The sequence below is a fragment of the Lolium perenne genome, chromosome 1 (assembly GCF_019359855.2).
Source record: "Lolium perenne isolate Kyuss_39 chromosome 1, Kyuss_2.0, whole genome shotgun sequence".
Classification (NCBI taxonomy): Eukaryota; Viridiplantae; Streptophyta; class Magnoliopsida; order Poales; family Poaceae; genus Lolium; species Lolium perenne.
In genome coordinates, this window is record NC_067244.2 from 43217571 (window position 1) to 43289659 (window position 72089).

The 72089-nt window shown below is 46.1% G+C and overlaps 4 protein-coding genes across 4 annotated transcripts; 2 read left to right on the top strand and 2 right to left on the bottom strand.

Moving 5' to 3' along the window:
• The first annotated feature begins 4159 nt into the window (after window positions 1-4159).
• Window positions 4160-6122, top strand: LOC127348074 (putative UDP-rhamnose:rhamnosyltransferase 1). The gene has a single exon (XM_051374179.1). The coding sequence runs from the start codon at window positions 4160-4162 to the stop codon at window positions 5558-5560; it is 1401 nt and encodes a 466-aa protein (XP_051230139.1). The 3' UTR covers window positions 5561-6122.
• Window positions 6123-7856: 1734 nt separating this feature from the next.
• On the bottom strand, window positions 7857-9231 carry LOC127330586 (BTB/POZ and MATH domain-containing protein 5-like). The gene is made up of 2 exons (XM_051356748.1): window positions 9220-9231; window positions 7857-8348 (listed from the first exon to the last, which is right to left on the bottom strand). Exons 1-2 carry the CDS (start codon window positions 9229-9231, stop codon window positions 7857-7859), a joined length of 504 nt encoding a protein of 167 aa, XP_051212708.1.
• Window positions 9232-11645: 2414 nt separating this feature from the next.
• LOC127330592 (protein ALP1-like) lies at window positions 11646-12983 on the top strand. The gene has a single exon (XM_051356752.1). The coding sequence runs from the start codon at window positions 11646-11648 to the stop codon at window positions 12981-12983; it is 1338 nt and encodes a 445-aa protein (XP_051212712.1).
• Window positions 12984-28234: 15251 nt separating this feature from the next.
• On the bottom strand, window positions 28235-29416 carry LOC127335680 (protein SRC2-like). Its single transcript, XM_051362419.2, has one exon. The coding sequence runs from the start codon at window positions 29170-29172 to the stop codon at window positions 28378-28380; it is 795 nt and encodes a 264-aa protein (XP_051218379.1). The 5' UTR covers window positions 29173-29416; the 3' UTR covers window positions 28235-28377.
• Between the last annotated feature and the right edge of the window lie 42673 nt (window positions 29417-72089).

The window sequence follows — 72089 nt, forward strand, 5'->3', positions numbered from 1 at the left end:
ATCGGACTCACTCGTGCATTTCAGTCAAATTCGGATCCGTTTTTTGAGTCCATGTTAATTTGAGTACATAAGTCTGACAAAGATAAGCGGAACAAGCCTCCGCACACATAACCCTTTCCAACAAATTGTCCACACTTGGAAATTACAACTTTATTGGACTCAAAAACCAACTTAAAACCATCTCGACATAAAAGCGATCCGCTAATGAGATTCTTATTAATGGAGGGAACGTGCTGCATATTCTTCAGCTGGATGGTCTTTCCCGAAGTAAACTTCAGATCCATCGTACCAGCACCACGAACAGAAGCACGTGAGCCATTTCCTATCAGCACGGAGGAAGTCCTTGCGACCTGATAAGAAGAAAACATAGAGACATCAGAACATACATGTGTATTGGCTCCGGTGTCTATCCACCAATGAGGAGAATTACATACTGAAAGGACAGTAGGAGAAATACCGTACCCAACGTCCTTCATCTCAGTATCAACACCAATAACAACATTTGCGGACTTGCTGTTGTTCCCACGCCGATCATGGCGTTCTGGGCAATCAGGAGCCCAATGTCCAGGAGCGCCACAAACATGGCAGTTCCCTTTCTTCTTATAAGGAGTCTTCCTCTTGAAGTTGGTTGAGTTGGAGGCTTTGTTCTTCTCGTCAAACTTGCCTTTTCCATTGTTCTTATTCTTAGACTTGTGAGATTGGAAGTTCTTCTTCTGTACCACATTGGCACTAGAACCTCCCTCAAAACTACGAGCGCGTGTGTCCTTTGCTCTCGCCTTCTCTTCCACATGAAGCGGGCCAATGAGATCTGAAACGGAAAACTCTTGTCTCTTATGTTTCAGAGAAGTAGCAAAGTTCCTCCACGTGGGAGGAAGCTTGGCAATAATGCCACCGGCACAAATTTGTCCAGTAAGGTACACTTAAACTGCTCGAGTTCTTTGGCAAGGGACTGAATCTCATGAGCCTGCTCAACCACGGAGCGCTCATCAGTCATCCTGTAGTCATAGTATTGCTCCATGACATACAATTCAGTGCCAGCGGCCGAAACCCCAAATTTGGCCTCGAGCGTATCCCACGCATCTTTACCATGGTCGAAAGCCATGTACGGGTCAACAATGTTGTCCCCAAGAATGCTGAATAAGGTCGCCTTAAACATGGCATCGACATTCTCAAACTTTTCCTGCTCCTCTGCAGAAAGAGGCCCCTCAGGTCTAGCATGTGTGGCGCTAAAACAGCCTAGGTTTGTAAACCATAGAACTGCTTTTGTGCGCCACCTCTTGTAATGCATACCATCAAAGAGGGGAGGTCGAGTAGCAGCAGCAACGCTGCTTGAATTGATTTTCCTATAATCAGGTTTTTGGATTGTTGAATATATAAGCAAATATCCATATGGAATAATCAGTACAAGTAAATGATAAATCATGACTATGAAAGCAACAAATAAACTAATCGTGTAGACTAGTAAGATAGATGAGCAGATCACATCTAAACAAGACAAACCGATCGCATCTACCACAGAAATTAGAAGAAGAAACTCTAACAGAAGCTGAACGAGAAACGACAAGATCACATACTTTGCAGCAGCATCGTTGTTGCCCATGTTGAGGCTCTCGAAGAAGTCGCTGAGGTCCGGGAAGAAGTTTTCGGTGTGGAGGAACTCGTCGTCCGATGACGACGTCGTGATGCCAGTAGTCGCGCCGGAGCGCTCCCCAAAAACCTGATTGCCCCTCACCCGTACAGGTTCACGAGAGGCAGGGTTCCAGAGGCATACTGTACCGGCAGTCGGTGCACGCCGACTGACGGGATGAGGAAGACGAAGGCGGCGACGCAATGAACTGGAAACAGGTAGTCGCGTATGCGTCTAATTGTGGCAGCTAGGGTTGCGCAGGGTCTTATGTAGTGCGGTTTGGGAAGGTCGTGGGGCGCAGCCCACGTCTGAGTCGGCACAGCCACGATCCAGAAAAACCGGAAGGCAAAACGGCTGAGTAACGCGTCCGTTAATGACTGAAAATTGATTACACAATTAATTTCCCAAATAGCAAAAATATAAGCTCGGCTCGGCGAGATTACCGCAACCCGCGGCGCGTCGTGGCGAGGCGAGGCGAGACGGGCGGCGGAGGAGGAGGAGCGCGCGAGGGCTCTCTCTCTTCTCACTCACTTACTAGGACTAGAACAACCAACCTTATATACCACTCCAACTCTCTTCCAACTAGCAATGTGGGACTAAACTTCAGCCCCCACTAGTGCTGCCACTGATTTTTGGAATGGGCCATGTGAGTTTCAGAATTTGATAATGGGCCATGGGCCAAAGGCCAAATGCCCAAAATTCCAGCACGCCGTGCATGTGCCGCGGTTGGGGTGGCATGGGCGGACCAGTTCGAGATCTAGTGGCTACGGCTTTCTGGATGTGCTTGACTGGTGTTGACGATGAGCTTGACACAGATGACCGGGGTCTTGGTCACCTAGTCCCCTTGGGCTGGCAATAATCGTGGTTGTGTTGACGGTGTTGTCGGCTCTGCTCTCCCTCCACGATCTCATGGCGGTGGCTGGCTTTGGGTTTTGGATGGGGCATCGGCGAAAGCCGTGCAAGGCCTTGGCCAATGCGGGTGACGACGATGTCCTCGACGCCGTGGTTCTTCTTGGAGGCGCCACCAAATGCTACTCCTTTCTGGTAGCTGGATCACGTCTCCATGTTCAACTTGTGCGCTTCTCCGGTGGGGCAACGTTCTCTTCATCGTCTTTAGGCACATCCTCCTCACCTTGTTTGAGCTTGTCGTCGTCATTGCATCCATGTCTACTTTTACACGGTGAACTTTCCGGTTTGGGCGGCCTCCTAGATACCCAGGGGTGATTTCTTAGGCAGCCGTCATGCCACAGGCGATGCCGATGATTTCTTCCTTAGGCCGTGGGTTCAATGTGCCGTTGGATAAGTGTCAAGGTTGTGTCTTTAGGCTGGTGATTGGGCTAGGGAGAAAGCTATGCAAGGCCTCCGCCGGTGCGGGTGATGACGACGCCCTTGGGCGCTACTCTCCTTCTTGGAGGCATCTCCATCTAGCCCTCCTCCTTCAGTATCTCGAGGCATGCTCCTTCAGTATCTCGAGGCATGAAGACAACTACGCTTTGCCAATCATGAGTGCGCTCTGATTTGATATGAGAGGTATGTTGGTTCGGGTCAGCTTCGGCGCCATGCCCTTGCAACAGGGGATTGCGCTTCCATCGACAAGCTCAAGCTCTCTGCCTAGTGTAGCTAGTGTAGTGTAGTGTAGTGTAGCTTTGTTTTTCTTCTTCTTTGTTGCTTCCTATGCTGCCTTGTAAGCTGGTATCCCAACAGCTCGTTGTGTTGTTTTAAAAAAAAATTATGTTGGTGCTATCGTCATACCGGTTGATGGCTTTGTTAATTTAAAGTTGCGCTTTCAAGCCTTATGTTTAGAAAACTTTGATCTAGTATTGACAACCTCGAGGAATCTCGTGCAATATCTGAATGTTCTGATGATACAAATCCGATGCTTGAATGAGTGCAACCTGAATATTCATGCCACAGGCGATGCCGAGGAGCAGGTCCCCGCTCACAGTGTCCTGTCCGGGACGAGGACGATGGAGCAAAGCTATAACGAATCAACGATGATCGATCAGTCGGATGCGGATTGCTGAATCACGAATTGACAACCTTTTCCAAACATCGCTCAGGTTAGTTTAAGGCTACACTGCAAGGCGTGGGTAGCCCGTGGGGAAAATAAATTCGCCGCCAATCTTTTTCATACTAATTGTCAGCAGTACAGCCTTTGATTTCAAAATACAAACATATATAGCCAGGCCGGCCAGGACAAATTTTGTATGCCCAGGAACCAATCTATGACTACCGTGTGTATTCAGTCCATTCAGATGTTTGAGTCACAAAGTTAGTTGCCATTTCTATATATTTTCGAGCATGATTGATAGTGTTAAGTGTTACTTAATCTAAGGTTTTTCAACTGAGGGTTAGTATCATGTTACCATCACAAGTAGTACGTATATAATTTTCTACGAAATGGTACCATCATACTGCATATGGCGTGGTGATAAATTAAACTCGTTGCCATCGGCAGCGTGAGCAGAGCACTGAGCACCACCAAGCTGCCACACCAAGCTTCGTCGAGCTCCTCATCAGCCTAGCTTGGCAATGGACGCCGGGTCCTCAAGTACGACTGAGCCTCTGAACATCGTGATCTGCCCGTGGCTAGCCTTCGGCCACCTGCTCCCGTACCTGGAGCTGGCCGAGCGCCTGGCGTCGCGCGGTCACCGCGTGTCCTTCGTCTCCACGCCGCGCAACCTCGCCCGCCTCCCGCCGCCGCGCAAGGATGTCGACCTGGTGGCGATCCCGCTGCCCCGCGTCGAGGGCCTTCCCGAGGGAGCCGAGTCCACCAATGACGTCCCCGACGAGAAGCGGGAGCTCCACTGGGAGGCCTTCGACGGCCTCGCCGCGCCCTTCGCGGACTTCCTCGCCTCGGCGTGCGCCGACGCCAGCAAGAGGCCGCACTGGATCATCGCTGACTGCTTCCACCACTGGGCCTCCGCGGCCGCTGTCGCCCACGACGTGCCGTGCGCGATACTCCTCCCCACCGCCACCATGCTCGCCGCTGCTCCCCATCAGCCACCATCAGCCTCGGCCGCTGCCTCCGTACTCGAAGAGCATGCCGCGGCTGAGGCTGCGCGCCTCGCCGTACCGTGCTACGAGCGGGAGGCTGTGTCAACGGCTTACGCCGACCAGTGCGCGTCGGGCATGTCCGTCGCCGACCGCTGGTTCCTGGCTCTAGACAAGTGCATGGTCCTGGCCATCCGGAGCTGCGTCGAGTGGGAGCCCGAGACGTTCAAGCTGGTGGCGCCGCTCCTCGGAAAACCTGTGCTGCCACTCGGGCTCCTGCCGCCGTCGCCCGACGGAGGCCGGCGCCGCGCCCCCGGATCATCAGAGGACGACACCACCCTGCGATGGCTGGATGCGCAGCCGCCGGGCTCCGTGGTGTACGTGGCTCTGGGTAGCGAGGTGCCGCTGAGCGTGGAGCAGGTGCACGAGCTGGCACTCGGGCTGGAGCTCGCCGGGGTACGCTTCCTCTGGGCACTTCGAAAACCCACTAGCGCCACCGTCGTCCACGACGCCGACCCCCTCCCTTCAGGTTTCCAGGACCGCAGCACCGGGCTGGTGACCATGGGGTGGGTTCCCCAGCTGAGCATCCTGGCGCACGCCGCCGTGGGCGGGTTCCTGACGCACTGCGGCCGGAACTCGCTGATCGAGGGGCTGCTATTCGGGCACCCGCTCGTGATGCTGCCCATCTTCGGCGACCAAGGTCCGAACGCGCGCCAGATGGAGGCGAAGAAGGCGGGGCTGCAGGTGGCGAGGGACGAGGACGACGGGTCGTTCGACCGCCACAGCGTCGCCGCCGCGGTCCGGGCCGTCATGCTGGACGGAGAGGCCAGGGAGGGGTTCGTGGCGGGTGCACGGAGGATGCAGGGGGTCGTGGCCGATAAGGAACGCCAGGAGAGATACGTCGAGGAATTTGTAGAGCAACTCAGAGCTTACCTATGATCGATGATGGTGATCTCATCTCAATTACATGTGTGAAACTTCCTTCATCGACTGAAATCATGTGTGTATTTTCCTTCTACATGGTGAACAACATCCATTCTCTTCCAAAGCACTTTGTTACGCTCTCTAGCCCCAGCAGTGTGGTTTAATTAACTCTTTTCCCAACAGACCAGCTCAAGCAGCAGGGTCAAATGGAAGATTCACAAGCTAGAAAAGTATTCACAACCACAAAATTTCAGAAAGAGCCTTCCTCATCAAACTAAGAGAGAGAAGGCAGTGAGAGCATCATCAGCCACAAGAGCGCAAAATAAAGGAGCAGCAAGTATCAGGTTAACAAACAACTCTGAGCTGCCTGTGATGAGGAGGATTTAGCTATTTCCTAGAAGGGGTAAAGCTATTTTTCTCTTAAGGTAAAAGGGCAAAGATTAACAAGAGGAGATTGGTAACTAATACTCTGCTACTCAAATCTCAAATTCAGGGTATTCAACTCTTAAATCAAGGGCACTGAAATTTATCACAATTAACATGCTTGAAATGTGGAGGCGAATTCCAGCAACTTAAGAGCCGTGGTTTAGGTTGGGCAGTAGGATCAGTTGTAATAAGATATCTCCATTAGTTCTATTCCATTCTGACAACGTGTGTAATTTTATTTCTGGCACAGGGGAAAAGCCAACAAGAAGAAAACTTTAGGGCATACTGGACATGCAAGGAACTAGTAATATTTCATCCAACTACCTGGCAACCAAAGTATTTCTTTCTCCACAGTTAGATATGCAATGAAGTAGCATGAAAACGTGAAAATGGACTAGAGAACATTTTGACACCTCCTAGTAAGGAGATAAGTTAAGAAAAACTACCCTGCACTATTCGTTTCGTCCAAAACTGTTTATTCACGGGAAAAAAGACAATTGGAAGCCACAGAATTTAAAGGACCAATGGAGATTCACTCAGCATTGTTACTTGAAAACTGAGAGTGCCATTAGCTCTGGACTACCATGAAATGTTGCGAATATTCAGTGTAATGTTGCAAACGTTCAGTGCATTGTTGCACACATTCAGTGAATATCCAGTTAAATTATTATAGATGTAGCATATACCAACAAAACTAGTTTCTGCTAGTGGTAGAAACTAAAACTGTGGAACATAGTAACATTTATGAAACAAAAGGGCATGCATAATACTAATGGCACTAAATTGAATAAATAATGGTAGATATCACCATGTGGAAGTTATATATACCAATAGAACTAATGTATGCCATATGTATAAACTAAAACCATGGAATAGTGCCATTTCTGAAACAACAGAGCATGCATACTACTGATTTTGAAGAATTGCATACTATTAATAACAACGACTAGTGATAGTCTGCTACTAAATTAGAATCAGGGTACCAAAATTTCTAAGTGCTGATTTTCCCCCATGAAGCATGCTTGGGATGGAGCAACTGATTCTGGCAATTTGCCATTCAGACTGGGAGTGGCAGTAGCATAGCTTGGATTCTTTCCACTGAACCCGGGCTGAAAACAACGTACTAATTAACAAACTGACCCTCAATCTGCCCACATCATTTTTTTCCGAAAAGGAGCCCACGAACTCTACATTCATTGATGCACGCAGCCAGAAACTGCCCATATCATGCTATCCATACTGTTCATATATAGCACTACATAGCTTAGTTGCCTCTAAATTACGTAACCTTTGCCAAATTTATAGGCAAACAGCATAGTCAACATAGAAAAAGTTATGATTACACCAATTGACACCATCAACATGTTTGAGCAAATATAATTTTGCTTTCTAAAAAGGCTTAAATTTTTGAATGGAGGTAATAAGCTACAGGAGCTTTCACTGGGCACAAGGGGAGAGAGAAAGAAAATCCAAACAGATAAACAAAGAAACTTGACTGGTGAAAACAATCATATGGGGAGACTTTAGCTTTCGTTTTAAGGTAAAAGCGCAAGGATTAAGACATATAAGGTTGCTAACTGATACTCTGCTACTATTTGGATTCAGGGTACTCGAATTTTAAGCCGTTGATGTTGCCTCAGATCCATCGTTGAGTTTAGGCGCTGCGGTGAATTCCGCAAGTTAGGATTCAGACAGGGAGGGGACTGTGGTTTATGTTGGGCAGTAGGATAATAAGATCTCTTCAATAATTTTCTCCACTACAACTTGTGAAGCGGAGCAGAAGGCAACAAAAAACAGAACTTGCAGGCCTAGTGGAGATGGAAGAAACGACTGCATCAAACTAACTGTCAGTAAAAATATTTGTTCGATTAACAGTTACTAACTGTCAGTAAGAATCGTCCCTCAGATTCTTCGATTTCTCCAGGGCACTCCTCTCAATGAACTTGTCGCATCCCTTGGCGCCATGGCTGAAGAAATCCAGCTCGCCTGACTTGAACAGCGGCGCTGGCGTCTTGCTCTTCTTGGGGAAGAACGGCACGAGGTGGCGACGCTCCTCCGCCGCAAACCCGAACTGGACCAGCGCCTTCACCGGCCTGGTCACGTCCTCCTCCAGGACGAGGTAGAGAGAGATGCAAGCCTTGTAGACCCGATCTTTACCGCTCGGGTAGTATTCGATGCTCCAGCGGTGGCCAGCAGCGGTGAAAGGGGGAGACTTGATGGAGCACCCATTGGAGAGGAACTTGGTGCCGGAGTAGCCCTCGATCTTGAGGATGTGCTGCCCGCTCGCCGTGTCCGCGGCAATCTTGGAGGTGGTGGGATGACATGGCCAACCTGGTCTCTCCGGCGAAGGTTGATCACTACCGCTTGCCGTGTGGTGCTAAGTGGGAGCAGGGCGAATGGATATGGAGTTGGGGTTTGTTTAGGAGGAAGAAATCGAGAAGGCAAGGACGGGAAAAGGGGGTAAGAGAAATGTTTCCAATATGGGAAAGGTTCGGATCTGTTCTTAGAGCAACTCCACCGGCAACTCTCCAAATACTACCAACACCACACATGCTAGCTACGTATTGTAGTAATCACAATAGCATATGCCGGGAGCAAATAACAAAGGAGATAGGAGATAGAGTGTTTAGATGTTAGATGGTGAATTAAAAAGAAGAGATAGTGGTAGGTGGGTAGATGTGCTCATGAGTGGCCTGCCTCCCGCCGCACGCGCGCAACAGCACACATGCTAGCTACCAACAGCATGTGCGGAGAGAAAATGACTAACGTCCATCAAACTACTTGGCAGTAAAAGTGTTTGCTGGATTAACAGTTACAGTTATAGATAGTGTTTGCTGGATTAACAGTTACAGTTATAGATATGCAAGATGTATGATACTGATATAAGTGAAAAGGACACAATTTAGTTTTGACATGCCCTGGAGAGAGATAAATTTAGAAAACTGACATGTGTTTCAGAGAGCCAGAGAACTTGCAGGATAAATGGAAATTCAATCAGCAAAGGTACCTGATAAGGTTGAGTTGGAAGGTTGCACACTTTTGACGAAATGAATAAGGCTTATTTTACAATGCCACTGAATCCAGGTTGAATTGCAAGGTTGCACACATTCAACGAAATGAGTGCATACCAAGAGAACTAGACAAGAGTCTAAATTAAAACCATGGATCAGAGTAACATTGCTGAAACAAGAGGGCATGCACACTACTAATGAGTCAATGACAACAACGTGAAAACCTCAAATGCAGACCGAGCTACACATGGCTCGTTATCCGGATCACCCATGTGCCATGAGATTGATGAAAAGGAGATACCTACTGAGTGTATTTACAATGTATAGTACTTCCTATATATCTTGCTATTTACGAGCTTGTTTATTTTGAAAGGTCCCTGTGCCACTTAAAGCCGGTGACACGGCCATGTGATTCTTCAATGCACCTGCCACTTCGCTATCTCTCTTCCGATTCTCATTTAATTACTGGTTTGCCATTAGCAGTCCAAACATAAAATATCTCAGCCACATTTTGAACGAGTATAATTTGACTACTACATGATGTTGACAGAAATTTGCAAACTCATCAACACAAGCACACACAAAATCAGCAGAAAAAATGATTTGCAGAATGAAATCTTCAGCATAACAAAACGCAAACAAATACAACAATCGCCAGATTCGTTTTTAGCACTCCAGATTCATGCAATATCTTTTACAGGACAAAAATCCATGCTCGTCAAAACAAAATCAGTTTAAACTCTCGTGCATAGATTTTATGTTTTGGAAAGAATCAGCGGAGTCCTAAAAATTAGAAGCAACGATCGATAATTCAAATATATATGTATTTAACATATGCGATGCAATGTCCAATACACATTGTAAAATTACAACGGTGCGATTATCATTAGGTTAGCGGAAAATCCTTCACTGCGGGAAATCACTAGTGCTGAGATCAGCAATGAAGTGGTTTTCTGTATAAGACCAATAGTAAATAAAACTGAAGTTTTGATGACTGAAAGTTAATCCTACCAATTACTATTTACATGAAGAAGAAATTTCAGATCTGAGATGAAAGTGTTGAAGAAGAATGCAGATGGCAAAATTGGAGAACACGAGTATCGGACAAAAAGAATTAGGGGCAAAAATCATGTACCCAGACAACATAAACACAAGGAACAAATTGCGAGCTACCAGATCTGGACGTGAGGAATTGACTAGCTGGACAGTCAGCATCGGCCGTGCAGAGTAGAGGGAGACCCGGATCCAGGTGCTCCAGCCGCTGGAGTGGAGGAAAACACCGGATTCTGGTGCTCCGGCTGCTGGAGTGGCGGAAAACGCCTCCACGCCCACTCCTCCGACTCTAGCCACGCCGGAGCTAAAAAAATTCAGACTCGTGTTCTGAATATGTGCTTGGTACTAGGCTACTGTCATCCTTTTGTATGTTCCTATCGATGCTTAGTACTAGTCTACTACAGTATCATCCTTTTGTATGTTCCTCTCCATCCAGTGGGAAATTAATCGAGAAAGAATTCCATCGAATTGGTATCTAAACTAATTTGGGGTCTTGGCGATATACAGTTTTGGGATCATAATTAACAAATTGCAGGACAAGAATAGGAGGTGCAGAGTGGCGGTGTAAGAGCCTGATGTTATACCTGCCAACGGAGTTGGACGAAGGGGCGCAGGGCATCAGTCACCGCCACGGCTCGGACGGCAAGGGCGCACGCGGCGGCCCGGCCTCGGTCGTCGCCACGGCGCGGACGGCGGCAGGGCGCACGCGGCGGCCCGGCCTCGGTCGTCGCCACGGCGCGGACGGCGGCAGGGCGCACGCGGCGGCCCGGCCTCGGTCGCCACCACGGCGCGGATGCACGACGGAGGCGCGAATCAGAGATGCGAGTGAGCCGTCGTCAACGCCCGCAAAGCCGTTAGAGCATGTCTAATGGAACCTTAAATCCGTATACAACCGTTTTTTTACGGTTTAAGGGTTCAAATGCTTATATAGTGGAACCCAAAATCCCTAAATCCCTAAAAAATTTAGAGGTCGAGGCTCCAATCCGTGCCCGGACCTGTACAGGTAAGGGTTGGAGGCCCCGACCCGTGCTCCGACCCCTACACGTTCACAACGGACGCGGGAAGCGATTCGGCTCCTCCTCCCTCCCCGAGCTCACCTCCACACCGCGCCGCGCCGCCGCCGCCCGGCCCCTCCCTCGCCGGCCGCCGACGCCACCGGATCGAGCACCCCCACCTCCTCCTCCCTCGCCGGGACCTTTTCCGGCCTCCGCCGCCTCCTCCTCCTCCTCGCATCGAGCCCGCCCCGCCGCCGCGACCTCACTGCGCCGCCCCCGGCTCCGGCCTCCGCCGCCTCCTCCTCCTCCGCCCGAGCTCCTCCTCCTCCTCCTCCTCCGCCCGAGCTCCTCCTCCTCCTCCCTCCCGCGCCGCTCGGCCCGCCCCGGCCTCCTCCCTCCTCTGCATCGAGCCGCCGCTGACCTCCCCGCCGCCGCCGCTCGCCCCCGACCTCCCGCCACCGCCGCTCGGCCCGCCCCCAGCCTTCTCCCCCGACGCCGCCCGACGCCGCCGAAGGTATTTTCTTCCCCCTTTTTTTGTAAATTTTGTTCATACTATTGATGAGAAAAATAGGCACAAAATTTATATTTTGATGCAAATATGGTAATTTGTTGTAGATGGAGATGAACTCCGACGACTCCATGTCGTTGTCCTCCGAGTCCGGTTGGTCTTCGTCGGACGATTCGGACATTGAGGAGTTGCTTCAAGACGATGACGTGGAGATGATGAGCCTCCTCGTCGACGTCCAAGAGATCGAAGACCGCGCAAAGCTGTTGGATCATAGGAGAGGATCGGTGATGGGGCGAGAGTACATTAACCGCAACCGTGGTCTCGGGCACGAGCAACTGATGCGAGACTACTTCGCGAAGGAGCATCCTACATACCCACCTCGCCTCTTCCGGAGAAGGTACCGAATGCGCCGTAGTTTGTTTGTGAAGATTGTTAATGATTGTGAGGCCGCCTCGGATTACTTCAAGCGTCGTAGGTCCGCCTCCGGTCAATGGGGGTTTAGTGCTTATCAAAAGATATCGGCGGCAATGCGTGTGCTCGCCTATGGCGTACCCGCGGACTATACCGACGAGTATCTTCGCATTGGTGTACAAACAACCACGGATTCCGTCCGTAGGTTTGCAAAGTTGGTCATCCGGTTGTATGGTGATTTGTATCTTCGGGCACCCAACGAGGAAGATACAAAGAGGTTAATGGAGATGAATGAAAAAAGGGGATGGCCGGGGATGCTTGGTAGTCTTGATTGCATGCATTGGACATGGAAAAATTGCCCCAAATCATGGCATGGAATGTATTGTGGAAAAAACAAGGATGCAACCATTGTGCTTGAGGCCGTGTCATCGGAGGACACATGGATTTGGCATGCATTTTTCGGTTTGCCAGGTACACTCAATGATATCAACGTGCTCAATAGATCTCCTTTGTTTGCAAGATTAGTTTCTGGAGATGCTCCAACTTGCAACTACAAGGTCATGAACCATGAGTACTCAATGGGATACTATCTCACCGATGGCATTTATCCCGAGTGGGCAACTCTTGTGAAGTCCATCAAGGAGAAAAATGGTGTGCCCCTAACAAAAAAACAAGCTCATTTCACAAGGGCACAAGAGGCAGCCCGCAAAGATATTGAGAGAGCTTTCGGTATTTTGCAAGCAAGGTTTGCCATAGTCCGGGGTCCAGCTCGTTTTTGGGACAAGAAGACCTTGCAGGACATCATGACATGTGTGATTCTACACAACATGATCATAGAGGATGAGAGAGGGTTAAACCTCCCTTGCTTCTATGACAATGTTGGCACCCGTGTGCAACCAGAAAGGAACCCCAATCGCGTAGAAGCTTTTCTTGAAGCACACCGTGCGATTGAGAATGCAAACACTCATTGTCAACTCCGGGATGATCTTGTAGAGCACCATTGGCAGTTGGATGGGCGGCGCCAAGGCTCATGATGTGTCTTTGTTTCACTTTGCTATGTCCTATTTGCTTCGAACAATTTTTTTATTTTGCCAAAAACATTGTTGTAATATTTGGAATGATTATCTTGTGCTTGAGAGTACTATTTGATGTTGTAATAATAACTAGAATGATTATTGTTTGATGTTTATGGTGATATTTGTGATATTTGTGATATAAAACTGTGATGAGGGTTTGAGGGTTTGAGGGTTGAGTCAAATAGTGGAACCCTCAAACCCTTAAAATTTTAAGGGTTTGAGGGTTCCACTATTTGACTCAACCCTTAAAATTTAAGGGTTTAAGGGTTCCACTAAATGCCTCATGTTTTTCACACCTCCAACCTCTCCAATTTTGCCAATTCTCGACCCTTGTAGCTATAAGGGTTTAAGGGTTCCATTAGACATGCTCTTACAAAAAATGGGGGTGGACCGGCCCCTAGCCCTCACCCCCATACGAAGTATACACATTTTCAATAAAATAATTTTTATTCCATTAATAAATAAAAGACTATTCATACTCATATCTAGGTCTATAGTACATATACTCGTAGTCGCCGTCGTCGAAGGAGCCATCGTTGTCGATTGCCGAGCCCGGCTTGAACCTACGAGGTGGCGGTGGTGGTCGATGCGGGGACAGATGGCCGCAACGACTACAACGTAGGCCGTCGCTGCCACGGCGTGCACGGTAGGCATGTTCCTCCTTCACCCACCAGGACCGGCCAGCCTCCACCGGTGACGGCAGTGGCGGTTTCAGAGAGGCGCGGATGGCCACGCGTTGGCCCGGGAAATCTTTCGGGTCGCCGGGGCACCTCAAGTCGTTGGCGACCATGGCGTACTCCATCGGCGCCTTCCACTCCGGTCCCTCCTCCGGCTCCCCCAGCTGTGTGGGAGGATATGGCATCCGGGCTGCCACCCTTCTTCAGCGGCTGGAAGTGAGGGTATCGCAGGCGGGAGTAGTCGCCCGCCAAAATGTGGTTCATCACTCCCTCGAGAGTCCGGCTGCCCCACCATAGCCGCCGTCCGGCCTCGTTGTTGTCCACAGGAGGAGGCCTGTCCCTCTTGTACCTGGCAAGCTCCATATCCCGGCGATTGGCGGAGAAGACGTCCCAAGTTGTGGCGTTGTCGGGATTCCAGCGGGGATCCATGCGCTGCTCGGGGTGAGCTCGACGTAGTAGTGGTGAGTGATGGCCGCACACCGAGCTGCACCTTGGGGGCCGAGGGAGACTGGCACGACACCGGCGCTCAGACGCCAGCCCGGGGGCATATGAACCCCGACGGACAGGGGTAGTTTGAGGCGCTGAGCGCCTCCACCTCCGCGTGCGTGAGAGCAAGATCACCGGACTCCATGGGTGAGATGCCTGGAAGAAATCTGTAAAACTAGGTTGAGATGTGGCCCTTTCACCACTTCCCGGCTTTATACAGTGGCAACAATGGCTTAGTGTAGCACTAATACATATAATCATATATGCCTGGGAGAAATCCATACTGTTCATATAATCATATATACTGTAGCACTAATACATAGCTTAGTTGCCTCTAAATGACGTAACCTTTGCCAAATTTATAGGCAAAAAACATAGTTAACACAGAAAAAAGCTATGATTACACCAACTGACACCATCAACATGCTTGAGCAAATATAAGGTTAAGAAAAAAACTTTTTGGTAGAATGGTGATGAAGATTTTTTATGGATAGTGCACAAACTGCAAATTGCGTGCCTCTTCTTTATATAACATAGCAAAGTACTACCCCCATTCCAAAATATATGCCTTCTTAGGAAGTTAATTTTGCTTTCTAAAAAGACTTAAATTTCGGAATGGAGGTAATAAGCTATAGGAGCTTTCACTGGGCACAAGGGGGGAGAGAAAGAAAATCCAAACAGAGAAACAAAGAAACTTGACTGGTGAAAACAATCATATGGGAGACTTTAGCTTTCTTTTTAAGGTAAAAGCGCAAGGATTAAGACATATAAGGTTGCTAACTGATACTCTGCTACTATTTGGATTCAGGGTACTCGAATTTTAAGCCGTTGACATTGCCTCAGATTCATGGTTGAGTTGAGGCGCTGCGGCGAATTCCGCAAGTTAGCATTCAGACAAGGAGGGGGCTGTGGTTTATGTTGGGCAGTAGGATAATAAGGTCTCCTCAATGATTTTCTCCACTACAACTTGTGACGCAGCAGAAGGTAACAAAAAATAGAACTTGCAGGCCTAGTGAAGATGGAAGAAACAACACCATCAAACTAACTGTCAGAAAAGTATTTGTTGGATTAACAGTTACAGTTGTAGATTCGAAAAAACAAACAGTTACAGTTGTAGATGTACGTGAAGCACAATACTGATAAAGTGAAAAAAAAAACGGAGACAAACTTTTTTGACATGCAATGGGGAGAGATATGTTAAGAAACTGACATGCGTTTCAGAAAGCCATAGAACTTGCATAACAAATTGAAATTCAATCAGCAAAGGTACCTGATAATTCACAAAGGCCACTAAGTCCAGGATGAATTGCAAGGTAGCACACATCAACGAAATGAGTGCATACGAAGAGAACTAGTTAATGCAATGAGTCTAAATTAAAACCATAGATCAGAGTACTTTTACTTAGTCGACTCATGACATTAATGTAGCTAGAAACCATAACCATCCATGTGCCACCATTGCCAGGAAATCATAATAAGCATCAACCAATGGACTACGGTGTGTGGATGCATTGTTACCTGATAATTAAGAATGTCATTAGTTCTGGACTACTAGATAATGTTGCGAACGTTCAGTGCATTGTTGCACACATTCAGTGAGTGATCCAGTGAAATTATGATAGATGTAGCACACACCAAGAGAACTAGTTTCTGCTATTGGTCCAAACTAAAACCGTAGAACACAGTAACTTTTATGAAGCAAAATGTTATGCATAATACTAATGGCACTAAATTGAATAAATTATGGTAGATAAAGCCATGTGGTAGTTATATATACCAATAGAACTAATGTATGCCATAGTATAAACTAAAACCATGGAATGGTGCCATTTCTGAATCAACAGAGCATGCATACTACTGGTTTAGAAGAAATGCATACTACTAATAACAACAACTAGTGATAGTCTACTAAATTAGAATCAGGGTACCAAAAAATTTCACTGTTGATTTTGCCCAAAGAAGCATGCTTGAGATGGGGCAACGGATTCTGGCAATTTACCATTCGGACTGGGAGTTGCAGTACCATATAGCTAGGATTCTTTCCACTGAACCCGGGCTGTAAACAACGTACTAATTAACAAACTGACCCTCAAACTGACCACATCGTTTTTCTTTCCGAAGAGGAGCACACTAACTATCCAGAGTTAAACTTTGCCAAGTTATAGGCAAACAATATAGTTAACACAGAAAAATAGCTATGATTACAGCAATTGACACCATCAACATGCTTCTCTTCGTATTAACCACAACATAATGGAGAGAAAATATAAGGTTAAGAAAGAAACTTTTTGGTAGAATGGTCATGGAGATTATTTTACGTATAGTGTGCAAACTACAGATTGCGTGCCTCTTGTTTGTATAACATAGCAAAGTAAGTTACATGAGCTTTCACTGGACAAACGGGAGAGAAAAAGAAACTCCAAACAGAGAAACTAAGAAACTTGACTGGTGAAAACAGTCATATGGGTAGACTTTAGGTTTCTTTTGAAGGTAAAAGGGCAAGGATTAAGACATATAAGGTTGCTAACTGATACTCTACTGCTATTTGGATTCAGGGTACTCGAATTTTAAGCTGTTGATGTTGCCTCAGATTATGGTTGGGTTGAGGCGGTGCGGCGAATTCTGGCAAGTTAGGATTCAGACAGGGAGGGGGATGTGGTTTATGTTGAGCAGTAGGATAATAAGATCTCTTCACTAATTTTCTCCGCTACAACTTGTGACGCAGAGAAGAAGGCAACAAAAAATAGAACTTGCAGACCTAGTGGAGATGGAAGGAACGACTGCATCAAACTAACTGCCAATAAGAGTATTTGTTAGATTAACAGTTACAGTTGTAGATATGCGTGAAGTACAATACTGATAAAGTGAAAAAACAGAGACAAACTTTTTTGACATGCCCTAGGGAGAGAGATAAGTTGAGAAACTTCCATGCGTTTCAGAAAGCCACAAAACTTGCACGACAAATGATTCAATCAGCAAAGGTACCTGATAATTCACAAGGCCACTAAATCCAGGATGAACTGCAAGTTCGACGAAATGAGTGCATACCAAGAGAACTAGTTAATGCAATGGGTCTAAATTTAAACCATGGATCAGAGTACTTTTACTTAGTCATGACAACAATGTAGCTAGAAACCATAACCACCCATGCGCCACCATTGCTAGCAAATCATAATAAGCATCAACCAATGGACTACAATGTGTCGATGCAGCACCTGTCAATCAGCTCATTGACAAGCGAAGGGCAGCTTGTTTTCAGATTCTCAAAGTCTTCGCGGGTCATGGCAGCCGAGAGATTTCCCGAAGTGTTCGACAGCTAGGATACAGGTTCTAGAAGGTTTAGTCACGTTGTTAATAGAGATAAGATAGGCACACGAGTTGTTAGTTTGTTAGATGTAAATCTTGTGTAAAACCCTAGGCCACCGGCCTCCTATATATACATGATGCGATCGGCCCCTTGAGGTCATCGCCTTCCGCCTCTCTCTTCTCTCTCTAGTTCCATTTACATGGTATCAGAGCCACATCGGCTCATGTCTTCTTCCTCCACTTCCGCTGCCACCTCATGGCAGTCACCTCCTCTGTCACGGTGCGGCTCAACCATGGCAACTACATGTTGTGGCGCGTGCAGATGATCACCCACCTCCGTAACCACCCCCATCTCCTTGGCCATGTCGATGGAACCACCAAAGCCCCTGCCGACACAATCGAGCAGACCAATGGCACTGGTGCCGATGCGGTCACAGCCAAGATCACCAATCCGGACTACGCAACCTGGTACGTCCGTGATTAGACGGTTCTGAGCGGCTTCTTCGCCACCGTCATTGAGGAGGTCCTCACTCCTCGCCACCATCATGGGGGCGGTCACCACGCACGATGCGTGGATCGTGCTGGAGAGCATGTTCGCCTCCAGGTCCAAGGCTCAGATCATCCAGATCCGTACCCAACTCACCGCCGCCAAGAAGAAGGGCACCCCGGTGTCTAACTACTTCCGCCACATGAAGAGCCTGGCGGACACCCTGGCTGCCATCGGCAAGCCTCTGCGCGAGGAGGAGACCATCTCCTACATCCTCGCTGGACTCGGGCCCAACTACGACCTGTTGGTCACCTCCCTCACCACGCGCACCGACGACATCACCCTTGACGAGGTATACTCCCACCTCCTCGCCTTCGAGCATTGTCACGAGCAGCACGACGCCGAGATCTAGCTCGGCCCTAGCGGTCACGCCGCCAACTTCGTCGGGCGCCAGGGCGGTGGAGGCCGCTAGCACGATGGACAGCACCATGGCGGAGGCCGTGGACATGGCGGCCAAGGCCGTGGACACGGCGGTTTTGGCCGCAGTGCACCGCCTCAAGGACGTGGCCAGGCTCCGCCTGGTGGGCAGAACGCGCCAGGAGGAGCGCGCCAGCTGTGCCAGATCTGCCACAAGGCTGGTCACAGCGCCGTGCGGTGTTACAACCGCTACAACCTACAACGACGATGAGCCTGCCGCCCAGCTTCCCCATGCCGGCTACAACGTCAATGTCGACCCCGCCTGGTACCTGGACACGGGGGCAACCGACCACATCACCACCGACCTCGACCGTCTTGCTGTAAGGGAGGTCTACAATGGCAACGAGCGCGTCCACGTCGGCAATGGTGCAGGTTTGCATATTTCTCACGTTGGTCATGGTACTTTAAATATTGCTGCCCAACCTCTTGCTTTTCGCAACATCCTCCATGTTCCTAACATCAAGAAAAATCTCCTTTTCTGCTCACAAACTCTTCCATTCCATTGTGCTGTTAAGGATCTCGCATCGAGAAAAAGGGTGCTCCAAGGCAAGGTGTGATCACCCTGGGCTCTATCCAGCTCATCCTCCAGGAATAAATGCCGGCAAGTGTGTCATGTTATCGGCTTCCTCGGCCACGACTAGTAAGGAGCAATGGCATCGGCGATTAGGTCATCCATCTTTGCAAGTAGTTAATTCAATTTTGAGACTAAACTATCTCCCGTTTTGTAATAAATCAGCGCATGCACATGTGTGCAATGCTTGCCAAATGGCCAAGAGCCATCAACTTCCTTTTCCTATTTCGAATCATATTTCCACAACTCCTTTAGAGCTCATTTATACCGATGTTTGGGGTCCTGCAATTTCGTCTGTTGGTGGTTTCAAATACTACGTGAGTTTCATTGATGATTTCACAAAATTCACTTGGACATATTTCCTTCATGCCAAATCATATGTTGAACACACTTTTCTTCGTTTCCAAACTTCTTCTCAATACCAAAATTAAAGGTGTTCAATCTGATTGGGGTGGGGAATATCGTCGTCTTCACAAATATTTTCTGAATAATGGCATCATCCACTATATTTCTTGCCCACACACACACCAACAAAACAGATCAGCCGAACGAAAACACAGGCACATTTTAGAAACAAGTCTTGCACTTCTTGCCCATTCTTCCATGCCCTTGAAATTTTGGGACGAGGCCTTTGCCACAGCCGTTCATCTTATTAATAGAATGCCCACACATGTCATTGATAATGCCACTCCTCTTGAACGCCTTCTTGGAGACAAAGCAAAACCAAATTATGATCTTTTGAAAACCTTCGGATGTGCTTGTTGGCCTCTTCTTCGACCTTGCAATGCCAAAAAGCTCACCTATCGCTCCAAAGAATGTGTTTTCATCGGCTACGGTAATCATCACAAGGGATACAACTGTCTTGACGTAGCCACCGGCCGTGTTTACATCTCACGCAGCGTCATCTTTGACGAAGACATGTTTCCTTTCTCCCGGTCTTCTCCCTCTGGCAGTGGTGTTTATAGTGCTAATGATCTTATGATAAATGTGCAAACTATGCATGTTCCCATTTTTATTTCGCTCGCAGGTGCTCCCGATGCAGGCCACGACAATCACGTCGATCACCATGCAGGCGAATCCGACTCCGAGTCGAGTCCCCTGCATTCGGACTCTGGGCTCGGATCCGCATCCCCTGCAGCCTCCTCCTCGATGGCCAACGGCGGCCACGACTCCGTGTCGCCCTCCGCGTCCAGCAGTTCCACGTCACCCTTGACTGGCTCGGCCCAGCAGCCCACGCCACCTCCGTCACCACCACATGCAAATGCACATCACGATCCTCCCGCGCATCCCATGCGGACGCTTCTTCACGCCGGACTCACGCAGCCGAAGCAGCGCACAGACGGCACTGTCACGTATACTGTCGTCTGCTCTACCGACCTTGAGCCAGCCTCGGTCGCTGCTGCGATGGATGATCCACGCTAGCGGGCTGCCATGGATGCTGAGCTCGCTTCCCTTCATCGCAACGAGACATGGCGTCTCGTCCCTGCACCTCCTGGCATCAACCTCATCGACAACCGTTGGGTCTTCAAGATCAAGCACAACCCTGACGGCAGCGTCAAGCGCTACAAGGCCCGTCTCGTCGCCAAAGGCTTCAAGCAACGCCACATCATCGATTACGATGACACTTTCAGCCCCGTGGTCGTTGACCACCATCCGTGTCTCCTCTCTCTTGTTGTGACCCGGGGGTGGCACATGCAGCAACTCGAAGTCGACAACGCCTTTCTTCACGGCTATCTCAAGGAGGAGGTATTTATGGTCCAGCCACCTAGCTAGCTTTGTTGATCGGCAGCACGCTCACCATGTTTGCAAGCCCTCCAAGTCACTATATGGATTGAAGCAGACGCCGAGGGCGTGGTTTGCTCATCTCAGTGGCAAACTTCAGGAGCTCGGATTCGTGCCATCCAGAGCAGATGTGTCACTCTTCATCTAAAACACTCCAGCAGTCACCATCTTCATGCTAGTCTATGTGGACGACATAATTGTTGTGAGCTCCACAGTTGCAGCAACTGATCAGCTTCTCAGGCAGCTTCGCTCAGAATTTCATGTCAAAGATCTCGGTGTCCTCAGCTATTTTCTTGGTGTCGAGCTAAAGCACACTAAAGATGGTATAGTTCTTGCACAGAACAAGTACATTGCAGATTTACAGTCACGAACAAATCTGCAACAAGCAAAGGGAGTGTCCACACTGATGGTTGCGACAGAAAAGCTCTCCAGGCAAGATGGCACATCACTGTCACCTAAAGACTGCACAAAATATAGAAGTGTGGTCGGTGGGCTGCAATACCTCACATTGACACGCCCAGATATTTCCTTTAGTGTCAACAAGGTTTGTTAGTTTCTGTCAGCTCCAACTGAGATGCACTGGACTGCAGTTAAAAGGATTTTGCCTATCTCTAACAGACGCAGACATTCGGATTATTGATGCAGAAATCATCATCCTTGTTCCTTAGAGGTTTTGCAGATGCAGACTGGATAGGCTGCTCAGATGATCGGCGCTCAACAGGTGGGCATGCAATCTTCCTTGGATCGAACCTTGTTTCCTGGAGTTCAAGGAAACAACCCAATCAAGCACTGAAGCCGAGTATAAATCAGTGGCAAATGCAACTGCCGAGATCATGTGGATTCAGAGTTTGCTGAAGGAACTTGGAATATTTCATAAGCGAGCCCCAAGCTTGTGGTGTGACAATCTCAGTGCGACATATCTAGCTGCTAATCCAATCTTCCACGCTAGAACAAAGCATATCGAGGTGGATTACCATTTTGTCAGAGAAAGGGTGGCTCGCAAGGCACTGGATGTGCGATTTGTTTCTATACATGATCAGCTGGCCAGCTCCACCCTTAGAGCATGTCTAACATGCCCCGTATTTTTTCGCCCCTTAAAACGCAGTAGAGGGTCCTGTATTCAGTTTTCATCGGCCGAAAACTCATCCGAGCTAGCAGAACCCGTATCCCCACCCCGTACAATAGATATTCTATTTTACGGGGTGGGGATACGGGTTCTTGTAAGGGTATATTGCCCCTATGTGTGGTTTTGGTAATCAATGACAACCCCTATGGACTAATGTTTTCATTGAGTTTATATGAACGAATATTCCATAGGTACTACTTGTATTCCATGTGTTGGATTCAAGTATGGATGCCATGAAGATAAAGGTATACCTTGTGTATTGGCATCAAGATCATCGGTATGTAGATATATATATGTGATATGATCAAGAAGAAGAAACGAAGATGGAGTTCTTATGTGGAACTCAATATTAGCCATGCTCTATCTTATGTGAGTATGCGAAGATACAAGGTTGAGTTGGGAAAGTTCAAGATGAGCATCTTGAGTGGATCACATGCTTGAAGTTTGTCGTCCATTTGGTGATAATGGACATGTGAAGATGTGCATCAATGGAGCTTTCCCATCATAGTGTATGGGGGAGTATTTGTGAGTCTTCACGAAGCACATTGATCAAGTGAGGCATTCCGGCTTGTGTAGAGCTTGAAGAGTTATCATCAAGATCAAGCGGGATGCGCAAGGCAAAGGTATGACCTTGATAGGTTTTCCTTTTACCGGTCTCAATGTGGTTGATGGGAGACTGGATTATAGGATAGATAGCCGCACTATTAAGAGGGGCTTTCGGTTGAGTAACTTGATCACATCGTCTTAGGGAGCTCAATTCTTTGCATAATTTGCATATTCTTATTGCTTCTTGGTGTTTCTCTGTGTGAGGTTCTTGAGCTTGTTGCTAGCTTTACAACAAGCCCAAGTTCATCGAAAGCGGAATCCGCATGCATCTTCTATTGCGTTTTCGAGTTTGGACGTCTTTACCGTTTCTTGACGGTGGGAGACTCCCTCTCTAAAATCATCTAAAAATGTTCTGTGAGGAGTCTCCATATTTTCAACAAAATTGGTTTCATGTCAATCGGAGTTCGGGAGCATTAGTTATCACAGTTTTTGTATAAACATGTTTTCCTGCTCATCCGGTCAGGGACCCGGTCGGACCGGCCCATGCGCCGGCCGGTTCCGGTCTGCCGCCCGGTCAGCCGGCCTCACAACCGGCGTGCCGACCGGTCAACCGGGCGCCAACCGGGCGCCAACCGGATGACCTCCTGGACGACACAAAGTGACCCCGGTCGGGGTCCGGCCTGTCGACCGGTTTGGACCGGCTGGTCCGGTCTGTGGCCCGGTCTAACCGGGCCCTGGACCGGACTGCCCGGCCCTGATACGTCTCCGACGTATCGATAATTTCTTATGTTCCATGCCACATTATTGATGTTATCTACATGTTTTATGCACACTTTATGTCATATTCGTGCATTTTCTGGAACTAACCTATTAACAAGATGCCGAAGTGCCGATTGCTTGTTTTCTGCTGTTTTTGGTTTCAGAAATCCTAGTAACGAAATATTCTCGGAATTGGACGAAATCAACGCCCAGGGTCCTATTTTGCCACGAAGCTTCCAGAAGTCCGAAGAGGAGACGAAGTGGGGCCACGAGGGGGCCACACCCTAGGGCGGCGTGGCCCCCCCCTTGACCGCGCGGCCCTGTGGTGTGGGGCCCTCGTGCCGCCTCCTGACCTGCCCTTCCGCCTACTTAAAGCCTCCGTTGCGAAACCCCCAGTACCGAGAGCCACGATACGGAAAACCTTCCAGAGACGCCGCCGCCGCCGATCCCATCTCGGGGGATCCAGGAGATCGCCTCCGGCACCCTGCCGGAGAGGGGAATCATCTCCCGGAGGACTCTACGCCGCCATGGTCGCCTCCGGAGTGATGTGTGAGTAGTCTACCCCTGGACTATGGGTCCATAGCAGTAGCTAGATGGTTGTCTTCTCCCCATTGTGCTTCATTGTCGGATCTTGTGAGCTGCCTAACATGATCAAGATCATCTATCTGTAATTCTATATGTTGCGTTTGTTGGGATCCGATGAATAGAGAATACTTGTTATGTTGATTATCAAAGTTATGTCTATGTGTTGTTTATGATCTTGCATGCTCTCCGTTACTAGTAGATGCTCTGGCCAAGTAGATGCTTGTAACTCCAAGAGAGAGTATTTATGCTCGATAGTGGGTTCATGCCTCCATTGATATCTGGGACAGTGACAGAAAGTTCTAAGGTTGTGGATGTGTTGTTGCCACTAGGGATAAAACATTAGTGCTATGTTCAAGGATGTAGTTACTAGTTACATTACGCGCAATACTTAATGCAATTGTCTGTTGTTAGCAACTTAATACTGGAGGGGGTTCGGATGATAACCTGAAGGTGGACTTTTTAGGCATAGATGCATGCTGGATGGCGGTCTATGTACTTTGTCGTAATGCCCAATTAAATCTCACTATACTCATCATAATATGTATGTGCATGGTCATGCCCTCTTTATTTGTCAATTGCCCAACTGTAATTTGTTCACCCAACATGCTGTTTATCTTATGGGAGAGACACCTCTAGTGAACTGTGGACCCCGGTCCAATTCTCTATACTGAAATACAATCTACTGCAATACTTGTTCTACTATTTTCTGCAAACAATCATCTTCCACACAATACGGTTAATCCTTTGTTACAGCAAGCCGGTGAGATTGACAACCTCACTGTTTCGTTGGGGCAAAGTACTTTGGTTGTGTTGTGCAGGTTCCACGTTGGCGCCGGAATCTCTGGTGTTGCGCCGCACTACATCCCGCCACCATCAACCTTCAACGTGCTTCTTGACTCCTACTGGTTCGATTAAACCTTGGTTTCTTACTGAGGGAAACTTGCCGCTGTGCGCATCACACCTTCCTCTTGGGGTTCCCAACGGACGTGTCAACCACACGCATCAGGCCCCAGGCCCGGTTGACCGGCCTCCTCGACGGTTGACTCAGCCCAACTTTTCCCCAACGGTTATATTTGCTCTTGGGCTATAAATAGCCCTTCTTCCACCTTGGGCTGAGATAGTTCTTCCCATTCTCTCTCCTCCATTGTTGCATTTGAAGAACTTGCTCTCCCCTTTGATTCCTCCAACCATTCTTGCTCATTCTTGAGGATTTGAGAGAGGAGATCTAGATCTACACTTCCACCAATCCATTTCTTCTCTAAGTGAGGGAATCTCTTGGGATCTAGATCTTGGAGTCTTTGGTTGACTTTCCCCTTTGTTCCTCCTCTCCAATCTCATCCTAGCATTCGTTGCTTTGGTGGGATTTGAGTGTGAAGGACTTGAACACCTCTAGTGTTCTTGCTTTGCATCATTGCATAGTGTTGAGCTCTCTACCACGATTAGTTCGAGTGAGAGACCGTGAGCTTGTTACTCTTGGAGGGAGACCTCCTAGTTGGCTTGGTGATTGGTGCTCCGGTGATCTCTTCAAGAAGATTGTGAAGAGGCCCGGGCTTCTCCTTCGTGGAGCTTGTGAAGTGGTTGTGGAGCTTGCCATCTCCAGAGCGGAGGAAAAGCTAACCATAAGGAAAGGGTCATTATCCTTCGTGGGTGTGGTTCGGAGAATAGGGTGAGCCTTCGTGGCGCGGGGAATCTTTCGTGGGACCTCCATTCCTCCAAACGTGACGTACCTTCTTGCAAAGGAAGGGAACACGGGAATACATCCTCATCTCCGCGTGCCTCGGTTATTTCTATACCCGAGCTCTCTTTCCTTGTGATAGCCATCGTGCTTGAAGTACATATATCTTGCTATCACTTGTACTACATATATCTTGTGCCTATCTTGCGTAGCTCGAGTTGCTATTGTTACACTTAGTTGAGCTTAGCATATTTAGGGTTTGTGCTTGTAAACTAAACGATAGTTTAATTCCGCATTCTTACAAGACAAATCCGCAAGAGTTTGTAATTGCCTATTCACCCCCCCCCCCCCCCTCTAGGCGACATCTCGATCTTTCAGTTTTGCTAGCTCGGACGAGTTGCCGACCCCTCAAAACAGGGTTTTTGACAAATTGAATATTAGAACCAACACAACATTCACATTGAATAAAAGTTTTAAATCACACAATAATCGTCATAATCTGCTGGTATACCGTATGCAATCACCCTCATGGCGGCAGATATTTTCTGATATGGGCTAAATCCCATGACTTGGGCAGCGTTCCTTCTTTGCTTGAAGTAATCGCAATTTGCCTCGCAATCTTTAACAATTCTCTCGAACAAAGTCCTACGCATTCGATACCTTCTACGGAAGAGGCAGGGAGGATAGGTCGGTACCTCGCCAAAATAATCTTGCATCAGTTGTTCATGGCCGAGTGCGCGGTTCCGCCGAATGCATATACGCCCCATGGTGGATCCTTTCCTCTGATCCAACAGCTTGGCGTGATCCTCCATTTGCTTCATGCCGAATAGGAGCAGCATCATCTTCGTCTCGTCGTTGTTCAGCACCTCATCGAGGTTAGAATCGTCGGAATCCGACGAGGACCAATCGGTCGACGAATCCTCCAAATCCGCCATATGCACATCCTCTGAAGCCATCTACCACGGTGAAGCATAGATCAGCATCCAAACATGTCCATTGTATCGGCGAAAACGAAGAGGAACGTGGCGGAATACTCACCGGCGGGGGTGCGGCGGCGCGTGCCGAGGAACGGAGGAGAAGACCGCGGCGGGGGTGCGGCGGCGCGCGTGGAGGAACACGGAGCTTCGGCGGGGGTGCGGTGGGCGTGGACGCGGCGCGGCTCGACAGGCGGCGGAGGGGTCGGATCTGAAGGTTTCCAGCGGTGGCGCGCGGCTGGCTGTGGCGGCCGCGCGGGGAAAACGGGTGGGGAAACTGAAATGTCCGCGCGCGTTGGCTGAAATGTGATACTAGTTTCTCCCGCTATTCCCGCTCCCAACCCGCACAAGTAGGGGCGAAGACCCGCCCCGTAATCGAAACCGGCAAAAATCGACGCGGGGGGCATTTTTACGGAGCCTGCTAGACGGTCGTGTAGAGCCCAAACTCATATTTCGGTGGTTATTATACAGGTTTGGCCCTTTTAAGGGGTCTGTTAGGCATGCTCTTACAGCAGTAGTTTTTTGTCATTTACTCAGCTCTGGCCAACTTTGGCCGCGTACCTCGAACCAGATTTCCTGAAAGCAATAAAGCTGCGGGGCTCATTTCCCCCCTCTCTGCTCTCACACGTGAACAGTACCTGAGTGGCTCTCTCCGCCGCTCGGGCCTCTCCGATGCCCTCTCCGCCGGATTAGCCGGTCGGAGCTGGGCTAGGAGGGGCGCCGGTGTAGATAGGACTAGTAGTAGGTTTGTTTTGGGCTCTATGCCTGGTAGTCGGAGCATATCTTGGGATCATGGCGGCCACATCCAGAGCTTCGTAGGGTGTCTTTCTCTGCTGCTTGTGCTCCTCCGGTCGGAGCTGGCGGCGGAGAAGGAGACCACACTCTCCTTGAATAAAGCAATGGTCGTCTACCACATCCAGATGCGCGAGATCTTTAAAGCGGAGCTCTTCCTGGCCGGCCGTGGCGGCGAGGAGGAGGGGCGCCGGGTTGAGGGCTGTAGATCGGTGGAGTTTCTCCTAGACGGCCGTGGAGGCGAGGGGGAGAAGCTCCACTGGGCTTTGTCTCCGGCATCGACGATGTGGAGGTCGGGTGGATCTGGCGGCAGCCGGTGCAGTGGTGACTCCCTCCTCTCTCGTCATCGTGGTGGTGACAGAGGAGAGGTTGAGTCGTCTGTTGTTCGTGCCTGCTCACCGGGTCCGCAACAGGGGAGTTTGCAGGCTTCTCGTCGGAGGCTTCTTAAGGCGCCGCTATCGCCGTATCTTATGGCTGAAGGGCAGCCCCTCCACCCTTGGAGGTTCACCACGGCGCCACTGTCGCCGTTTTCCTTGGCCGTAGGGCGGCCCCTCCATCCTGAGACGGCGCTTATTCGTCGGCCTCAGGCCTTCTTCAACCTCCAATCATCTAGACAGAGGCTCAATAGCTTCGTTGGAGTTAGCTCCCGCCTCCATGCCCCAAGTGGTTCAGTCCCCGGCGGCATGGAGGTTGGCTCCGGCGAGTTCGACGGTGGTGGATCTGGAGCTGGCCTGGATCGCGTTTTCTTTTACCGGTCAAAGGTCCTTAGTGCAAAAAAAATTGGTCGAGTTGTAATTTCTCTTTTCTTCATGACCCTTTATGTAAAATGTAACTCCACCCACCGCTGGTATTGCAATGAAGCTCTAGGTCCTTCGGGACCTCTCCTGTTTAAAAAAAAAAGCAATACAGCTCTTTATTTATAGGATCGGAAAACTCCTAGCAGAACGACAACATGAAATCGACCAGTGTCAAATGCGTCAACCATTTCGTTCGTTTACAAACTGCGCAAGAAGGAAATCACTATGCATTCCAACACACATCGGTTGCTTAATTACACGTACGAGTACGTCTCTATCGATGAGCGATGTCTATGCATGCATGCATGCAGATCAGCAGCAGCCATCCATGCCCATCTCCGCGTCGGCGATCATGTCCCCGACGCCCTCGCCGATGCCGAGCATCATCCCGCCGACCGCCGCGCCCAGGAGCCCCATCCCGAACCCGGACGTCACCCCTCCGCCGCTGCTGTCGTCGTGCCTCGCCGGCGCGGCGGACGGCGCGCCGTATCCATACGGAGCGGCGGCGGCGTGGCCGTAGCCGTACGACGAGCCGTACCCGTAAGAGTGGTGCTGGTACCCGTACGGCGGCGGTACAGCCTGCTGCTGGTACGACGGTGGGTACACGGTCACTGCATCCGCGACACCGCCCTTCGTCGCCGCCGCTGTCAGCTGCTGCGCGCACCGCGCGTCCCCCTGCCCTACCGCCGGCGCGTCCGTGAGGCTGTAGGAGATGTGGAGCACCCCGCGCTTCCGGCCGCTCATGGGGCGTCGCACCTGGTAGCTGAGGTGGCGATGCTCGCCGGCGGGAGGCGCTGCGGCGAAAAGGTCCTGGACGGGGACGAGCACCTCGCCGACGTCGCGGTCGCCGAAGGAGCGCTCGGAGCGGAGGAGCACGTGCAGTGCGAGCCCGCGGGGGTCGGCGGCGATCGGTATTGGGAACCGCAGCGGCGCGTGCCACATGGGGTTCCGCCCGCCGTGCCGGTCCGAGTGCGTCCGGTGCGTCGGCGTGCGCGGGTCGCCGCCGGAGATGGACGCCACCGCGTACACCCGCATCTTGGAGAACACCGTCACCTTCTTCAGGTCCTTGGCCGAGATCAGCGTCACCTCCAGCACCCGATACGCCATCGCGCCTCGCCGGACCCCGTGCCGATCTGTCGATCGATCGGCCGGTATTGCCAATGCGTGTTTCCCGAGAGAAGACGATCGACGAGGAAGCTATGGATGATTCTATTATCGGAAATGTGAGCTACGTGTAGTTCTTGGAGGCTATGAAATGATCCGAGGAGGATGGGGAACGACAGTGTTGGTGCGTACTTTGGATTGCAAGTTTATTTTGGTGGCTTGGGTGTAATTTTGTGCAAGTTCTACGGTCCACTGCTGGGTTGGTCAATAATAGCCTTGTTTAAGTTCAGTTAAGTTAGTTATAATGTTTGCTAATTCTGCGGTCAGCCGTTCCTGTCGGTAATTTAGTAGCATGGGAGTATGCTCTAAATTTGGTTAACCCTGTGCTCAGTGAAAACGATTGGGTAGAAGTCGTGGCCGGAGAGTTTAGATCCTCCCTGATTTGCAAAGCTTTCGAAGTAAAGCACAAAATACAAAAAAAAAAACTGATGATAATATTTATATTCTTAAATTATTTGGATTGCTGAAGTATTGAATTTATCATCAAACAGTGTTTGACACAATGGACGAAATAAAAAATGTTGCAAAAAGTTGTGATGTCCAATTCCATATACTCCCTCTATTATGGATCCGATGTCACAGTTTAGTTTAGATTTACATGTATTATACACTAAAATGTACCTAGATAAATGTGTGTCTAGACAAATCCGCAACAAGTAATTCGGACAGCTAGAGTAGTATTTTGCGGACATGCATAATATGGTTTTATTTTTCCTAAAAGGAGGTTGAACCTCTGGTCTCTGCATCAAATTCATGTATACAACCATTTTTTTTATTAAAGTTGATGCAAGTCAACGAGGTCAGAGTCACCAACATACAACTACAAAGAACCATTACAAGATATGAACATAACACCTATGACTAAGTCGACATCTTCCGCATCAATGTCTTTAAGAATGGAACCACATTGTCACAACACCATCGCCATGTCTAGCCAAAGATGACGAGGACAAGGATTTTCTTCTTGGTAGCGGAGACAACCACTGAAGTCTAGCACACCAGGCAAGAGACGACGCCTTCAACAAGGTAGCGAAAACAAGTTATCGTTGCAGAGATTGGCCAATAAAAGCTAGGGTAAGATTTTCACCCGGATACAAAGCGGTGTTCGAACCATTATCTTAGTGATGGAGCTTCTGATAGTCGCACAAGCCAAATACTCCACGCTAAGCAGGGCCATGAGTTGAGCTCTATGGGGCGGATCAAGACTAATTAGTCTTGTGATCTGCATGAGGGGGCTAAACAAGCTTAAACAACATATAAAGGATGAAACACACTGATGTGGGCATTACCCTTCGGGTAACTAGTATTACGCTACCTCCTACGGCCCAACCAGGGGCCCATGAAGATCATCCACCGACCAAGGTGGGCCGTTATGTCGGTTCCAAACAAGGATTCTTGACGAACAAGGCAAGAAGACGAAGAGACAAGGAAAGTTTAGATGTAGAATTCTTTGTAACCTAGTCGAATCCAGACAGAACTCTCGAGACATGGCCTGCAATATAAGGGCCAGGAGAGGGTCTGCCGAGGGACACAAATCATTACAGCCAAAACCACCGCAAGTCTAGAGCTAGGTCATTAAAAATCTTAGCCTCTCGACGAGTTCATAGTCAGAGCCTTCGGCTACCCCATTGTAACCCGATAATTTCGATAATCAAGATCAGACAAGCAGGAAGTAAGGGTTTTACCTCATCGAGGGCCCCGAACCTGGGTAAATCTCTCTCCCCACTTGTTTGGTATCCGATGTCTCGTGTCAGCCTGCAGGATTCCGTTAACCCTAAGCCCTAAAAGGTGGGCATTGCCAAGGAGCACCCTCGACAATTGACGCCGACTGTGGGAACCCTGCTGGCACAAGGCTCGGCATCGGCTACTTCGGCCATGTCATCCGCAACTTCATCAACACCGCCGGCGTTGTCGTCGGCCCCTTCATCGCCAAGCTCGGGGAACTCGATTCGATTCGGGTCCTTCGAGTTCACTCCGCACAAAACCTCGTCTCGTCCGACCTTTTCGGATCTACAAGGAGGGTTGGACATGACATTCGGGAGCGTTCACTACTGCATCAACGCCGAAGGCATTCTTCGATTGCCCGATCTGCTCGTTTCCAACTCGGCAAGGACTTCATCCTCGTCAACGATAGGATCAACCGCGTCGACTCCGGTCCCGGTGGATCTATCGACTGAATTATCTACATCGACAAACTCTTCACCGCCATCGACCCCCCCGATCAATATCATCTATGTCTGTTGGATCCGATGATTTTATGTCATCCTATATGACTTCATATTACTGCTTAAACTGCGATACCAGGCACGGGTTGGGCTCAGACGACACGTCGTTCGTCTGCAGCTCTAATTATTCTTCGGGTGAGGAAAGTATCGACAGCCGCCAGGACAGCCACTTGGAGGGTGGCTGATACGCGTACAGCACGCGTCCGTTGGGAACCCCAAGAGGAAGGTGTGATGCGTACAGCGGCAAGTTTTCCCTCAGTATGAAACCAAGGTTTATCGAACCAGTAGGAGCCAAGAAGCACGTTGAAGGTTGATGGCGGCGAGATGTAGTGCGGCGCAACACCAGGGATTTCGGCGCCAACGTGGAACCTGCACAACACAAACCAAGTACTTTGCCCCAACGAAATAGCGAGGTTGTCAATCTCACCGGCTTGCTGTAACAAAGGATTAGATGTATAGTGTGGATGATGATTGTTTGCAGAAAACAGTAGAACAGTATTGCAGTAGATTGTATTTCAGTATAGAGAATTGGACCGGGGTCCACAGTTCACTAGAGGTGTCTCTCCCATAAGATAAACAGCATGTTGGGTGAACAAATTACAGTTGGGCAATTGACAAATAAAGAGGGCATGACCATGCACATACATATTATGATGAGTATAGTGAGATTTAATTGGGCATTACGACAAAGTACATAGACCGCTATCCAGCATGCATCTATGCCTAAAAAGTCCACCTTCAGGTTATCATCCGAACCCCCTCCAGTATTAAGTTGCTAACAACAGACAATTGCATTAACTATTGCGCGTAATGTAATCAGTAACTACATCCTCGAACATAGCACCAATGTTTTATCCCTAGTGGCAACAGCACATCCATAATCTTAGAGATTTCTGTCACTTCCCGCATTCACGGAGACATGAACCCACTATCGAGCATAAATACTCCCTCTTGGAGTTACAAGCATCTACTTGGCCAGAGCATCTACTAGTAACGGAGAGCATGCAAGATCATAAACAACACATAGACATAAATTGATAATCAACATAACAAGTATTCTCTATTCATCGGATCCCAACAAACGCAACATATAGAATTACAGATAGATGATCTTGATCATATTCGGCAGCTCACAAGACCCGACAATTAAGCACAATGAGGAGAAGACAACCATCTAGCTACTGCTATGGACCCATAGTCCAGGGGTAGACTACTCACACATCACTCCGGAGGCGACCATGGCGGCGTAGAGTCCTCCGGGAGATGATTCCCCTCTCCGGCAGGGTGCCGGAGGCGATCTCTGAATCCCCCGAGATGGGATTGGCGGCGGCGGCGTCTGCGGAAGGTTTTCCGTATCGTGGCTCTCGATCGGGGGTTTCGCGACGGAGGCTATTTGTAGGCGGAAGGGCAGGTCAGGGGGCCACACGAGGGGCCCACACTACAGGTCGGCGCGGCCAGGGCTTGGGCCGCGCCGCCCTAGGGTGTGGCCACCTCGTGGCCCCACTTCGTCTCCTCTTCGGTCTTCTGGAAGCTTCGTGGCAAAATAGGACCCTGGGCGTTGATTTCGTCCAATTTCGAGAATATTTCTTTACTAGGATTTCTGAAACCAAAAACAGCAGAAACAAAGAATCGGCACTTCGGCATCTTGTTAATAGGTTAGTTCCAGAAAATGCACGAATATGACATAAAGTGTGCATAAAACATGTAGATATCATCAATAATGTGGCATGGAACATAAGAAATTATCGATACGTCGGAGACGTATCAGCATCCCCAAGCTTAGTTCCTGCTCGTCTCGAGCAGGTAAACGATAAACAAAGATAATTTCTGGAGTGACATGCCATCATAACCTTGATCATACTATTTGTAAAGCATATGTAGTGAATGCAGCGATCAAAACAATGTATATGACATGAGTAAACAAGTGAATCATATAGCAAGGACTTTTCATGAATAGTACTTCAAGACAAGCATCAATAAGTCTTGCATAAGAGTTAACTCATAAAGCAATAATTCATAGTAAAAGCATTGAAGCAACACAAAGGAAGATTAAGTTTTAGCGGTTGCTTTCAACTTGTAACATGTATATCTCATGGATATTGTCAACATAGAGTAATATAATAAGTGCAATATGCAGGTATGTAGGAATCAATGCACAGTTCACACAAGTGTTTGCTTCTTGAGATGGAGAGAAATAGGTGAACTGACTCAACAATAAAAGTAAAAGAATGGTCCTCCATAGAGGAAAAGCATCAATTGCTATATTTGTGCTAGAGCTTTGATTTTGAAAACAAGAAACAATTTTGTCAACGGTAGTAATAAAGCATATGTATCATGTAAATTATATCTTACAAGTTGCAAGCCTCATGCATAGTATACTAATAGTGCCCGCACCTTGTCCTAATTAGCTTGGACTACCGGGATCATCGCAATGCACATGTTTTAACCAAGTGTCACAAAGGGGTTCCTCTATGCCGCCTGTACAAAGGTCTAAGGAGAAAACTCGCATCGGATTTCTCGCTATTGATTATTCTCAACTTAGACATCCATACCGGGACAACATAGACAACAGATAATGGACTCCTCTTTTATGCATAAGCATGTAACAACAATTAATTTTCTCATTTGAGATTGAGGATATTGTCCAAAACTGAAACTTCCACCATGGATCATGGCTTTAGTTAGCGGCCCAATGTTCTTCTCTAACAATATGCATGCTCTAACCATAAGGTGGTAGATCGCTCTTACTTCAGACAAGACGAACATGCATAGCAACTCACATGAAATTCAACAAAGAGTAGTTGATGGCGTCCCCAGTGAACATGGTTATCGCACAACGAGCAACTTAATAAGAGATAAAGTGCATAAGTACATATTCAATACCACAATAGTTTTTAAGCTATTTGTCCCATGAGCTATGTATTGTAAAGGTGGAGAATGGAAATTTAAAGGTAGCACTCAAGCAATTTACTTTGGAATGGCGGAGAAATACCATGTAGTAGGTAGGTATGGTGGACAAAAATGGCATAGTGGTTGGCTCAAGGATTTTGGATGCATGAGAAGTATTCCCTCTCGATACAAGGTTTAGGCTAGCAAGGTTATTTGAAACAAACACAAGGATGAACCGGTGCAGCAAAACTCACATAAAAGACATATTGAAAACATTATAAGACTCTACACCGTCTTCCTTGTTGTTCAAACTCAATACTAGAAATTATCTAGACTTTAGAGAGACCAAATATGCAAACCAAATTTTAGCATGCTCTATGTATTTCTTCATTAATGGGTGCAAAGCATATGATGCAAGAGCTTAAACATGAGCACAACAATTGCCAAGTATCACATTACCCAAGACATTTTAGCAATTACTACATGTATCATTTTCCAATTCCAACCATATAACAATTTAACGAAGAAGAAACTTCGCCATGAATATTATGAGTAGAGCCTAAGGACATACTTGTCCATATGCTACAGCGGAGCGTGTCTCTCTCCCACAAGGTGAATGCTAGGATCCATTTTATTCAAACAAAACAAAAACAAAAACAAACCGACGCTCCAAGCAAAGCACATAAGCTGTGATGGAATAAAAATATAGTTTCAGGGGAGGAACCTGATAATGTTGTCGATGAAGAAGGGGATGCCTTGGGCATCCCCAAGCTTAGACGCTTGAGTCTTCTTGATATATGCAGGGGTGAACCACCGGGACATCCCCAAGCTTAGAGCTTTCACTCTCCTTGATCATGTTGTATCATCTCCCTCTCTTGATCCTTGAAAACTTCCTCCACACCAAACTTAGAACAACTCATTAGAGGGTTAGTGCACAATCAAAATATACATGTTCAGAGGTGACATAATCATTCTTAACACTTCTGGACATTGCACAAAGCTACTGAAAGTCAATGGAATCGAAATATCCATCGAACATAACAAAACTGGCAATGCGAAATAAAAGGCAGAATCTGTCAAAACAGAACAGTTCGTATTGACGAATTTTATTGAGGCACCAGACTTGCTCAAATGAAAATTCTCAAATTGAATGAAAGTTGCGTACATATCTGAGGATCACTCACGTAAATTGGCATAATTTTCTGAGTTACCTACAGAGAAAACAGCCCAGATTCGTGACAGCAAAGAAATCTGTTTCTGCGCAGTAATCCAAATCTAGTATGAACTTTTCTATCAACGACTTTACTTGGCACAACAAAACACTAAACTAAGATTAGGAGATGTTGCTACAGTAGTAAACAACTTCCAAGACACAAAATAAAAATAAAGTACTGTAGTAAAAACACACATGGGTTGTCTCCCATAAGCGCTTTTCTTTAACGCCTTTCAGCTAGGCGCAGAAAGTGTGTATCAAGTATTATCAAGAGACGAAGTGTCAACATCATAATTTGTTCTAATAATAGAATCAAAAGGTAACTTCATTCTCTTTCTAGGGAAGTGTTCCATACCTTTCTTGAGAGGAAATTGATATTTAATATTACCTTCCTTCATATCAATGATAGCACCAACAGTTCGAAGAAAAGGTCTTCCCAATATAATGGGACAAGATGCATTGCATTCAATATCCAAGACAACAAAATCAACGGGGACAAGGTTATTGTTAACGGTAATGCGAACATTATCAACTTTCCCCAAAGGTTTCTTTGTAGAATGATCAGCAAGATTAACATCCAAATAACAATTTTTCAGCGGTGGCAAGTCAAGCATATTATAGATTTTTTTAGGCATAACGGAGATACTTGCACCAAGATCACATAAGGCATTACAATCAAAATCTTTAACCTTCATCTTAATGATGGGCTCCCAACCATCCTCTAGCTTTCTAGGAATAGAGGCTTCGCGCTCTAATTTCTCTTCTCTAGCTTTTATGAGAGCATTTGTAATATGTTGCGTGAAAGCCAAATTTATAGCACTAGCATTAGGACTTTTTGCAAGTTTTTGCAAGAACTTTATAACTTCAGAGATGTGGCAATCATCAAAATTCAAACCATTATAATCTAAAGCAATGGGATCATCATCCCCAATGTTGGAAAAAATTTCAGCAGTTTTATCACAGGCAGTTTCAGCAGTTTTAGCAGTTTCAGGCAGTTTCTCGCGCTTTGCATTAGAAGTGGAAACATTGCTAACACCAATTCTTTTGTTATTATTAGTAGGAGGTGCAGCAACTTGTGTAGCATTAGCGTTGCTAGTGGTGGTAATAGTCCAAACTTTAGCTATATTATCTTCTTTTTCATTTTCTTCTCTTTCCCACCTAGCACGCAATTCGGCCATCAATCTTATATTCTCATTAATTCTAACTTGGATGGCATTTGCTGTAGTAGTAATTTTATTATTAAGATTCTCATGAGGCATAACTTTCGATTTCAAAAGATCAACATCAGCAGCAAGACTATCGACTTTAGAAGCGAGTATATCAATTTTCCCAAGCTTTTCTTCAACAGATTTGTTAAAAGCAGTTTGTGTACTAATAAATTCTTTAAGCATGGCTTCAAGTCCAGGGGGTGAATTCCTATTATTGTTGTAAGAATTCCCATAAGAATTACCATAGCCGTTGCCATTATTATAAGGATATGGCATATAGTTGTTAGTAGAATTGTTCCGGTAAGCATTGTTGTTGAAATTATTATTTTTAATGAAGTTTACATCAACATGTTCTTCTTGTGCAACCAATGAAGCTAACGGAACATTATTAGGATCAACATTAGTCCTATCATTCACAAGCATAGACATAATAGCATCAATCTTATCACTCAAGGAAGAGGTTTCTTCGACAGAATTTACCTTCTTACCTTGTGGAGCTCTTTCCGTGTGCCATTCAAAGTAGTTGATCATCATATTATCAAGAAGCTTTGTTGCTTCACCAAGAGTGATGGACATAAAGGTACCTCCAGCAGCTGAATCTAATAGGTTCCGCGAAGAAAAATTCAGTCCTGCATAAAAGGTTTGGATGATCATCCAAGTAGTCAGTCCATGAGTTGGGCAATTTTTAACCAAAGATTTCATTCTTTCCCATGCTTGTGCAACATGCTCAGTATCTAATTGTTTAAAATTCATTATGCTACTCCTCAAAGATATAATTTTAGCAGGGGGATAATAACTACCAATAAAAGCATCCTTGCATTTAGTCCATGAATCAATACTATTCTTAGGCAGAGATAGCAACCAATCTTTAGCTCTTCCTCTTAATGAGAAAGGGAACAATTTTAATTTTATAATGTCACCATATACATCTTTATATTTTTGCATTTCACATAGTTCAACAAAATTATTGAGATGGGCAGCAGCATCATCAGAACTAACACCAGAAAATTGCTCTCGCATAACAAGATTTAGTAAAGCAGGTTTAATTTCAAAGAATTCCGCTGTAGTAGCGGGTGGAGCAATAGGTGTGCATAAGAAATCATTATTATTTGTGGTTGTGAAGTCACACAACTTAGTATTTTCAGGAGTACCCATTTTAGCAACAGTAAATAAAACAAACTAGATAAAGTAAATGCAAGTAACTAATTTTTTTGTGTTTTTGATATAGCAAACAAGATAGCAAATAAAGTAAAACTAGCAACTAATTTTTTTGTATTTTGATTTAGTGCAGTAAACAAAGTAGTAAATAAAACTAAGCAAGACAAAAACAAAGTAAAGAGATTGGGATGTGGAGACTCTCCTTGCAGCGTGTCTTGATCTCCCCGGCAACGGCGCCAGAAAAAGTGCTTGATACGCGTACAGCACGCGTCCGTTGGGAACCCCAAGAGGAAGGTGTGATGCGTACAGCGGCAAGTTTTCCCTCAGTATGAAACCAAGGTTTATCGAACCAGTAGGAGCCAAGAAGCACGTTGAAGGTTGATGGCGGCGAGATGTAGTGCGGCGCAAAACCAGGGATTCCAGCGCCAACGTGGAACCTGCACAACACAAACCAAGTACTTTGCCCCAACGAAACAGCGAGGTTGTCAATCTCACCGGCTTGCTGTAACAAAGGATTAGATGTATAGTGTGGATGATGATTGTTTGCAGAAAACAAGAGAACAAGATTGCAGTAGATTGTATTTCAGTATAGAGAATTGGACCGGGGTCCACAGTTCACTAGAGGTGTCTCTCCCATAAGATAAACAGCATGTTGGGTGAACAAATTACAGTTGGGCAATTGACAAATAAAGAGGGCATGACCATGCACATACATATTATGATGAGTATAGTGAGATTTAATTGGGCATTACGACAAAGTACATAGACCGCTATCCAGCATGCATCTATGCCTAAAAAGTCCACCTTCAGGTTATCATCCGAACCCCCTCCAGTATTAAGTTGCTAACAACAGACAATTGCATTAAGTATTGCGCGTAATGTAATCAGTAACTACATCCTCGAACATAGCACCTATGTTTTATCCCTAGTGGCAACAGCACATCCATAATCTTAGAGATTTCTGTCACTTCCCCAGATTCACGGAGACATGAACCCACTATCAAGCATAAATACTCCCTCTTGGAGTTACAAGCATCTACTTGGCCAGAGCATCTACTAGTAACGGAGAGCATGCAAGAGCATAAACAACACATAGACATAAATTGATAATCAACATAATAAGTATTCTCTATTCATCGGATCCCAACAAACGCAACATATAGAATTACAGATAGATGATCTTGATCATGTTCGGCAGCTCACAAGACCCGACAATTAAGCACAATGAGGAGAAGACAACCATCTAGCTACTGCTATGGACCCATAGTCCAGGGGTAGACTACTCACACATCACTCCGGAGGCGACCATGGCGGCGTAGAGTCCTCCGGGAGATGATTCCCCTCTCCGGCAGGGTGCCGGAGGCGATCTCCTGAATCCCCCGAGATGGGATTGGCGGCGGCGGCGTCTCTGGAAGGTTTTCCGTATCGTGGCTCTCGGTACTGGGGGTTTCGCGACGGAGGCTATTTGTAGGCGGAAGGGCAGGTCAGGGGGCCACACGAGGGGCCCACACTATAGGTCGGCGCGGCCAGGGCTTGGGCCGCGCCGCCCTAGGGTGTGGCCACCTCGTGGCCCCACTTCGTCTCCTCTTCGGTCTTCTGGAAGCTTCGTGGCAAAATAGGACCCTTGGCGTTGATTTCGTCCAATTCCGAGAATATTTCTTTACTAGGATTTCTGAAACCAAAAACAGCAGAAAACAGCAACTGGCACTTCGGCATCTTGTTAATAGGTTAGTTCCAGAAAATGCACGAATATGACATAAAGTGTGCATAAAACATGTAGATATCATCAATAATGTGGCATGGAACATAAGAAATTATCGATACGTCGGAGACGTATCAGTGGCGCATCATCAGATCTACGCTATCCTCAATTCGGTTGACGGAGGAGAAGAATGAGAGCGCACACCACATGCCAGTAGGCGTTGCAACGCCTAAAACAGCGCCAGCAACAACAACAACAACTACACTATTGCAGAAGAAGAGTGGGAAGCAGCTCGGGCTGCCATAACCAACAATACTCGGCTTCCTTCCGGAACTTCGATGGGTCTCTTAACGCATATCATTCTATCTTGGAGAGGAATCGAGTGCGGCTGTCAAACGAGCAAGCAAATCTCGATCGACGCTGGATCGCGGCTGATCAATCTAGTGAGCGCCGGAGAGCCTCACATGCAAGCGCGTCTCGGAGCAACCAAGGTTCAGGAAGACATTGACCAAGGATGCCTTGACTTTCGAAAGATGATGCAAGGGAGATAACTTCGAACTTGTCCAAATCCTTTATGACCATGGACACCGCAGGCATGTTGAGACTAAAAACCGTTGAGGGAGCAACCGCCAGCCCCGCGGCCTATGTAATCAACCATCAGCCAGCACCCGAAGGGCCCATGGCACAAGCTCATTGGGGTGCTCTAGAAAGTCTTGCGATTCTCAGAGATAAACTTGTTCCTCGAAAGGAGAAGTCCACACACCAGGGCAGTGGCTCCAGGCATCGTTCGAGAGACGCTCGAGATGATATCACTCAAAGCAGGATTGATAAAGCTCGACAACGACGAGCCGCAAGAGAAGAATACGACAGCGATGACTCCGAAGAAACTCAAGATTACAACGGCGAACTGCGAGGAGCTGATTGTTTGAGCTATAAGATTCGGGAGACAACGCCACCTAAAAGGTTTAAGCCTACTCCCACTGATGCTGCTAAATATCACGGGTAGCAGGAGCCGAGATCCTGGATAGATGATTACTTACAAACTGTGATCTTGCACAAAGGAAATCAAATAGAAGCAATGCCGTGTTTACAGCTTTACCTGAAGGATTCGGCACGAGCATGGTTGTGAGGTTTGCCAAAGGGTTCGATCAGATCTTCGATCTGGTCGATGCTTTCGTCAAAAATTTCCAGGCAACATACAAAAGGCCGGTCGGAATCGAGGAGTTACGTCATTGCCAGCAGAAGCTAAAAGAGTCGATGCGCACGTACAATGGATGTTTTACCAAACTATTGAACGATGCCGAAGGTGTTTCCGTCGACATAGAAATCGATGCTTTCAGTGATGGCATCCGACGGGAATCATATATTGAAGAACTTGGTCGAAAGAAGGCAAATACTATCACCAAGTTGATGGAGATCACCAATAGTTGGGCTGATGGAGAAGATCATGTAAGAAAACCTCGACCGCGCAGTGATGACGAAGATGACGATCAGCCAAAGCACGACTCGGGTAATCGAAGAGATCGCCGCAAGAAGAGGAAAGATCGCGGATACGACGATACCAACATGGTAGCCGCCGGATATTCCGATCGACGAGATGATCGATATGATGACAATCGTGATGATCGTTGATACGCGTACAACACGCGTCCGTTGGGAACCCCAAGAGGAAGGTGTGATGCGTACAGCGGCAAGTTTTCCCTCAGTATGAAACCAAGGTTTAATCGAACCAGTAGGAGCCAAGAAGCACGTTGAAGGTTGATGGCGGCGAGATGTAGTGCGGCGCAACACCAGGGATTCCGGCGCCAACGTGGAACCTGCACAACACAAACCAAGTACTTTGCCCCAACGAAACAGTGAGGTTGTCAATCTCACCGGCTTGTTGTAACAAAGGATTAGATGTATAGTGTGGATGATGATTGTTTGCAGAAAACAGTAGAACAATTGGCAGTGATGGGTGTATTTCAGATGTAAGGAATGGACCGGGGTCCACAGTTCACTAGTGGTGTCTCTCCCATAAGATAAATAGCATGTTGGGTGAACAAATTACAGTTGGGCAATTGACAAATAGAGAGGGCATGACCATGCACATACATGATATGATGAGTATTGTGAGATTTAATTGGGCATTACGACAAAGTACATAGACCGCTATCCAACATGCATCTATGCCTAAAAAGTCCACCTTCAGGTTATCATCCGAACCCCCTCCAGTATTAAGTTGCTAACAACAGACAATTGCATTAAGTATTGCGCGTAATGTAATCAATAACTACATCCTCGGACATAGCATCAATGTTTTATCCCTAGTGGCAACAGCACATCCATAACCTTAGGGGTTCTTGTCACTCCCCCAGATTCACGGAGACATGAACCCACTATCGAGCATAAATACTCCCTCTTGGAGTTACTAGCATCAACTTGGCCAGAGCCTCTACTAATAACGGAGAGCATGCAAGATCATAAACAACACATAGATATAAATTGATAATCAACATAACATAGTATTCTCTATCCATCGGATCCCAACAAACACAACATATAGCATTACAGATAGATGATCTTGATCATGTTAGGCAGCTCACAAGATCCGACAATGAAGCATAATGAGGAGAAGACAACCATCTAGCTACTGCTATGGACCCATAGTCCAGGGGTAAACTACTCACTCATCACTCCGGAGGCGACCAGGGCGGTGTAGAGTCCTCCGGGAGATGAATCCCCTCTCCGGCAGGGTACTGGAGGCGATCTCCTGAATCCCCCGAGATGGGATTGGCGGTGGCGGCGTCTCTGGAAGGTTTTCCGTATCGTGGCTCTCGGTACTGGGGGTTTCGCGACGAAGACTATATGTAGGCGGAAGGGCAGGTCAGGGGGCCACACGAGGGGCCCACATGACAGGGCCGCGCGGCCAAGACCTGGGCCGCGCCGCCCTGTGGTCTGGCCACCTCGTGGCCCCACTTCGTTGACTCTTCGGTCTTCTGGAAGCTTCGTGTGAAAATAGGCCCCTGTGCGTTGATTTCGTCCAATTCCGAGAATATTTCCTTACTAGGATTTCTGAAACCAAAAACAGCAGAAAACAACAACTGGCTCTTCAGCATCTCGTTAATAGGTTAGTGCCGGAAAATGCATAATACGACATAAAGTATGCATAAAACATGTAGATATCATCAATAATGTGGCATGGAACATAAGAAATTATCGATACGTCGGAGACGTATCAGCATCCCCAAGCTTAGTTTCTGCTCATCCCGAGCAGGTAAACGATAACAAAGATAATTTTCTGGAGTGACATGCCATCATAACCTTGATTATACTATTGTAAAGCATATGAGTTGAGATCAAATCATTCAAAGCAAGTATCTATATTGATATAAGAGATGATAATGCAAGAGTTAGACAAGCTAGAAGTTTTCATGAACTATTGCTTTAAAGACATGTAACCGTACAAAGTTCATTAAGGATGTGTTAAGTATTCAGCATAGAAGTTCTATCCTTCATTCCAAGCATCAAGTAAATTTTCACAACATAAGAAGGATTCAGTCAAGTAAACATAAACATGAACGTCATGAATCAACTGTTTCGAAGTCTACTCAACCGGTGAGCGCAAGCATTTGGTATTAGCACCAGGATGTTACGGCATAAAGAACGTTAATGGGGGTTTGGAAAGCCAAATGGAAGAAAGGCTTGCAAAGCTGTAAATGACCATTAGACAAGAGGAAGCCTTATGATCGAAGCTATGCAAGGACTAGTGATTGCCATGCAACGGATGCACATAGAGCTATATGTGTATGAAAGCTCTCCAATGGAACTAGTGGGGGTGCATCCAACTTGGTTGCTCACGAAGACCTAGAGCACTTTTGAGGAGGCTCATCATTGGAATATACAACCCAAGTTCTATAGTGTAAATTTCCCACATAGTTATACTAGTAAAACATGAAAACTCTCTCATATAAATGTAGGTGTTAAACATGAGCACAAATGATGACTATGAATAATGCGGGTGCTAAAACATGAGCACAAGTGTGGATAAAAGATAGTAATGCTACCCCTTTTTCTTTGTTCTCCCTTTTTTTTCTTTTTTTCTTTCTTTTTTTTTCTTTCTTTTCATTTCATTTTTTTCTTTCTTTTCTCTCTTTTTTTCTTTTTGATGGCCTCCATGGCTCTTTTCATTTTTAGGGGCAACATCCTAATATGACAACACACTTTCTGGTACAAGTAACTCATAATAAATGAAACATGATGTATGAAACTGTATGCCTCTGCCAATGTAGCAGGATGTGCAATGATCTAGCGTAACATGGGTAAACCACACATCAGCTGTATATGATCATGCAAAGCAATATATAAATAATAAATGACAACATGGCATGTAATGTAAAATGGATGTTGCATGGCAATATATCTCGGAACAGCTATGGAAATGCTGTGGTAGGTAGGTATGTTGGCTGTTTTGAGGAGATGTATGGGCTTATGTGTAGGAGAACAAGAGAAAGTTCTCCCACGGGTTTGGATGTACTGGCGAAGTATGCACAATTCTCAATGTGAGCAAAAGGCAATGCACAGTATCGAAGAGGCTAGCAAATTTGGATGGTGGAAGTGCCAAAAACCGTAGCTTAACACTAGTCAAAAAGAACTCACAAGCTTATTGCAAACAACTAGCAGGTTCATCATTAAGAGCATGATTAAAATTTACTCCAAGGAGGGCCGTTCACGGTGGCACAAGTACCCCGCTAGCTCCCTCGACCTTCAGCACAACTTAGTTATTAGGGATTTCTAGTTTCGTGCCCCTGGTTCGTTAGTTGTACTCAGTTTTCCCCAGTCCCTTAGTTTTTCCTCAGTTTTCCCCTCCTCTAGTTTGAAACACGCACAAGTGCTGGAACGGCCGGTAGCCGTCAGGTCAGAGGCCTTGACCGTTAAGTCTGACCGGGTGGGGCCGCACAGGGGCAGCTCCTCCCTGACCGTCTCGTGCTGACGGGTAGGGTCAGGAGACACGTCGGAGCAGCCATCCATCTATTGCTGACGTGTGGGCCGTTTTATTTCATGATTTTATACGCGGTGCTGCCAATGACAAATGGGGCCGCTCTATAGGGCTGCCGCAGCCAATGACCAGTGGGGTCGTCTATTTTTCAGGAAAAGACATATATTGCCGCTCTGTGGGGCTGCCGCAGCCAATGACCAGTGGGGTCGTCTATTTATTTAGAGAAACTCATATATTGCCGCTCTGTGGGGTCTCCGCAGCCAATGACCAGTGGGGTCGTCTATTTTTCAGGAAAAGACATATATTGCCGCTCTGTGGGGCTGCCGCAGCCAATGACCAGTGGGGTCGTCTATTTATTTAGAGAAAATCATATATTGCCGCTCTGTGGGGCCTCCGCAGCCAATGACCAGTGGGGTCGTCTATTTTTCAGTAAAAAACCCATATTGTCGCTCTGTGTGGCTGCCGCAGCCAATGACCAGTGGGATCGTCTACTTATTTAGAGAGAAAAAATCATATATTGCCGCTCTGTGGGGCCTGCGCAGCCAATGACCAGTGGGTCGTCTATTTTTCAGGAAAACTCACATATTGTCGCTCTGATATATGTCTTTAGAGAATATCATAGAGAGAAGCAACAAGTTCGCTAATTAATTATTCTTAAGCTAGACCGGAGAACCGCTGGCAGCTCGTTCCCCACCGTCGGACGGAGCAGCCATCGCTGGCGCCTCGTCGCGCCGCCGGCTCTGTCCCCCGGCGGCGTCGGACGAACTGCGGCGCTGCACGTCAACCACGGCTCCAGCACTTGTTTCGTCCGCACGCATTGTACCCACCGCAGGAAAGTCCGCCGCAAGAAGATCCGCCGCCCACGACGACCGGGATTTGTTCCGCGCCCCAATTGGTATAGCTTGGTAAGACCTCCGCTTCGCCTCCCCGCCCCCTAATCGATTCGGTTCCCGTAATTTATTGGAGTTTGCAGTGTACGAAATAGTCCTCAATGTCTGGTCGTAGCGGGTACACCGGCGAGGGTGGGGATTCGATCATGTCGTGGCCACGTTCTACTTCTCCTACCTCGTCGGAAGTGCGGGTATCTAGCTTCAGCTCTGTACTACCGTTGAATTTGAAGTTCCGCCATGGCCTCGTTGGGGTGATTTCAGTTGTTCTTTTTTCCATTATTGTTACTGATTAGCTGTGCAAGCCGATGATCCATGGTACATTGCATACCAAGATGAATCAACCCAGTGGTGTAGCCAGAGGATGGATTTGGAGGAGAAGGTGGCCAATTTAGGTGATGAATTGGCCCGTAAAAACCTGATGATATTCGAGCTGAAGCGTATTGTGGAGGAAGAAAAGAAGAATTCAGAGCTTATTCGTAAGGAGAAGTTGAGAGTTGAGACAGATCTTGCCGTATTTGATCAAGTGGTAGAAAATCTAGAACATGAACTTAAAGTGATGGGAGAGGAGAAAAGTAGATTCATCTGTGCAATTTTATTAGGTGTCATCCCTGTCCTAGCAGTTATGTGGTTCTGGTAGATGATTTAGTATAGAATTGTTATTCAGTAGATGGCTCTAACCGCTGTATTTTGTTGTGGCTCTAAGCACTGTATTTTGGTGTACAATTTACTACTTGTGCTAAGTAATGCGCACGATAATTTTAGAATGCATGAACATTTTATAAAAGTGAAGGGATCCCAAAAGTGAAAGCATGTACCAGCCTCCGGATCAAATACATATCAATATCTTCCCAATCAAGTTGGGATAGAATTCAAATCATACATACGGATGTACATGGACACATCAAGAACGTGGAGAAGCTTTTTTTGAGACGGAGGTAGTAGTTCGAACAATTTTATCCCATTTGGAAATTGAAAAATACAAATTTATCATAATTTATCCCAATTTGCGGCGTCGAACACGGTCATCTGCGCCACCAAATGTTGAAGCGATGTTATCGGCGATGGCTTCAATGTTCGTGGCATCGATGACCAGTGTCGGAACCGCCGCTGTCTTGGTGTACTTCATCAGCGACGGATCTGCGGAGGGCTGGATCGGCGGCTTTGCAGCGCGGTTGTAGACGATGGCTTCAATCGTCTTGGCATCGATTCGCACTCTCGGCACCGGAAGTGAGACATCAACAGGCTTCGACATTGAAGGCTGGGTCTGCGCCATCGAAGCGATGTTGTAGGCGATGGCTTCAATGTTCGTGGCATCGATGACCACTGTCGGCACGGCCGCCGTCTTGGTGTTCTTCATCATTCAACAGATCTGAGAATAGAATCCTCACCGGTTAGAGACAGAGAGAGACAGAGAGAGACATTTCAACTATTTCTGACGGTTAGATCCTCACCGGCACTCTTAGATCCACGGCGCACGCACGGTTAGATCCGCGCCGCCGCACGCACGGTTAGATCCGCGCCGCCGCACGCCGCCATACGCACGGTTAGATCCGCGCTGCCGCACGCCGCCGCACGGTTAGATCCGCGCCGCCGCACGCACGCACGGTTAGATCCGCGCCGCCGCGACCGCCGTAGTAAGAGAGGAGGATGCGACTGGAATATGCGACTGCCAGGGTTGGTAGGTATGTGCTCTGCTCTTGTCTCCGTATGCGTCCATCGTGGTAGAGAGAGAGAGAGATACAGGCCGTCCGATCATAAATGATCGAACGGTGCAAGCGTTCGTTGAGCTTTCAACTAACCAAGATCCGTGTGACATACATCTCGACCAATCAGAGATCAGCCAGTGAGTACAAGTTAGGAAAACTGAGTAGAACTAAGAGGGGGAAAAGTGAGGAAATGTTTATCGGAAGGGCAAAACTGAGTATGACTGAATAAAACAAGTGGGCCCGGAGGGGGAAAACTGAGTAACACTAAGTAAAACAGGGGCACCCAAATAATAAACGGACTAAGGGAAATTGAAGCTTTTGGCATAAAAATTGTAAAATTGTGTTATTTGAACAATATATTACATTTTGGCCGACTAGATATTGTTTGCAACTCAAAGATACACAAGTGTGACGAATTTGGACTCATTTGGACAAAGTTTGTAAGCATAGTGGGTATTTGGGAGGTGTATTGAGCAGAAAGCCCTGCATCTTCATATCTAGTAGCTCATGGACTAGGAAGTGGTTTTGAAGCTTTTGGCATAAAAACTTCATATCTCTATATTTCCTTTTCCATTATTATTTCTCTAGGTTGTAGGTAACATAACAAGGCTCCATGGGAAGGTTCCACCATGTTTTGAATTATTTTGAATTGAACCCTAAAACCCTAAAACCCTAAAACCCTAAAATGATAAATGTGGCTTAAATGTGTCATACAAATTGTTCATACAAATTCAAATTGTTCAACACAAAGGGATCCCCAATACAAAGGGAACCACAATACAAATTGTTCATACAAATTCAAATTGTTCAACACAAAGGCATCCCCAATACAAATTGTTCAACACAAAGGGATCCCCAATACAAAGGGAACCACAATACAAATTGTTCATACAAATTCAAATTAGTTGTTCGTAATAAAATCTTTCTCTTGCTCCTGGTGTGACTCGCCGGGGCCACCACCTTACTCCGGGTAACCCTACCAGGGGGATATTACCGGTGTCTACCTTCCTTTTGCCCTCTTTCTTGTTCTTCTTCTTACGCAAAGCTTGTGCTTTTTCTTACGCCATGTACTCTTCATAGTTAGCTTCTATCATGGCCTTACTACTTTCGAGGCATTCTCGACTATACATTCCCTCTCCTCTAGACTCATCGGTTGAAGCCATTCTACATCCATCTGTTCCTCTGCTCTCGATCCATCGGTTCAATCTCCTCATGTTCAATTGCTGCTTCAATCTCCTCTCGCATTTGCTGCTTCAATCTCCTCATGTTGAGCTGCTGCTTCAATCTCCTCTCGCATTTGTCGCTTCAATCTCCTCATGTTGAACTGCTTGCTTCAATCTCCTCTGCATTTCTTCTTCAATCACCTCATGTTGAATTTGTTGCTTCAATCTCAAGTTGAATTGCTGCTTCATTCTCCTCTGCATTTTCTGCTCCCGCCTGATCTTCCATTCCAAAAGCTGGGTCAACTCCATTTTTACAAAGCCTAGCAATGTGTCCAGGGATTCCACAACGTTTGCACTTACATTTTCGAATCGGTGCACCACCCTGCGCACTAGCTATGATCCTATTCTTCCTCGGCCTACCTGCCGGTCTAGTCAATACCGGAGAGTACGGTTTGAAGCCTGGATCGACTTTCATCCATTGGTCTTTTCCCAACAAGGTAGGAACATTCATGGCATATGCAGCCCTAAATTTGGCAACAGAGAAATACTCTGACACATACTGATCAACTTCACCATCTTCACCCCCTATAACACTCATGAAAAACAATGCGTGTATGCGGGGTATCCCACGGATCTGCCATCCCCTACAATGGCATGTCCTATCAACCAAACTCACCGGATACCTCCACCGCATGTTTTACCGTCGGTGTAGGTTACCTCAGCCTCCATTCCTTTTCGACGCATACCGCATCCTCAATTGTTTTGCCCTCTCATGCAAAGACTTAATCAAAGATGGGAGCATGAGATGGCCAACATAATTTGTGGATGCAATTCTTGACGCAGATCGATCTTTATCATGATCATCTCGCCTAATCTTATCAAATATTTGCCACGGCATAAGCCCTTTCAATGACTTGACCTTTGAATTGAAACTCTCCGCAAGGTTACTTGTTACATAGTCTACCATGCAAATTTCATTGAATTGGCTTCTTGACCACACCCTACCATGATGTTCATCCAAGTACTCCTTCACCCCAGGTTTTTGTTTATACAACACATCCAAATGAAACAGATGCTTCCTAGAGCTGCATGTGTATGAAGCTGGCCATAGGTTGTCGGTAAGAAAACTTTACCCTTGAATTTCTTTGTAAAATTCTGTACCAAGTGTCGCATACATTCCCTATGCTCCACTCCGGGGAATACGCTTCTACCGCACTCTCCAAACCTTTGCAAGCGTACGTGTGGATAACAAGTCCTGGTGGATGACCTATAAGATCGCGCAAATTCTGCAGAAACCAAGTCCAACTTTCCCGTGACTCAACCTCCAAAACCCCATAAGCAACAGGGAACATCCAATTATGTCCATCAGCTGCAGATGGCAGCAACTAGCTGTCCTTTAAACCTGCCATGAAGAGTTGATGCATCCACGGCCAAATAAGGCCTCGCAACCGTCCAAAAAGCCTTTCCAGCAAGCTTTGAAACAAACAAAAGCCCTTCTGAAACATTCCTTGTGCATTACCTTCCCGCTTTTCAATTTGTAGGAACCGTATGCTTGTCTATCGCTACAACACTGCTGGACTAGCCATCTCCACTTCAGCTTTGAAAGTGTAAAGCAACCGAAAGCTTTCATTCCATGGACCATTGATCTTGTCAAGAGCCATTTCCTTTGCATAGAACATCCTCATGTAAGGTACTTTCATTTTATACTTCTCAACCACCTTTTTCACAGTCTTTGTTGGACCAAGTGAAGGATCTTCTCTCAGCCAATCTAGGATTATATCTCGCCAACCACCTAGTCTTCGCTAGCTTTGTTTTCAGCTCACGGCTCTCCCCTAAAGGTGGACACCTATGGATCTCCTTATTCTTCTTTATCTGAAACATAATGATAAGGGATGTCGGTAATAGATAACAAATTTTACACCGTGATCTAAATACACAACCGGTTGGCGTAGTACGAACCAAGTCAAGTGCGCATTGTGGATGCATGCATCCTAAACCTACACCTTGGGTATGGGCATTTAATTGTGAACCTACCTGGCTCACTTTTAACAACCTCAAAATTATTCTTAGTGAGAATGTGATATGTAGTAATTGCATTACGGCAGTCCATCATCATTTGAAACACGGTGCCTTCTACAAGCTGGGGATTCTCCCTGTTCCACTCAATTGTTGGCAAGTCTTCACCTTCGTAATCGGCTAAAACGAGGCTGTCATCATTCTCATTCTTCTCTTCATCATCAGTGTCATCAAATCTGCACCAAAAGCAATATCTTCCATGTATTGATCCTCCATTGCCTCGCCATCGCATCGATCTACCAATTCGGAAACATCAACTCATCCTCATCATCTTGAGGAGGCTGATCCTCAATGTCCGCATCGTCCTCCACATCGACCGCATTTAACGATCTCGGCTACCACTAGCACTCGGGGATGATGGTGCTGTCGTGGACCTACAAGGAGGGCCGCGGCGCACACCGTTAGAAGAGGCAGTAGCGAGAGAGACATGATGCCCGACCACCTGATGATGCCCCAGCACCAGAGAGAGATGATGCCCGGCCCCTGTCCACATGGATACGAATTTTACCGAACCGGCAAGAAGCATTCAAAGCAAAAAGAATTCCCAGATCGTCGTCGGAAATCAGTGGAACAAATCTTCCCTCCTTGTTGAAATATTCGAAATGAACTGCGTCGTAAGAGCTCCAAATTGCATCGAGCGCAGATGTTAGCTTTCAAATTCCTCAACGAGATGGTGGTTGCAACCACCGCAGGGAAGAAAAACCCATTCTTATAGCGTTTAGAATCACGCGTAAAGCTAGAATCCAGCCTAACCACCAGCCGAGAAGCCAGCACTGGATCAATCCTATTCGAAAAGCAACGCAGTTAGTTGAGCAACAACGATTGGCGCTCAAAAACTGCCTACTATTAATTCACATAGGCAGACGATGCTTACCCAGATGGAATCCATGCGTTAGATCCCTCCGATTCCCAATCTTCTCCGCGGTTGACGCGAACATTTGGCACACCAGATGGACATACAAACTCCGCGAAAGGGGTAGATCTAGATCTGGTGGAGGCGGAGCCCTCTCCGCCTCCCGGTGGTGGTGGTGGGGGCGGGGGCGGCTCGGCGGCGGACGACGCCATAAGGTAGGAGGGCAGGACGGCGTGGCGGCGGAGGGGCGGTGTGTGAGCTCCTCCAGTATCGGGCGGAGTGGAAAGCTTTGGGTGAGCTCCTCCAGTCAACAGTCAACACAGTTCGAAAGAAACGGTCAATTCAACACCAACGCGGCTCCCTAGCCATCACCGGTAACGGTGAAGGCCTCTGACCAGACGGCAACCCTCCCGTCTGAGCGTCTGCGACGGGTTTCAAACTAGAGGGAGGGGGAAACTGAGGAAAAACTAAGGGGCTGGGGAAAACTGAGTACAACTAACGAACCAGGGGCACGAAAATAGAAATCCCTAGTTATTACGATGAACTCTCAGACATGGAAAGCTATCAAGTCCAACTACGCCTTCAACTATTTAAATAGAGTTTGTAGTACGGCACAAGCTTAAAGACAACAATCCACTACTAATTTTAACTTATTTATCCAGCAAGCCTTACCATCTAAATACCTCAAAACATTTGCAAAGAATCAAGTTATCAAAGCTCAATGTTCTACAAGTATTTTATTATACACTACCACATGCAACATTTCCCGTTTCCAACCATACAACAATTTAACGAAGAAGAAACTTTGCCATGAATACTATGAGTAAAGCCTAAGGACATATTTGTCCATATGCAACAGCGGAGCGTGTCTCTCTCCCACACAAAGAATGCTAGGATCCATTTTATTCAAACAAAACAAAAACAAAAACAAAAACAAACCGACGCTCCAAGCAAAACACATAAGATGTGATGGAATAAAAATATAGTTTCAGGGGAGGAACCTGATAATGTTGTCGATGAAGAAGGGGATGCCTTGGGCATCCCCAAACTTAGACGCTTGAGTCTTCTTGATATATGCAGGGCTGAACCACAGGGGCATCCCCAAGCTTAGAGCTTTCACTCTCCTTGATCATGTTGTATCATCTCCCTCTCTTGATCCTTGAAAACTTCCTCCACACCAAACTCAAAATAACTCATTAGAGAGTTAGTGCACAATCAAAATATACATGTTAAGAGGTGACATAATCATTCTTAACACTTCTGGACATTTCACAAAGGTACTGAAAGTCAATGGAATCAAAAAATCCATCGAACATATCAAAACAGGCAATGCGAAATAAAAGGCAGAATCTGTCAAAACAGAACAGTTTGTAAATACGAATTTTATTGAGGCACCAGACTTGCTCAAATAAAAATTCTCAAATTGAATGAAAGTTGCGTACATATCTGAGGATCACTCACGTAAATTGGCATAATTTTCTGAGTTACCTACAGAAAATTTTGCCCAGATTCGTGACAGCAAAGAAATCTGTTTCTGCGCAGTAATCCAAATCTAGTATGAACCTTACTATCAACGACTTTACTTGGCACAACAAAGCACAAAACTAAGATAAGGAGAGGTTGCTACAGTAGTAAACAACTTCCAAGACTCAAAATAAAAACAAAGGTACTGTAGTAAAAATATGGGTTGTCTCCCATAAGCGCTTTTCTTTAACGCCTTTCAGCTAGGCGCAGAAAGTGTGTATCAAGTATTATCAAGAGATGAAGCATCAGCATCATTTTCAAAATTTATCCCATTATGTGTCTTAGATGCTCCCTTATCTATAGTGGTTTTAAGAGCTTTATCAATTCTAGGCCTATAATAGCTTTTTGGTTTAGGCCCCTTAGAGAGATACATGAACTTTTGCTCCTTACCCACATACGCTTTCTCTCTAAATTTTATAGATGAAAATGTTGAACCCAATGTTCCCATAGCCTCTTCAAGTTCACTAATCCTTTGGGTTTGATTATCATGAATAGCACAAGATTCCAAAATGGCAATTTTCTCATTAATTCCACCTAGAGATTTATCAAGTTTATCAGTGCTATCAAGTAATGCTCCCAAAGTAGTATCAATACTTGGAAGGTTTTGTTCTATGGTTTCCAACTTTCTCATGACATCTTCAAGAGAGGTTTCAATTTTAACTTCATTAACAGGTGGTATTCCAAATAAACTCTCAATAATGCAACTAGCTTCTAAGGCAGGAGTACTTAGGAAGTTACCTCCCGCGAGACAATCAAGAACATACCTATTCCAGCTAGAGATACCAACATAAAAATTCCTGAGTAAAATAGTGGTGGAGTGTTTCTTAGTGCACCTATTATGGGCATTACTAATTCTATACCAAGCATCTCTTAAACATTCTCCCCCTTGTTGCTTAAACGAACGAACTTCAACTTCAGGATTACTCATTTAGCAATAGTAAATAAAGCAAACTAGATAAAGTAAATGCAAGTAACTAATTTTTTTGTGTTTTTGATATAGAGTGCAAACAAGACAGTAAATAAAGTAAAGCTAGCAACTAATTTTTTCGTGTTTTGATTTAGAGTAGCAAACAAAGTACTAAATAAAGTAAAGCAAGACAAAAACAAAGTAAAGAGATTGGGATGTGGAGACTCCCCTTGCAGCGTGTCTTGATCTCCCCGGCAATGGCGCCATAAACCAGTCTTGATACGCGTACAACACGCGTCCGTTGGGAACCCCAAGAGGAAGGTGTGATGCGTACAGCGGCAAGTTTCCCTCAGTATGAAACCAAGGTTTAATCGAACCAGTAGGAGCCAAGAAGCACGTTGAAGGTTGATGGCGGCGAGATGTAGTGCGGCGCAACACCAGGGATTCCGGCGCCAACGTGGAACCTGCACAACACAAACCAAGTACTTTGCCCCAACGAAACAGTGAGGTTGTCAATCTCACCGGCTTGCTGTAACAAAGGATTAGATGTATAGTGTGGATGATGATTGTTTGCAGAAAACAGTAGAACAATTGCAGTAGATTGTATTTCAGATGTAAAGAATGGACCGGGGTCCACAGTTCACTAGTGGTGTCTCTCCCATAAGATAAATAGCATGTTGGGTGAACAAATTACAGTTGGGCAATTGACAAATAGAGAGGGCATGACCATGCACATACATGATATGATGAGTATTGTGAGATTTAATTGGGCATTACGACAAAGTACATAGACCGCTATCCAGCATGCATCTATGCCTAAAAAGTCCACCTTCAGGTTATCATCCGAACCCCCTCTAGTATTAAGTTGCTAACAACAGACAATTGCATTAAGTATTGCGCGTAATGTAATCAATAACTACATCCTCGGACATAGCATCAATGTTTTATCCCTAGTGGCAACAGCACATCCATAACCTTAGGGGTTCTTGTCACTCCCCCAGATTCACGGAGACATGAACCCACTATCGAGCATAAATACTCCCTCTTGGAGTTACTAGCATCAACTTGGCCAGAGCCTCTACTAATAACGGAGAGCATGCAAGATCATAAACAACACATAGATATAAATTGATAATCAACATAACATAGTATTCTCTATCCATCGGATCCCAACAAACACAACATATAGCATTACAGATAGATGATCTTGATCATGTTAGGCAGCTCACAAGATCCGACAATGAAGCATAATGAGGAGAAGACAACCATCTAGCTACTGCTATGGACCCATAGTCCAGGGGTAAACTACTCACTCATCACTCCGGAGGCGACCAGGGCGGTGTAGAGTCCTCCGGGAGATGAATCCCCTCTCCGGCAGGGTGCTGGAGGCGATCTCCTGAATCCCCCGAGATGGGATTGGCGGTGGCGGCGTCTCTGGAAGGTTTTCCGTATCGTGGCTCTCGGTACTGGGGGTTTCGCGACGAAGACTATATGTAGGCGGAAGGGCAGGTCAGGGGGCCACACGAGGGGCCCACATGACAGGGCCGCGCGGCCAAGACTTTGGGCCGCGCCGCCACGTGGTCAGCCACCTCGTGGCCCCACTTCGTTGACTCTTCGGTCTTACGGAAGCTTCGTGTGAAAATAGGCCCCTGTGCGTTGATTTCGTCCAATTCCGAGAATATTTCCTTACTAGGATTTCTGAAACCAAAAACAGCAGAAAAACAACAAGCGGCTCTTCGACAGATCTCGTTAATAGGTTAGTGCCGGAAAATGCATAATACGACATAAAGTATGCATAAAACATGTAGATATCATCAATAATGTGGCATGGAACATAAGAAATTATCGATACGTCGGAGACGTATCAGCATCCCCAAGCTTAGTTTCTGCTCATCCCGAAGCGTGTAAACGATAACAAAGATAATTTTACGGAGTGACATGCCATCATAACCTTGATTATACTATTGTAAAGCATATGAGTTGAGATCAAATCATTCAAAGCAAGTATCTATATTGATATAAGAGATGATAATGCAAGAGTTAGACAAGCTAGAAGTTTTCATGAACTATTGCTTTAAAGACATGTAACCGTACAAAGTTCATTAAGGATGTGTTAAGTATTCAGCATAGAAGTTCTATCCTTCATTCCAAGCATCAAGTAAATTTTCACAACATAAGAAGGATTCAGTCAAGTAAACATAAACATGAACGTCATGAATCAACTGTTTCGAAGTCTACTCAACCGGTGAGCGCAAGCATTTGGTATTAGCACCAGGATGTTACGGCATAAAGAACGTTAATGGGGGTTTGGAAAGCCAAATGGAAGAAAGGCTTGCAAAGCTGTAAATGACCATTAGACAAGAGGAAGCCTTATGATCGAAGCTATGCAAGGACTAGTGATTGCCATGCAACGGATGCACATAGAGCTATATGTGTATGAAAGCTCTCCAATGGAACTAGTGGGGGTGCATCCAACTTGGTTGCTCACGAAGACCTAGAGCACTTTTGAGGAGGCTCATCATTGGAATATACAACCCAAGTTCTATAGTGTAAATTTCCCACATAGTTATACTAGTAAAACATGAAAACTCTCTCATATAAATGTAGGTGTTAAACATGAGCACAAATGATGACTATGAATAATGCGGGTGCTAAAACATGAGCACAAGTGTGGATAAAAGATAGTAATGCTACCCCTTTTTCTTTGTTCTCCCTTTTTTTTCTTTTTTTCTTTCTTTTTTTTTCTTTCTTTTCATTTCATTTTTTTCTTTCTTTTCTCTCTTTTTTTCTTTTTGATGGCCTCCATGGCTCTTTTCATTTTTAGGGGCAACATCCTAATATGACAACACACTTTCTGGTACAAGTAACTCATAATAAATGAAACATGATGTATGAAGCGTATGCCTACGCCAATGTAGCAGGATGTGCAATGATCTAGCGTAACATGGGTAAACCACACATCAGCTGTATATGATCATGCAAAGCAATATATAAATAATAAATGACAACATGGCATGTAATGTAAAATGGATGTTGCATGGCAATATATCTCGGAACAGCTATGGAAATGCTGTGGTAGGTAGGTATGTTGGCTGTTTTGAGGAGATGTATGGGCTTATGTGTAGGAGAACAAGAGAGTTCTCCCACGGGTTTGGATGTCTTGGCGAAGTATGCACAATTCTCAATGTGAGCAAAAGGCAATGCACAGTATCGAAGAGGCTAGCAAATTTGGATGGTGGAAGTGCCAAAAACCGTAGCTTAACACTAGTCAAAAAGAACTCACAAGCTTATTGCAAACAACTAGCAGGTTCATCATTAAGAGCATGATTAAAATTTACTCCAAGGAGGGCCGTTCACGGTGGCACAAGTACCCCGCTAGCTCCCTCGACCTTCAGCACAACTTAGTTATTAGGGATTTCTAGTTTCGTGCCACTGGTTCGTTAGTTGTACTCAGTATTCCCCAGTCCCTTAGTTTTTCCTCGGTTTTCCCCTCCTCTAGTTTGAAACACGCACAAGTGCTTTGGAACGGCCGGTAGCCGTCAGGTCGAGAGGCCTTGACCGTTAAGTCTCGACCGGGTGGGGCCGCACAGGGGCAGCTCCTCCACGACCGTCTCGTCTTGACGGGTAGGGTCGAGAGACACGTCGGAGCAGCCATCCATCTATTGCTGACGTGTGGGCCGTTTTATTTCATGATTTTATACGCGGTGCTGCCAATGACAAATGGGGCCGCTCTATAGGGCTGCCGCAGCCAATGACCAGTGGGGTCGTCTATTTTTCAGGAAAAGACATATATTGCCGCTCTGTGGGGCTGCCGCAGCCAATGACCAGTGGGGTCGTCTATTTATTTAGAGAAACTCATATATTGCCGCTCTGTGGGGTCTCCACAGCCAATGACCAGTGGGGTCGTCTATTTTTCAGGAAAGACATATATTGCCGCTACGTAGGGCTGCCGCAGCCAATGACCAGTGGGGTCGTCTATTTATTTAGAGAAAATCATATATTGCCGCTACGTGGGGCCTCCGCAGCCAATGACCAGTGGGGTCGTCTATTTTTCAAAAAACCGATATTGTCGCTACGTGTGGCTGCCGCAGCCAATGACCCGGTGGGATCGTGTTCTTATTTAGAGAGAAAAAATCATATATTGCCGCTCTGTGGGGCCTGCGCAGCCAATGACCAGTGGGTCGTCTATTTTTCAGGAAAACTCACATATTGCCGCTCTGATATATGTCTTTAGAGAATATCATAGAGAGAAGCAACAAGTTCGCTAATTAATTATTCTTAAGCTAGACCGGAGAACCGGCGGCAGCTCGTTCCCCACCGTCGGACGGAGCAGCCATCGGCGGCGCCTCGACGCGCCGCCGGCTCTGTCCCCCGGCGGCGTCGGACGAACTGCGGCGCTGCACGACAACCACGGCTCCAGCACTACATTCGTCCGCACGCATTGGACCCACCGCAGGAAAGTCCGCCGCAAGAAGATCCGCCGCCCACGACGACCGGGATTTGTTCCGCGCACCAATTGGTATAGCTTGGTAAGACCTCCGCTTACGCCTCCCCGCCCCCTAATCGATTCGGTTCCCGTAATTTATTGGAGTTTGCGGTACGAAATAGTCCTCAATGTCTGGTCGTAGCGGGTACACCGGCGAGGGTGGGGATTCGATCATGTCGTGGCCACGTTCTACTTCTCCTACCTCGTCGGAAGTGCGGGTATCTAGCTTCAGCTCTGCGTACTACCGTTGAATTTGAAGTTCCGCCATGGCCTGTTGGGGTGATTTCAGTTGTTCTTTTTTCCATTATTGTTACGCTTAGCCGGGCAAGCCGATGATCCATGGTACATTGCATACCAAGATGAATCAACCCGGTGGTGGAGCGAGTGGATGGATTTGGAGGTGAAGGTGGCCTCTTTAGGTGATGAATTGGTCCTTATAAACCTGATGATATTCGAGCTGATGCGTATTGTGGAGGAAGAAAAGAAGAATTGAGAGCTTATTCGCAAGGAGAAGTTGAGAGTTGAGACAGATCTTGCCGTATTTGATCAAGTGGTAGAAAATCTAGAACATGAACTTAAAGTGATGGGAGAGGAGAAAAGTAGATTCATCACATTGCAATTTTATTAGGTGTCATCCCTGTCCTAGCGGTTATGTGGTTACGGTAGATGATTTAGTATAGAATTGTTATTCAAGAGATGGCTCTAACCGCTGTATTTTGTTGTGGCTCTAAGCCTTTGTATTTTGGTGTACAATTTACTACTTGTGCTAAGTAATGCGCACGATAATTTTAGAATGCATGAACATTTTATAAAAGTGAAGGGATCCCAAAAGTGAAAGCATGTACCAGCCTCCGGATCAAATACATATCAATATCTTCCCAATCAAGTTGGGATAGAATTCAAATCATACATACGGATGTACATGGACACATCAAGAACGTGGAGAAGCTTTTTTGAGACGGAGGTAGTAGTTCGAACAATTTTATCCCATTTGGAAATTGAAAAATACAAATTTATCATAATTTATCCCAATTTGCGGCGTCGAACACGGTCATCTGCGCCACCAAATGTTGAAGCGATGTTATCGGCGATGGCTTCAATGTTCGTGGCATCGATGACCAGTGTCGGAACCGCCGCTGTCTTGGTGTACTTCATCAGCGACGGATCTGCGGAGGGCTGGATCGGCGGCTTTGCAGCGCGGTTGTAGACGATGGCTTCAATCGTCTTGGCATCGATTCGCACTCTCGGCACCGGAAGTGAGACATCAACGAGCTTCGACATTGAAGGCTGGGTCTGCGCATCATCGAAGCGATGTTGTAGGCGATGGCTTCAATGTTCGTGGCATCGATGACCAGCGTCGGCACGGCCGCCGTCTTGGTGTTCTTCATCATTCAACAGATCTGAGAATAGAATCCTCACCGGTTAGAGACAGAGAGACAGAGAGAGACATTTCAACTATTTCTGACGGTTAGATCCTCACCGGCACTCTTAGATCCACGGCGCACGCACGGTTAGATCCGCGCCGCCGCACGCACGGTTAGATCCGCGCCGCCGCACGCCGCCATACGCACGGTTAGATCCGCGCTGCCGCACGCCGCCGCCGCACGGTTAGATCCAGCGCCGCCGCACGCACGCACGGTTAGATCCGCGCCGCCGCGACCGCCGTAGTAAGAGAGGAGGATGCGACTGGAATATGCGACTGCCAGGGTTGGTAGGTATGTGCTCTGCTCTTGTCTCCGTATGCGTCCATCGTGGTAGAGAGAGAGAGAGATACAGGCCGTCCGATCATAAATGATCGAACGGTGCAAGCGTTCGTTGAGCTTTCAACTAACCAAGATCCGTGTGACATACATCTCGACCAATCGAGAGATCAGCCGAGTGAGTACAAGTTAGGAAAATCGAGTAGAACTAAGAGGGGGAAAAGTGAGGAAATGTTTATCGGAAGGGCAAACCGAGTATGACTGAATAAAACAAGTGGGCCGGAGAGAAAAGCGAGTAACACTAAGTAAAACAGGGGCACCCAAATAATAAACGGACTAAGGGAAATTGAAGCTTTTGGCATAAAAATTGTAAAATTGTGTTATTTGAACAATATATTACATTTTGGCCGACTAGATATTGTTTGCAACTCAAAGATACACAAGTGTGACGAATTTGGACTCATTTGGACAAAGTTTGTAAGCATAGTGGGTATTTGGGAGGTGTATTGAGCAGAAAGCCCTGCATCTTCATATCTAGTAGCTCATGGACTAGGAAGTGGTTTTGAAGCTTTTGGCATAAAAACTTCATATCTCTATATTTCCTTTTCCATTATTATTTCTCTAGGTTGTAGGTAACATAACAAGGCTCCATGGGAAGGTTCCACCATGTTTTGAATTATTTTGAATTGAACCCTAAAACCCTAAAACCCTAAAACCCTAAAATGATAAATGTGGCTTAAATGTGTCATACAAATTGTTCATACAAATTCAAATTGTTCAACACAAAGGGATCCCCAATACAAAGGGAACCACAATACAAATTGTTCATACAAATTCAAATTGTTCAACACAAAGGCATCCCCAATACAAATTGTTCAACACAAAGGGATCCCCAATACAAAGGGAACCACAATACAAATTGTTCATACAAATTCAAATTAGTTGTTCAGAATAAAATCTTTCTCTTGCTCCTGGTGTGACTCGCCGGGGCCACCACCTTACTCCGGGTAACCCTACCAGGGATATTACCGGTGTCTACCTTCCTTTTGCCCTCTTTCTTGTTCTTCTTCTTCTGCAAAGCTTGTGCTTTTTCTTCTGCCATGTACTCTTCATAGTTAGCTTCTATCATGGCCTTACTACTTTCGAGGCATTCTCGACTATACTGTTCCCTCTCCTCTAGACTCATCGGTTGAAGCCATTCTACATCCATCTGTTCCCTCTGCTCTCGATCCATCGGTTCAATCTCCTCATGTTCAATTGCTGCTTCAATCTCCTTTGCATTTCTTTGCTTCAATCTCCTCATGTTGAACTGCTGCTTCAATCTCCTCTGCATTTGCTTTGCTTCAATCTCCTCATGTTGAGCTATTTGCTTCAATCTCCTCTGCATTTCTGCTTCAATCACCTCATGTTGAACTGTTGCTTCAATCTCAAGTTGAATTGCTGCTTCATTCTCCTCTGCATTTTCTGCTCCCGCCTGATCTTCCATTCCAAAAGCTGGGTCAACTCCATTTTTACAAAGCCTAGCAATGTGTCCAGGGATTCCACAACGTTTGCACTTACATTTTCGAATCGGTGCACCACCCTCTGCACTAGCTATGATCCTATTCTTCCTCGGCCTACCTGCCGGTCTAGTCAATACTGGAGAGTACAGTTTGAAGCCTGGATCGACTTTCATCCATTGGTCTTTTCCCAACAAGGTAGGAACATTCATGGCATATGCAGCCCTAAATTTGGCAACAGAGAAATACTCTGACACATACTGATCAACTTCACCATCTTCACCCCCTATAACACTCATGAAAAACAATGCGTGTATGCAGGGTATCCCACGGATCTGCCATCCCCTACAATGGCATGTCCTATCAACCAAACTCACCGGATACCTCCTTTGCATGTTTTCTTGTCAGTGTAGGTTACCTCAGCCTCCATTCCTTTTCTGACGCACTGCATCCTCAATTGTTTTGCCCTCTCATGCAAAGACTTAATCAAAGATGGGAGCATGAGATGGCCAACATAATTTGTGGATGCAATTCTTTGACGCAGATCGATCTTTATCATGATCATCTGCCTAATCTTATCAAATATTTGCCACAGCATAAGCCCTTTCAATGACTTGACCTTTGAATTGAAACTCTCCGCAAGGTTACTTGTTACATAGTCTACCTTGCAAATTTCATTGAATTGGCTTCTTGACCACACCCTACCATGATGTTCATCCAAGTACTCCTTCACCCCAGGTTTTTGTTTATACAACACATCCAAATGAAACAGATGCTTCCTAGAGCTGCATGTGTATGAAGCTGGCCATAGGTTGTCAGTAAAAACTTTACCCTTGAATTTCTTTGTAAAATTCTGTACCAAGTGTCGCATACATTCCCTATGCTCCACTCCAGGGAATACGCTTCTACCGCACTCTCCAAACCTTTGCAAGCGTACGTGTGGATAACAAGTCCTGGTGGATGACCTATAAGATCGCGCAAATTCTGCAGAAACCAAGTCCAACTTTCCTGTGACTCAACCTCCAAAACCCCATAAGCAACAGGGAACATCCAATTATGTCCATCAACTGCAGTAGCAGCAACTAGCTGTCCTTTAAACCTGCCATGAAGAGTTGATGCATCCACGGCCAAATAAGGCCTGCAACCGTCCAAAAAGCCTTTCCAGCAAGCTTTGAAACAAACAAAAGCCCTTCTGAAACATTCCTTGTGCATTACCTTCCCGCTTTTCAATTTGTAGGGAATCGTATGCTTGTCTATCGCTACAACACTGCTGGACTAGCCATCTCCACTTCAGCTTTGAAAGTGTAAAGCAACCGAAAGCTTTCATTCCATGGACCATTGATCTTGTCAAGAGCCATTTCCTTTGCATAGAACATCCTCATGTAAGGTACTTTCATTTTATACTTCTCAACCACCTTTTTCACGAGTCTTTGTTGGACCAAGTGAAGGATCTTCTCTCAGCCAATCTAGGATTATATCTGCCAACCACCTAGTCTTCGCTAGCTTTGTTTTCAGCTCTGGCTCTCCCCCTAAAGGTGGACACCTATGGATCTCCTTATTCTTCTTTATCTGAAACATAATGATAAGGGATGTCAGTAATAGATAACAAATTTTACACCGTGATCTAAATACACAACTGGTTGGCGTAGTACCTGAACCAAGCTGCTTCTGCGCATTGTGGATGCATGCATCCTAAACCTACACCTTGGGTATGGGCATTTAATTGTGAACCTACCTGGCTCACTTTTAACAACCTCAAAATTATTCTTAGTGAGAATGTGATATGTAGTAATTGCATTACGGCAGTCCATCATCATTTGAAACACGGTGCCTTCTACAAGCTGGGGATTCTCCCTGTTCCACTCAATTGTTGGCAAGTCTTCACCTTCGTAATCGGCTAAAACGAGGCTGTCATCATTCTCATTCTTCTCTTCATCATCAGTGTCATCAAATCTGGCACCAAAAGCAATATCTTCCATGTATTGATCCTCCATTGCCTCGCCATCGCATCGATCTACCAATTCAGGAAACATCAACTCATCCTCATCATCTTGAGGAGGCTGATCCTCAATGTTCGCATCGTCCTCCACATCGACCGTGCATTTGAACGATCCGGCTACCACTAGCACCGGGGACAGATGGTGCTGCGTGGACCTACAAGGAGCGCCGCGGCGCACACCTTTGTTAGAAGAGGCGTAGGCAGAGAGAGACATGATGCCCGACCACCCGATGATGCCTCAAAGACCAGAGAGAGATGATGCCCGGCCCCTGTCCACATGGATACGAATTTTACCGAACCGGCAAGAAGCATTCAAAGCAAAAAGAATTCCCAGATCGTCGTCGGAAATCAGTGGAACAAATCTTCCCTCCTTGTTGAAATATTCGAAATGAACTGCGTCGTAAGAGCTCCAAACTGATTGAGCGCAGATGTTAGCTTTCAAATTCCTCAACGAGATGGTGGTTGCAACCACCGCAGGGAAGAAAAACCCATTCTTATAGCGTTTAGAATCACGCGTAAAGCTAGAATCCAGCCTAACCACCAGCCGAAAAGCCAGCGCTGGATCAATCCTATTCGAAAAGCAACGCAGTTAGTTGAGCAACAACGATTGGCGCTCAAAAACTGCCTACTATTAATTCACATAGGCAGACGATGCTTACCCAGATGGAATCCATGCATTAGATCCCTCCGATTCCCAATCTTCTCCGCGGTTGACGCGAACATTTGGCACACCAGATGGACATACAAACTCCGCGAAAGGGGTAGATCTAGATCTGGTGGAGGCGGAGCCCTCTCCGCCTCCCGGTGGTGGTGGGGGGGGGGGGGCCTCGGCGGCGGACGACGCCATAAGGTAGGAGGGCAGGACGGCGTGGCGGCGGAGGGGCGGTGTGTGAGCTCCTCCAGTATCGGGCGGAGTGGAAAGCTTTGGGTGAGCTCCTCCAGGTCCAACAGTCAACACAGTTCGAAAGAAACGGTCAATTCAACACCAACGCGGCTCCCTAGCCATCACCGGTAACGGTGAAGGCCTCTGACCAGACGGCAACCCTCCCGTCTGAGCGTCTGCGACGGGTTTCAAACTAGAGGGAGGGGGAAACTGAGGAAAAACTAAGGGGCTGGGGAAAACTGAGTACAACTAACGAACCAGGGGCACGAAAATAGAAATCCCTAGTTATTACGATGAACTCTCAGACATGGAAAGCTATCAAGTCCAACTACGCCTTCAACTATTTAAATAGAGTTTGTAGTACGGCACAAGCTTAAAGACAACAATCCACTACTAATTTTAACTTATTTATCCAGCAAGCCTTACCATCTAAATACCTCAAAACATTTGCAAAGAATCAAGTTATCAAAGCTCAATGTTCTACAAGTATTTTATTATACACTACCACATGCAACATTTCCCGTTTCCAACCATACAACAATTTAACGAAGAAGAAACTTTGCCATGAATACTATGAGTAAAGCCTAAGGACATATTTGTCCATATGCAACAGCGGAGCGTGTCTCTCTCCCACACAAAGAATGCTAGGATCCATTTTATTCAAACAAAACAAAAACAAAAACAAACCGACGCTCCAAGCAAAACACATAAGATGTGATGGAATAAAAATATAGTTTCAGGGGAGGAACCTGATAATGTTGTCGATGAAGAAGGGGATGCCTTGGGCATCCCCAAACTTAGACGCTTGAGTCTTCTTGATATATGCAGGGCTGAACCACAGGGGCATCCCCAAGCTTAGAGCTTTCACTCTCCTTGATCATGTTGTATCATCTCCCTCTCTTGATCCTTGAAAACTTCCTCCACACCAAACTCAAAATAACTCATTAGAGAGTTAGTGCACAATCAAAATATACATGTTAAGAGGTGACATAATCATTCTTAACACTTCTGGACATTTCACAAAGGTACTGAAAGTCAATGGAATCAAAAAATCCATCGAACATATCAAAACAGGCAATGCGAAATAAAAGGCAGAATCTGTCAAAACAGAACAGTTTGTAAATACGAATTTTATTGAGGCACCAGACTTGCTCAAATAAAAATTCTCAAATTGAATGAAAGTTGCGTACATATCTGAGGATCACTCACGTAAATTGGCATAATTTTCTGAGTTACCTACAGAAAATTTTGCCCAGATTCGTGATGATTGGCAAAGAAATCTGTTTCTGCGCAGTAATCCAAATCTAGTATGAACCTTACTATCAACGACTTTACTTGGCACAACAAAGCACAAAACTAAGATAAGGAGAGGTTGCTACAGTAGTAAACAACTTCCAAGACTCAAAATAAAAACAAAGGTACTGTAGTAAAAATATGGGTTGTCTCCCATAAGCGCTTTTCTTTAACGCCTTTCAGCTAGGCGCAGAAAGTGTGTATCAAGTATTATCAAGAGATGAAGCATCAGCATCATTTTCAAAATTTATCCCATTATGTGTCTTAGATGCTCCCTTATCTATAGTGGTTTTAAGAGCTTTATCAATTCTAGGCCTATAATAGCTTTTTGGTTTAGGCCCCTTAGAGAGATACATGAACTTTTGCTCCTTACCCACATACGCTTTCTCTCTAAATTTTATAGATGAAAATGTTGAACCCAATGTTCCCATAGCCTCTTCAAGTTCACTAATCCTTTGGGTTTGATTATCATGAATAGCACAAGATTCCAAAATGGCAATTTTCTCATTAATTCCACCTAGAGATTTATCAAGTTTATCAGTGCTATCAAGTAATGCTCCCAAAGTAGTATCAATACTTGGAAGGTTTTGTTCTATGGTTTCCAACTTTCTCATGACATCTTCAAGAGAGGTTTCAATTTTAACTTCATTAACAGGTGGTATTCCAAATAAACTCTCAATAATGCAACTAGCTTCTAAGGCAGGAGTACTTAGGAAGTTACCTCCCGCGAGACAATCAAGAACATACCTATTCCAGCTAGAGATACCAACATAAAAATTCCTGAGTAAAATAGTGGTGGAGTGTTTCTTAGTGCACCTATTATGGGCATTACTAATTCTATACCAAGCATCTCTTAAACATTCTCCCCCTTGTTGCTTAAACGAACGAACTTCAACTTCAGGATTACTCATTTAGCAATAGTAAATAAAGCAAACTAGATAAAGTAAATGCAAGTAACTAATTTTTTTGTGTTTTTGATATAGAGTGCAAACAAGACAGTAAATAAAGTAAAGCTAGCAACTAATTTTTTCGTGTTTTGATTTAGAGTAGCAAACAAAGTACTAAATAAAGTAAAGCAAGACAAAAACAAAGTAAAGAGATTGGGATGTGGAGACTCCCCTTGCAGCGTGTCTTGATCTCCCCGGCAATGGCGCCATAAACCAGTCTTGATACGCGTACAACACGCGTCCGTTGGGAACCCCAAGAGGAAGGTGTGATGCGTACAACGGCAAGTTTCCCTCAGTATGAAACCAAGGTTTAATCGAACCAGTAGGAGCCAAGAAGCACGTTGAAGGTTGATGGCGGCGAGATGTAGTGCGGCGCAACACCAGGGATTCCGGCGCCAACATGGAACCTGCACAACACAAACCAAGTACTTTGCCCCAACGAAACAGTGAGGTTGTCAATCTCACCGGCTTGCTGTAACAAAGGATTAGATGTATAGTGTGGATGATGATTGTTTGCAGAAAACAGTAGAACAATTGCAGTAGATTGTATTTCAGATGTAAAGAATGGACCGGGGTCCACAGTTCACTAGTGGTGTCTCTCCCATAAGATAAATAGCATGTTGGGTGAACAAATTACAGTTGGGCAATTGACAAATAGAGAGGGCATGACCATGCACATACATGATATGATGAGTATTGTGAGATTTAATTGGGCATTACGACAAAGTACATAGACCGCTATCCAGCATGCATCTATGCCTAAAAAGTCCACCTTCAGGTTATCATCCGAACCCCCTCTAGTATTAAGTTGCTAACAACAGACAATTGCATTAAGTATTGCGCGTAATGTAATCAATAACTACATCCTCGGACATAGCATCAATGTTTTATCCCTAGTGGCAACAGCACATCCATAACCTTAGGGGTTCTTGTCACTCCCCCAGATTCACGGAGACATGAACCCAATATCGAGCATAAATACTCCCTCTTGGAGTTACTAGCATCAACTTGGCCAGAGCCTCTACTAATAACGGAGAGCATGCAAGATCATAAACAACACATAGATATAAATTGATAATCAACATAACATAGTATTCTCTATCCATCGGATCCCAACAAACACAACATATAGCATTACAGATAGATGATCTTGATCATGTTAGGCAGCTCACAAGATCCGACAATGAAGCATAATGAGGAGAAGACAACCATCTAGCTAGTACTGTGGACCCATAGTCCAGGGGTAAACTACTCACTCATCACTCCGGAGGTGACCATGGCGGTGTAGAGTCCTCCGGGAGATGAATCCCCTCTCCGGCAGGGTGCCGGAGGCGATCTCCTGAATCCCCCGAGATGGGATTGGCGGTGGCGGCGTCTCTGGAAGGTTTTCCGTATCGTGGCTCTCGGTACTGGGGGTTTCGCGACGAAGACTATATGTAGGCGGAAGGGCAGGTCAGGGGGCCACACGAGGGGCCCAGATGACAGGGCCGCGCGGCCAAGACCTGGGCCGCGCCGCCCTGTGGTCTGGCCACCTCATGGCCCCACTTCGTTGACTCTTCGGTCTTCTGGAAGCTTCGTGTGAAAATAGGCCCCTGTGCGTTGAGTTCGTCCAATTCCGAGAATATTTTCTTACTAGGATTTCTGAAACCAAAAACAGCAGAAAACAGCAACTGGCTCTTCGGCATCTCGTTAATAGGTTAGTGCCGGAAAATGCATAAATATGATATAAAGTATGCATAAAACATGTAGATATCATCAATAATGTGGCATGGAACATAAGAAATTATCGATACGTCGGAGACGTATCAATCGTCAGGACAATAACCGTAATAATTCAGGGAATCGCGGCAATTACAAAGATGGCCTTCAAGGGTCCCCGAATTGCCTTTTGCTGAGCAGATAAATGCTCCTTGTTATATACATGCATACATAGACCCCAAGGATGACAAGAAAAATTCGAGTCATCTGCTCAGAGACTGTCGACAGTTTATTGATATGCAGAAGTTTTATGAAACAGGCACGGGGCAGCAGCAGCAGTAGTCGAACCTTCCACCACCACCACCTCAGCACCATGTTCAGCAACTACAAATTCGTAACCCTAACGAGTCCTTCCCTCCATCGCGGGGACAGATGATCATGATTCATAAAATTGGTGTTTCGAGAAGAGAGATGAAGAAACTCACACAAGAAATCAACCTCGCAGAAAGTACCATGGCAAATATTCTAGAGTATGTCGACTGGTCATCACAGAGCATTTTGTTTAGCAGAGCGGATCATCCGATGACCATACCAAAGCCAGGTCATGTTGCCTTGGTAGTTGAAGCGCAAATAGGAGGATTCAGTATGAGCAAAGTTTTCATGGATGGCGGAAGCGGATTAAATCTGATATTTGCCAGCACAGTCAAAAACATGGGCATTACGATAAAAATGCTAGAAGAATATCATACATGTTCTCATGGCATCGTTCCTACTTTGCCAGCGTATTCTCTTAGCATGGTTTCCTTGAATGTCGTCTTCGGGAAACCCGACAATTTTAGGAAAGAAAGGATCGAATTTGAGGTAGTAAATTGGGAATCGCAGTACCATGCTATACTCAGAAGACCAGCTTATGCCAAGTTCATGGATGTGCCGCATTATGCGTATCTCAAGCTCAAGATGCCAGGCAAAAATGGAACCAATATCACAGTCCATGGAAGTTTTTCTCACTCGGATAACTGTGATCGCGAGTTTCACAGGATCGCTGCTAAGTTTGGAATAAAGAAGGAAGCTATCGACTTCCCCTCTAAACAACTGACCTCTGGAGATAAAGAATTCAAACTCAAGGAGGATGACAGTGTCAAGAAGTTGAAAAAGAAACCAGATGACCCTGCTTCGGGAGTTTCAGTGGTTGGGCCTTCGGCAGCTGATAATAAAGCTTCAGCTGAAGACGTTAACACTCTGGCGCTCGTCGCAATTACTCCTGAAGAACTCATCGGCACCTCCAGAGCCACCGGCTCCCTAGACAAGACCCAGGACAAAAAGGACCCTCCTCTTGCTTAAAGAAGACGAGCGGCGTTATGCATCTTTAAATTTTTTTCTTAGAAATTTTCTCTCAATAAGGCTTTTCTAGCCACATCATTTTCTGTTTATCTTATTAATAAAGACTAAAGTTTCATTTATCCGACTATTGAATTGATTCGGGACACCCGAACAAGTTCGTCAAGACTTTTTCGCATACTACCGCGAATATTGATTTCGAATCATAAACTCGATAAATACGATCGAGGGTCGTTTTCAATGACTATACCCGAAATTACCATCTAAAGCCTCTGAAAAATATGAGCGCTACAATAGAAGGTAAAACAAACGGGACTTATAACAATACACAATTATCCTTTGCTAAAGCCTCAAGACTACGTGAGTGTTGCGGATGGCAAGGACAAAAAATGATTACAAAAAAGACCCATGCTGGTACTTCAAACTAAGGAGGTACTAAAGAGCGACGGAGTCGACGGCAGGCATAGTTCCCTCGTTCGCTCAGGGGCTATCGCCAAAACATATATCCTCGGTTGAAGCAAAGTTGCAATTACAACGGGTTTGTCAAACCTGCAGCGTGAGCTGATCACTCAAAGAATTTGCTCCCGATAACTTTCATACATAAGCATCACAATACAGATGTCATGTCAAAATACTAATGTACAAAACCTGCCAACGGCTTCTAAAGATAAAAATTGGAGAAAAGTTATATTTAGCCAAAAAAAAATTGGTACATATAACATATCCAATGGATTTACAGTTATATCATACATATGAATATACTTGCACCCAATGCACCCGAACAATCGTCTGCAAAAAATACCGGATGCATGAGTATCGTCACTACAACAAGAGTATAAATATCATCACGATTGTTCTTCTGGAATTTTTACTTCGTCATATACTTTCGAACTATCTTTCAGCCTCTCAATTGCAATGGAAGCAGGAAATTTCACCTTAGGATAAAAAAGGCCTAAATCACCATCGGCATTTGCAATCGCCATCCAATTCGCGGAAGGATTTTTTGATAGCACAAGGGCGAAAGCAGTTTCGGCTCCTGCGATAAGTTGTGCACGAATTAGACTCTGGACCTTCTTGGCGTTGCTGAACTTCGACATCAAAGTAACATAGTCGGAGGAGTTTCATTCAGGGGAAACATTATTTTCCATATCATCTTCAAACCAGTATAACATTTGTCAAAGAAATCGGTGCACTTGTTGCACCCGATCTTGAAATTTTGCAACAACAACAGCCTTTGATTGGTTCCTCCAGAAGACTTCATCAAAACTTGCTAGATTGGTCAAAGCATTTACACATTCATGCACGCGTTGGTTTTCTTCTGACAAATTCAGAGCTATGACTATCAAAAGAATGATAGAGATGACATCAGAAAGTTATCCTTGGTAGTATCAAAGAAGCTAAGGAAGAGGCAAATACTTGCAGTTCAAACTTTCTGTTGCTTTTTGCAACTCACTGAGTGCGTATCGTTCTGCATCAATGGCTAGTTTGCCCTTCTTCTTTATAATGACAGCCATGGCGTGAATACCACACATATCTTTCTCCATCTGGAGAATACGGGTCTTCATACGCTGAAGCCGGTCATTTTCAAAATCATTAACCGAAGAACCTTCAGTAAAGGAAGGTACAGGAGCCACCTGCAAGATACATCATTAAGTATGTCAAGGAATATATAATTGATCTTACTCCCATCGGGAGCGTACATTCAAAACACCAGGAACGTTGCAATTAAAATAAAAAGATATTGGCAACATTGCCAGTACGAAGTTCATTACAATAAAAAGGCCTTTTCAAAAGTCATTGTTTGAATCAAACGGAGAAGATTACAAGTTGACAAAAGAAAGTCAAGGAGCCCGGGTTTGGGTCAATAAACTTGGGCCAGCATATGACTTGTTAACCGAAACTAGTTCAAGAAGTTGAAGTGCGTACTTGCGCGCTGATGCTTTAAAAAGGCTCAGGTCAATAATTTGCCCGTCTTGGTCCTTCGGCAGCTCCTTTGACATTCATTCCATATCGTCTTTAAAGCCATATCCCATCATAAGCTGGAAAGCAAGGAGAGCATCGTAGGTACGCGAGGTACATTTGAATACCTCGATAATATCCTTGGTGTCGACAGCGAAAGTATCTGTCAGCTGTTCCAACGTCTTTTCTTGATTGGCCTTTGGGAAGATCATGGCATGCAACCTCGACATGACTCCCTTGTTCTTCTGGAGAAGAGCTTGGATAAGTTTGTCGGATTCGATTGTCATAGACAGAGCATCGACAGGAGAATCATCCGGGAGCATGTCGAAGGGACCAACGGGAATATCGGCAGCTTCTGCAGAAGATAAGCAGTAAAATTTGAGATACAATGAAAATAAGAAAGGAAAGTTCAAAGGTTAAGACGTTGGAGATTACTAAGCAGAGCCAAAGTGGATTGGCGAAGAAGGCCTTCCTTCTCATTCCTTTGAGCTTCAGCTTCAACCCTCAGTTTTTCCTCACCTTTCAGCTTTTCCTTCAGTCGATCAAGCTCTTTCTTTAAGGAATCT

Excerpts from the sequence above, each read along its gene's own strand:
- LOC127348074 (XM_051374179.1), top strand. The coding sequence starts at position 4,160 with ATGGACGCCGGGTCCTCAAGTACGACTGAGCCTCTGAACATCGTGATC.
- LOC127330592 (XM_051356752.1), top strand. The coding sequence starts at position 11,646 with ATGGAGATGAACTCCGACGACTCCATGTCGTTGTCCTCCGAGTCCGGT.
- LOC127335680 (XM_051362419.2), bottom strand. The coding sequence starts at position 29,172 with ATGGCGTATCGGGTGCTGGAGGTGACGCTGATCTCGGCCAAGGACCTG.